At 36.4% G+C, this 61,631-nt stretch overlaps 6 protein-coding genes across 9 annotated transcripts in view; 3 read left to right on the top strand and 3 right to left on the bottom strand.

Moving 5' to 3' along the window:
- Positions 1-4,182: 4,182 nt before the first annotated feature.
- On the top strand, positions 4,183-13,724 carry LOC103715291 (ubiquitin-like-specific protease ESD4). The gene is made up of 9 exons (XM_008802874.4): positions 4,183-5,420; positions 9,085-9,161; positions 9,250-9,343; positions 9,478-9,576; positions 10,555-10,647; positions 10,750-10,869; positions 11,411-11,514; positions 12,763-12,835; positions 13,157-13,724. Exons 1-9 carry the CDS (start codon positions 4,617-4,619, stop codon positions 13,217-13,219), a joined length of 1,527 nt encoding a protein of 508 aa, XP_008801096.1. The 5' UTR covers positions 4,183-4,616; the 3' UTR covers positions 13,220-13,724.
- Positions 13,725-14,956: 1,232 nt separating this feature from the next.
- Positions 14,957-19,140, top strand: LOC103715292. Its single transcript, XM_008802875.3, has 3 exons — positions 14,957-15,373; positions 18,575-18,696; positions 18,811-19,140. The coding sequence occupies exons 1-3, from the start codon at positions 15,040-15,042 to the stop codon at positions 18,916-18,918; spliced, it is 564 nt and encodes a 187-aa protein (XP_008801097.1). The 5' UTR covers positions 14,957-15,039; the 3' UTR covers positions 18,919-19,140.
- A 1,164-nt stretch (positions 19,141-20,304) lies between these two features.
- Positions 20,305-31,813, bottom strand: LOC120108955 (kinesin-like protein KIN-13A). 3 transcript variants are annotated; one of them, XM_039122684.1, is made up of 14 exons: positions 31,661-31,812; positions 31,504-31,574; positions 31,207-31,428; positions 30,522-30,743; positions 28,538-28,717; positions 27,034-27,138; positions 26,575-26,652; positions 26,337-26,418; positions 25,042-25,204; positions 23,853-24,182; positions 23,497-23,715; positions 22,830-23,394; positions 22,644-22,709; positions 20,305-20,628 (listed from the first exon to the last, which is right to left on the bottom strand). In XM_039122684.1, the coding sequence occupies exons 3-14, from the start codon at positions 31,360-31,362 to the stop codon at positions 20,446-20,448; spliced, it is 2,349 nt and encodes a 782-aa protein (XP_038978612.1). In that variant the 5' UTR covers positions 31,363-31,428; positions 31,504-31,574; positions 31,661-31,812; the 3' UTR covers positions 20,305-20,445. The 3 variants fall into 3 exon arrangements, with proteins under 3 accessions (XP_038978612.1, XP_038978614.1, XP_038978613.1); XM_039122685.1 differs by having other exon boundaries at positions 20,487-20,628; positions 22,597-22,709; positions 31,661-31,813; XM_039122686.1 differs by lacking the exon at positions 28,538-28,717.
- A 3,896-nt stretch (positions 31,814-35,709) lies between these two features.
- On the bottom strand, positions 35,710-39,936 carry LOC120103648 (probable E3 ubiquitin-protein ligase BAH1-like 1). Of its 2 annotated transcripts, none has more exons than XM_039122681.1 (7): positions 39,763-39,936; positions 39,453-39,667; positions 37,495-37,739; positions 37,015-37,311; positions 36,420-36,557; positions 36,201-36,259; positions 35,710-36,121 (listed from the first exon to the last, which is right to left on the bottom strand). In XM_039122681.1, exons 2-7 carry the CDS (start codon positions 39,640-39,642, stop codon positions 36,016-36,018), a joined length of 1,035 nt encoding a protein of 344 aa, XP_038978609.1. In that variant the 5' UTR covers positions 39,643-39,667; positions 39,763-39,936; the 3' UTR covers positions 35,710-36,015. The 2 variants fall into 2 exon arrangements, with proteins under 2 accessions (XP_038978609.1, XP_038978610.1); XM_039122682.1 differs by having other exon boundaries at positions 37,015-37,269; positions 39,763-39,935.
- A 12,704-nt stretch (positions 39,937-52,640) lies between these two features.
- On the top strand, positions 52,641-57,594 carry LOC103715297 (universal stress protein PHOS34-like). Its single transcript, XM_008802882.4, has 4 exons — positions 52,641-52,914; positions 53,013-53,107; positions 54,867-54,985; positions 57,246-57,594. Exons 1-4 carry the CDS (start codon positions 52,686-52,688, stop codon positions 57,334-57,336), a joined length of 534 nt encoding a protein of 177 aa, XP_008801104.2. The 5' UTR covers positions 52,641-52,685; the 3' UTR covers positions 57,337-57,594.
- Positions 57,595-58,567: 973 nt separating this feature from the next.
- Positions 58,568-61,631, bottom strand: part of LOC120108956 (translationally-controlled tumor protein homolog) — a 5,357-nt gene continuing 2,293 nt past the window's right edge. The window contains exons 2-5 of the mRNA XM_039122687.1: positions 60,367-60,440; positions 59,843-59,971; positions 59,577-59,734; positions 58,568-58,968 (exon numbers count right to left, since the gene is read on the bottom strand). Coding sequence (XP_038978615.1) covers positions 58,851-58,968; positions 59,577-59,734; positions 59,843-59,971; positions 60,367-60,440 — 479 coding nt within the window. The 3' untranslated portion in view covers positions 58,568-58,850. The remainder of the gene's footprint in view (positions 58,969-59,576; positions 59,735-59,842; positions 59,972-60,366; positions 60,441-61,631) is intronic.

The following is a 61,631-nucleotide window of genomic DNA, read 5'->3' as shown; positions in this document are numbered from 1 at the left end:
TTATCATCATCACTTTATTACCAAAGCTTGTGGGTGCTATGAGGACTAATTATGTGTTTACCAAAATATGCGACCATGACATGTTAAAAAAACTCATCTATTGTGTTAACTTATATTTTGAAGAAATGCTATTCTCACATCTAGGTGTAAAATGTTTTTTTTTTTTTTTATCAACAATTTAGAAGTTGTCAATGCTTGTTTGTATTCGTGTGTGTACCATGTCTGCATTCATTCATTATGTTTTGGGGTCACTATTTCGATCTGAAGCCTATTGACAATTCTTGATACCAAATTCCAAAATATGATGTCTTTTAATATAAATAAATGACATGGCATACACTGAAAGTACATGCTGCATTAATGGATTATTAGCGCAATCACCAGCTCCAATTTTTGAATTAATGTATCATATGTCATTAATTCAGCTTTTTAATAATATTACTTAAAAGGGAAAATTTCTTTCAGTTGAATATGAAAGTTTTGAAATATGTAACGAAGATCAGTTGTTGGAAGAAATGAAAATGTTGTTGTTTATAATACAAGTATAACATCAGTTATAAATAGTAATTCTTTTGAGAGAGATGCTTTATCAGCAGTTAATGAAGGTACAGTTCACTTTTTTAAAAAAACTTAAAAATTAATATATGTGTGTTTTGTAATAATATTTATTAAGGTTTAGGATTACTGTAATTTCAGTTGATGAATGCTTATGTGATCGACGATGTTCTAGGGCATCTTCATCTAAATGTTGGAGTAAGTGTTTTAGAAACAGTGAATTCCTTTCAATGATATTTTTCCAATCTACGATGATTCTGAACCGTTGTTTTTTCATGGTGTAGGAAAATTTAATGAACTATTAAATGTTGGATTGCTTGAATATGAATGCCAATTCTGTGGAGCATTATTTTGGGATAAAGAGCGTATGCGCAAATAACATAACACACCTAGGCCTATGTTTAACTCATGTTGTTGTGAAGGAAGAGTGTATTTACCATTGCTGAAACAGACTCCAGCCTTTTTGGATGCTTTATTCGATCATAGTGGAGAAAGAAGGGCTTCAAAGTTCCAAAAAAAATATTAGAGCATATAATTCGATGTTTGTATTTACATCAATTGGTGCAAAAATTGATATTGAGATTAATACTAAACAAGGGCTGTATGTATTTCAGATTAAGGGGCAGAATCATCACAGGATGAGTTCCCTCTTTCCAATTTGATGGCCGAAGCCTAAATTTGCACAACTATATATATATATATATATATATATATATGATACTAAAAAATGAATTCAGTAATAGAATGAAGGCATTGAATTCGAATGATGTTTTTTTCGGATATAGATCGAGAATTTGTAGAAGGACAGATGCTGATGTTTGATCATGAAAAATAAAATTGTTAAAGCTTTTAGAATGCTTAGAGATTGTTTTAGTCCCCTGAAATTTTTATTTGTGCAATTAAGATTATTGGGAAGACGTTGGTGAGATAGTGTGGCAATTTAGTACTCCTTGTTCTGAAGTAGCATGTTTAATTGTTGGTGATCTAGGATAGACGAACCATCAGCATGATATTAGTGGAATATAAAACAAAAGGATTGAAATGCATCAACGACTTAAATCCTAGCTTCATGGCTATGTAGTACCCGATCTTATTTCCATTTGGTGAAGATGGTTTTAGAATTAATATCAAATACAAAGAATGTTCGCGCAGACATTCAACGATGAGCCAGTATATTACCATAAGAGAATTATATGCTTATAGATTTACAGCAGAGAACCAATGAAGGAAAACATTAATAAGGAGAAGGTGGTTATTTCAACAATATACAGTCAATGCTTTTTCATACAATGAGGAAGACAGACTGGACTATATTAGAAGAAATCAAAAAAAATCTTCGATCGAAAATTTATCAAGGTATCAAAGTGTAGTAATTAGAGGTGATGTTGATGTTGATGGGGCTGCAATTGCAAAAAGGATTATATTACCATCAAGTTTTACTAGCAATCTGAGATATAATGATCTATAATTATCAAGATGCAATAGCTGTTTGCAATGGCATGGGCATCCAGATCTATTTATCACATTTACTTGCAATGCACAATGGCCAAAAATTCATGCGGCTTTGAATCTAATTCCTAGTCAAAGACCTAAAGCTAAACTAGATATTGTTAACAGCGTTTTTAAAATGAAACTTGAGAAAGTGATATCAGATATTACGGAAAAACAATATTTTAGAAATATGGTTGGGGGTATGAAGTTCTTTTTTTACGATCAATTTTTCTGTACATATTTATGAATATGATTGCAGTTGATATTCCAATATAATTATTTTTAATGTTATTTGCAGCTTTGTACATAATAGAATTATAGGATCTTGGTTTGCCATATGTTCATATCTTGCTTTGGTTAGATCCAGAACATAAATTTCTAAGAACAATAATTATAGATTCTATAATTTTTATAGAATTACCTGACAAAACTACCGATCCAATTGGATATGAAAATGTTGTGAAGTTTATGAGGCATGGTAAATGTGGATTAGACAATCCTAAATGTCCATGTATGATCAAAGGATAGTGTTGAAAACATTTTTTGTGAAAATTTCAAAACGAGACAATGGTTGCTGAAAATGCATTTGCTATTTATAGGAGAAGAAATAGTAAACGATATGTTATGAAACATGGGATTAAACTTGATAATAGGTTTATTGTTCCACATAATTTGGATCTGACATACGTGCACACATAAATATTCAATGGTGAAATAAATCAAAGATTATTAAATATTTATTGAAGTATATTAATAAAGGTGGCAGAGATGTCTTGATTGAAGCGATATGAAAAAGTTGACGAAGTTAAAGCCTATTTAAGTGGTAGATATTTGTCGGTGCATAAAGCTATATGAAAATTATTTCAGTTTAATATTTATTTTAGAAAACTAATGGGTTGAGCGATTGACCGTACATCTCCCATCTATCAAAAGTAAGGCTGCAAATGGGTCGGGTCGACCCGTGACCCGACCCGCGTAGGCCCGATCCGATCCGAATTTTAGGACCCGCGGATCTGGGTCGGGTCCTAAAATTGAATCCGAATCATTTTCTGGGTCGGGTCTGGGTTTACCAAACGGACCCGATCCGACCTGAATGGACCAAAAGAGAGAGGAAAAGCAAAAGAGAGTCTTTTATTTTTTTTTTATTTTTTATTTTTTTGGTGTGGGTTGTGGTACCGTTGGTCAGCGTGGGAGGATAGCAAGTTAGCAACAAATAGGTTCACAGAATCCAAAGGAACGTCGGCCCGTCAGGATTCTCTCTCGATCTATTACACTGTTGATACCTCTGGGTGTCCGGTAGCTGCCTTTTTTTTTTTTCCTTCTGTTTTTTGGTTTTTGTTTCTTTTAACTTCAGAAGGGAGAAAGTGAGGGAACACTGCAACTGAATATGGGTCATGTGCCAGTTTTCTGTAATGGAATTGGATTTTGGAAGAAGGTCTGGGATTTTTTTTGTCCTCGTTAGAGGGGAGCTGGGAGACACCGAGTTCCGTCCAATCAATCATATAGATAAAAAATAGTGTGATATGAAATTTGGCTTGTAGACCGACTTAGTTAGTAAGTCATTGGTCATCTGTTCTTACCGGAGCTCAATTGCAAGTCTTTCAAGTCATGGGTCACCCAGCACCTCATAATTATGATATGACCAAACTAGATTTGACCAAATTAGATTTGCCCAAATTTTTTCCCAAAAGCACAAAAAAAGATCCAATCGAACCTGGACCCGATCTGACTCGGACCCGGATCCGACCCGAATCCGACTCAGACCCAATCCGACCCGATCCGATCTTCAACCGGGTCGGATCCGGGTCCAAAATTGAGATCCGAACAAAAAATCGGATTAGATCAGGATCACCTAGGATCCGATTCGATCCGATCCATTTGCACCCTAATCAAAAAAATCATCTATTATTGAAGTCAGAGTGTGCTGGGAAAAACTAATGTTTACGGAATGGATGTAAATTAATGAAATTTTTTAGGGATGCTCAAAATCTGACTTATGCATAGTTTCCAAAGTGTAAAATTTTAAGGACAAAATTTGGATAAAAAGAAAAAAGAATTGCAAGTGTAAAAACTAAAAAAAATTCGTCTCGCCTGTACGGCGAAATACAATAAAACAGGAAAGCGCAATATTTTAGACCACCATCTCTGCTTCCTTCGCTTCGCCTTCCTCCTACCTGATAAGCCGCACGGGAACTCCCCCCCCACTGCTGCCGCTCGCGCGCTCTCTCTCTTCTCACATATACACCCACAATTCCTCACATATACACCCAAGCCCCTTCCCTGACCATATTTCCTCCTCCATCATGGACGAAAGAAATTAAAATAAAGTCCACCTTGTTCCCCCTCATTTCACCCTTCTCCAATCCCCTCCTTCCACTCCACTCCCTCCCCGCTTCCCTCCCCCAAATCCTAGGGTTTCTGCTCGACCTCGAACCCCCTCCGTCGATCCCCCCCCATTTCGATCCTCAAACATTCGCATCCTCCGCTCATCTAGGGTTTCTCGCATGGACTCCTAGCCTGTAGATGGCCCGCTATGCTAGGGTGTATCCCGCCCCCATCGAGATCCCGCCATGGGCGCCCTGACGGACCACCACAAGCGCTGCTTCGTCGACCTCTGCCTCCCCTTCTCCCCCTATTCCTTCTTCGATTCCTCCTCATCTCCTCCCTCCAAGAAGCCCAAGCTCCAATTCGTCCCGTCCACTCCCGATCGCGCGCCGGCGCCGGCGCCGCTGCCGCATAACCTCCCTAGCTCCTCTCTGTCCTCTCCCCTGCCCCGCCCGCTCCACGGCCCTCAGCGAATTCTCAAGGCTTTTGGTCTGGGATCGGCCCGAAGGGCCCCGCCGAAGTGGTTTGGCCGGACTGAGCGGAGCTTTGACATGGGGAACTTTGTTTCGAGGCTCTTTCAGCAAAAGAAAGAAGCTTGGAGCTCTTTGTCATCTCGCCGGAAAGGGGAGGCATCGGTGAGTGAGAATGGGAGCCATAAGAGGTTGAGATTGGAGCAATACAAGCGGTTGGTGGTGGGCTCGCAAGAGGAGCACTCGGGGGTAGTCTCGGATTCCACAAAGGTAGGTCTTCCGCGGTCCTTCGCTTCGGCAGTGTCGGATTTGACAATTGTGACTAGGAAGGATGAGGAACTGTCTGAGCCACATGTTTTGAGTCGGAAGGTGGAAGATGCGAGGAAAGTTGCATTGGAGGCCATTCCAGTGAGGGAGGAGAGGGCATGGGTAAAGAAGGGACCTTTGTACAAAGAGTTGTATGAGGAGGCGAAGAAGCATGATTCTAAATTGAGTAGATTAGAACTCGAGGTGAAGTTAACTGTGGAGAAGATCTCCAGGTTCCGCTTATTTGCAGCATGGAGAGAGAAACCCAAGGAGGTACGTTCTATTATCTTATGAGTTTTTAATTGCTAACTAGCACATAAATTTATAACTTGGGAACCTTAGTGGAAGAACAAATTTTATGTATATTGAGTGTTCAATGCAGACATTTCTGTTATGCTATGCTAGGACCTATTGTTGGTTCCCGGCAGCCATGCAATGCATTTGTTGGAAAAAAAAATGAGCACGGTAATGAGCTCTAGGAAAATGGAAACAAAACTGGGGAAAAAATGTGAGTTTGTGAGCAGTTGACAGAAGTACAAAGGAGCATCATTTTAAGTGGCTTAGTTAATTTTATAAAGCAAAATGTTCAGACTAAATGTAAGTTGAGGACTAGTTTGGCAAAAAAAAGAAACAATTAATATAGGGTACAATAAAAAAAAAACTTGTTGGCTTTATTTCCTAGAACAAATATTGAAAGTCCAAGCAAAAAGAGGAGAACTGCAACTATATCTAACAACTAGCATGAGTGTGAAGCCTTATTCTTATTGAATTGTTTGGAGATTTATGATTTTTTTTTGCCCAAGGACTTAATTCTTACTCAATGTCAGCTTTTTAATTCTGCGACACAACTTCCTTCTTGATACATTTGATCCCTTCGTCCTCCTTTTAGGACCCTATAGGTTATGGACTGCATTACAATTCATATTGCATCAATGGAACCTCTTATAATGCAACTTCCACTGTTGATTCAGTGTGTTTTCTATAACTTTTTCTCTTTACTTTGTCCATATCTCTATCTCAGCTCTCATTTTTGCTGCACTAGAGTTTGTTAAGGTGCCCACCTTGGCAGCTAGTTTGTTAGGTAGTTGCCTTTAGATGAAAAGAGGGTGACTAAAAGAAATACACAAGTAAACAAAAACTCTTGCATGGTGGAAATAAGAACCCAGCTAAAGAACAAGTTAAAAAGAAGAAAAAGAACCAAAAAGATTATGGCCCAATTACAAGGAAATGAAAACTACTCGATCAATCTATCATGTAATCTATATGCTTCATTTATGGTTGGGAATGAATGGCTAATAATAGGTGACTAACTTAGCCTTCCTCCTTTGCAAACACTTTTTCAATTTGTTGCCCTCCATTCCATATTGTAAGAGTTAGAATTAGAAGTTATATCATGGAGAAAAGATTGCTAGATGATAATCTAAAGACAACATAAAAATATTTGCAGTATAATGTAGTTATATAAGATCTGTTACCCAATTACCAATATTTTCGGTGCAGGTGATATTCTTGTTTTCCGGTGGAGTCAATGTTTTGAAGTTATTTAATTTGACTTTCATCATTTCTTGTTGATAATGGGTTTTGGTTTGAGGGCCGATCTTATATTGGGTGATGTATTTGGAATTTTGGAATTTATAGGAGTTGGATCAAGGTGTTGGTGGAGGCTGGATGATGGTGTAGGATAGCTAGGTCAGCATTAACTCTTTTGAAAAGATAAACTAAGAGTAATTAGGACCCAATTGTTGGGATGTTTGATAGACATTAGGAAATTATTCTACTAGAATGCTATTTTATCACTTATAGAGCAAGCATTATGGTTGTGAATCTACATTGTCTGCTTTTTGTGATATTATCAATTTTCAACTTATAAAGTTTCAATTTTTGGTAGCAAAGTTAAGTAAGATTTGTGGAGACTCTTTATAGAGGTGGGATATGATTTTTTGTTTTAATTCAAAGAAGTTGCATTTGGTTTACGGAGATATTATATGACTCTGTTAAGATCAATAGCTTCTCAGAATTATTGGATCAATAGCACCAACTGACTAGTGACATGTAAAAATTAAGTGCCTTTTTTTTTGTAGTATGGTTGAGCCAAAAGAGCACTTTTCCTATGTGGGATGCATGGCGGATGTTTTTGAGTGCTAACTATGTTCATATGGTAAAGGATTAGAAGAACTCCCCTCAACCTATTCTCATCATCATATAAGGTTCCTCTGCTTATTGATCATTGGTGGGCCTTCAGAACTTGCTCGCATGCCCTTAGGATGCTTCTGAGAGGAGAAGGCACTGTTTCTTCCTTGTCCAAATGTTCTTTGGATTGCAAGTGAGAAAGATATGATTCAATTGACTTCTTTGAGAAAATGTAGAAAATATTTATAAAAAACTCACCTTGATTTTAAATTGGAGATTTTGCATCATCATTGCATCCAAACTATGAATCAGGCCTTTAATGTTTAAAGAGATTCTAAATTTTACGGTGCTTATCAAAGTGCTGGTACAGACCGAAACAAAAATGATGTGGGCTAGAAAACATCAAAAAACTATATATTTGGAAAGGGGAACAAGGTATAGACCTTTATGACCTGTGTCAACTTTTATAGTTCTTATCAAAACATTAGCACAAACCAAATGAAAATGATGTGAGCTAGCACACTTTATAGTTTACACAACCTTATACACCATTGTACTGCATTCATATGGACACCCCCTTTCCCGTCCATCCCTAGTATCTTCCATATTTCGTGGAATAGAGTATGATTCTGAATGGTACTTAATCTATATTAGGGAAGGTACCATTATAAACTTGAGTTGTAGAGGATGCAGTAAGTAGAACAGACAAGTAATTTGATTGGTGTTAGTGATTTGAGAGGGCATTGCTTAAGAGTAAGGTGGTTGTGTTATTTATGAAACATAGACTGAACAAAGAGGAAGATTTATCTGAATGTGGTTTGATCCAATTAGTGCAATTAGTGTTAAGGATTGAAAATCTGGATCTGCTATTGAGAATTATGTATTGACATGATACATCAAGAACATGTTAGTGTCCTTAGTGCCACAATGCATCAGGGCTATGTCTTAAAGATGCGTAAGGCATAGCATGAGAGAGAGAGAGAGATGTAAATTCTTAGTGGCCTTGTAACCTCATTTAAGCTTTTGTCCCTTTTATCCCTACTTTAAATTCATTATGTCAAAGTACTTAATGAAAATAATAGCAATACTGTCAATGCATACTCCACATGGAAGATGTAGATAGTATTCCTTCAATTTCTCCCTGCAGCAGATTTAAATATTTCTAATATTGTAAATTCTGTTTCAGGTGGTAGATTTCTCAACTACTTTCCATCTTATTATTCCATCACTGCATATATTTTGGTCAGTAACCATGTCTCTGTTCAACCATTTGGCAAGTTATTGCTATTTGTCTCCACTGACCTTCATTGTGAAAACTAAGAAAATTTCTCGTTGAAGACCTATGTGGTTAAAGTGTTAAAACTAAATCTGCATTTGGTGTCCATCTAATTATATTCAGTACTGCATCAGCATCTTGCTTGATGTGCTTTTAATGAACTTTAGTACCCATTGCTTAGTCACTGTTTGGGTGACTTGAGCTTTATGATCTCTTGGAAGCAGTGACCAGGCTCAATGAATTATGAACTACCAACTACTAATCAGAGCATTACTGTTAATTGTTCAGAGTTCTGAAACATGTTTTCCTAGCTTCTAGTGGAATGTGAATCTTCATACTGCAGAAAAACAGTAAACTATCGCCTGGTGATGAGGTTTTTTTTTTGGTTTAGCTGCAGTGAAATTTGTGGTGTTGTTTTATTTGTTTGCAATCAGATTAAGATTGTGCAGTGTTGATTGCTGGGTATTGCATATTTTCTGCCTTCTTTATTAGGCTTTGGCACTCATCTTTCTACATCCATAATATTTTCAGGATCTGCATGAACTTTTTACCCCTCTTACGGATGAAGAAGAGAATGAAGTCTCTCATGCATTGTGGGGTGGTAGCAGGTACCTTTGAATGTTATATGTCAATCTTAACATGGAGTTCTTTAATGGACTAATAGTTGATTATCACAACTCACTTTTACAAGTGCAGTCATGAAGTTCTGGTCACACATGGGGCATCTAATATCGAGATTACAAGAGAGGTCTTGCAATGCTTGAGTAGTGGTGCCTGGTTGAATGATGAGGTGATTCTATCTGTAATGTTTCCAGCTTTTTAACTATTCTACATTCTACCATATGGATAATGATAGTGCAGCTCAAAATACTAACCTTATTTGGAGTAATTTTTTTTTAAACACATGTTTTGCTATTTTTGTAGGTCATAAATGTGTACCTTGAGTTATTGAAGGAAAGGGAAAGAAGAGAACCTGGAAAGTGTTTGAAATGCCATTTCTTCAATACTTTTTTCTATAAAAAGGTTAGCTGTTTTATTACTTACTAGAAACCTTCTATTCAATGTTCTTTCTGTTTTTAGCTAAGTACTGTAAACACATCATTCTTTTTGATAAACTTACTCATATCTTGTGCTTCAGCTGATTCATGGTATATGAAGTATAAAGTTATTCTTTCAGTTGTTTTATAGATACCAACAATAGGAAAACTTAATATATGCATGATAATATTTGTTTCAATGGATGCAGAATTGGAGAAAATGTATTGTGAAAGTACATGTGATTTTCATGATTCTGTTGTGAATGTATTTTATTTTGTGTTTGTACTGCTTGGATGGTGTCATGCACCTTCTGCTACAAAATGGAAATCATTTTAAATTTTTGTCTACAGATCTACTAACTATGAAAACAACTGTTATGCGTCAACTTCAATCACAAATACTTCATTCAGAATTTATTAAGTGCCTAAGAACAAATAAAGGAATGAAGTACCTTCTTAATGTGCAGTATAATTGCTATGATTGGTTGACCAAAGTATATAGTTGATATCTTATGAACTATTTTCTTCACTAGGACTATGGTGTTTTCAAATTATTACCGAAATTCTTATTAAAATGTTGAATCTACACTGCCATTTATATGATGGCCATTTCATGACATGATAGAGTAATACATGCACTTATCCTATCTTGTTAACTTGGCAACCATCTTGGAATTTGTATCAGTCTTAGCAATACTCCTCTAGCTTGTTGCAAATCAGGAAAAAGAAGTGAACTGTAGAGTTGTAAGTCTTTCTTTGTCTGTTGTATGATTTTGCTTGCATGCTGGAACTGGACATACTTGTCTAAGTATCAAGTTATAATGATCTTTTCCTTTTCTGTTAACTAATTGAACTATTTATTATAGTTTTTGACCTTTCTCATAGGTGGAATTTTAGTTTTGAGTACAAATGAATTTTCCCAAACTTTCTTATGAGTTTCAGTACTTTCTTGGTTACTCTTCAGCTGAACAGTGGTAGAAATGGTTATGACTTCAAGGCTGTAAGAAGATGGACTACCCAAAAGAAGTTAGGGTATGGCCTTATCGAGTGTGACAAAGTAAAGTTGTTATTGGACCTTATATTCCTTTTATAAAATTAATCGACTCTGTTATTTAATTTGCCATGCTGGTTTCTCTCATCTTCAGAATTGACTGTGCAGATCTTTGTCCCTGTACACAAAGATATACATTGGTGTTTAGCGGTTATTAATGTAAAGAATGAAACCTTCCAATATCTTGATTCACTCGGTGGCATGGATACTGTTGTGCTAAGAGTGCTGGTAAGCTTTACTGATATATTTCCATTCAATAAATCAAGATATGTATTATCATTGGACCAATTCACGTAAGTGATGCCTTGTCCAACTTTAAGATACACTATTGGTGGAAATCTATATCCTACAAAAAATTGAATCCCCACCCTTGCTCAGATCTAGGTCAATGGATTTGTAGTAGCCTTATCCTTCTCTTTGGAAGCTAATTCGGGTGCAGCATGCAATATGGCACATCAATGACTATCAGGAATGGCTGTACTGGTGTCTCTTTGAGCCAAGGCCAACTGTTTAGGCAACACGTGGAACTTTGGGATGCTATTAGAACATGTTCTGAATCTTGGCAGGTCTATAATCTCTAGCGGAGACCTTAGTGGGATTCTACTTATTTGGTTATTGGGAACATCCCAATATCTACATTCTAGTATGCCAAACTAAAGTGTTCTGAGCACGTAAAATTAGTATTGTAAAATCTATTTCACATTTAGCAGTATTTGACTAAGATTGGGTGAGAATTGTATTTATCTTAGTATCTTGCTATATATGTCAGGCTACATATTTCATGGATGAAGTGAAGGACAAGAGTGACAAACAGATAGACACGACATCTTGGAAGCAAGAATCAGTTGATAACCTTCCTTTACAGAAAAATGGGTTAGTTTTCTTATTCATGGTTTCAGTTGTAAATATTTTTCTCTGATGATCATGATTTTGTGGTACTTTTGCAAACTGCTAGTGCACGTGTTAAATAATATAGGCCACTCTCATATACACTAGCTCTGGTTTGTCCTTTTTATATCTACTTTAGCTTCTAAATTAAAGAATATTTTACTGTTAATCTTACATTCTATAAAAAGTAATGTTGTCAAATCGGGAGCCATTCATTATCAAAGGAGACAGTAGGCCTCAAATTTTCTAATGAGTGATCCCTTTGCTTTGTCTGTTCATCCTGTATTTAATCTGAACTTTTCTTAACAATGTCATGTAGAAAAAAGTTTTTCTTCAATGCTGTCTTTATGTGCAATAATTTGAATATAGCCTTTAGTTTATGATATCCTTCTATTTCCATACAGAAAAATAAATTTGATAACCTGTTGAAGTTCTAACTCCATTATATTTTGGCAATGAATGACATCTTTAGAATTAAATAGTAAATGATAAAATGACAGTCTGATTGCACATTAAGTCAATACCTGGCACTGGCATTACAAATAAAATACCTGGAAAATACTTGTCAGCATCATGTGGCAAAGGCAAAATAGTAGACTCACTCATAAGAGGGATGGAACATGGAAATTATAATAAAAGAAATCTTAGTAATTATTTGACATTAAACAAAATACTTGTTATCTGCGAAGTTAACACAGCAGATCTGTTTGCACTTTGGTTGGAAAATCAGTCCAGTGATATCCATTACTTTGAACTGCATTTTGCATCTTAGAAGAGCTCAAAGGATACGAGCATAGTTGAGATTGCATAAATGGTGTTCAAAAAAGGGATGTGGAGTTAATGAGGGATCAGATAATATGGAAGTGAGAGAACATAAACATTGCCATTGAGGGAGCATGCAAGTAATTCATGGCACTCGTGGTAATTCATGAATAATATGCATTAAATATGGTTATGTAATCCCAATTCAGCACCAATAGATTGAACTAATGTCACCTATGCTGTATACTGTAACATGTGACGTCTCATTCCCCTACTTCTTCCAAGTGTAGGCCGTTATCCTTAAATTTTTTTAAAAATTTAGAATTAGAAAATTTTTATTTATTTCTGTAAGGGCATTTTTAGCTGGTGGTTCTTTCCCGAAGTTTTACGAAGTCATAGACACCTTGCCTTAATATTTGAAAACATTGTTATGATATTATTGAAGTTTCTATGTACCTTGAATGTCAACAGGTGGGACTGTGGAATGTTCATGCTTAAGTACACAGACTTCTACAGTAGAGGTTTGAGTGTCTCTTTCAGCCAGGTTAGCAACATGCTATTGTGCCATCTTAAGTTTGCCCCATTTATTCGGTTAAAAAGTGATTGGTGTTTTAATGCTTCAGAAGTCTATCATGTCAGTGTTACCATGCTATTTATTATTCTGTAGTTGCCAGCTGAAGTAGCACAGCTACATGCTGGCCTGCTTGTTAAATTTAGACACATGACTGATTCAAGTTACAGTAGGTCTACCAAGCCCCTGCTCGGGCTCAATGAGCTCCTCATAACAAGGCAACTGGTAGTGATTGGAAGTTAAACATTTAGTTTTTTTTACAAGTAGCTAAACCCATTTCTTTCTTCTTTGTAGGAACACATGGAATATTTCAGGAAGAGAACTGCCAAGGAAATTTTGAGGTTGAGAGCCGAATGAATCCAAGAACAAGTCCTTTTAGATGATATCCAGCCTCATGTTTGGTGGATGAAAAGATGGTTAAAGCATATGCATGCATATGGGTCGGTTTTGAGTGTTGGCATTTTGAATTTCTTAGTGCTTGATATTGGATTGGCTTCACTGAGGTGGCTAAAGCTAAAATGGCGTATGCTGGTGTTTGCAAATTTGTATAGTTTTCTCTATGGTTCTGTAATACCAGCTAGGTGTAAAGTTACCAAGGTGTAAAGTTACCGCATTCTTATAGTAGTTTGTATAGCATGAACATCGAGGGCTGGGAAGTCGTAGTTTTGTTTCGATTAGTGTTGTGGGTGGGGTGAGATGCTATCTTTTTCTTTTGTTAGCCCTGCTCTGCTTTCAAAGATTTGTGCTGATTGTTTTGTCAAATCCAAGGACGCTAGTTTTTTTTTTTTTTTTTGACTGCTTGGATTGTAGTAAACCTGAACTGTGGGAGAGCATGAATATAGCTTCATATCATTTTCGTTTATTCGGTCTCGAACAAGTCCTCGAGTTGGGAAGGGTAAATAATGTTTTAACATAGTACTTGACGGTGGGCTTCCCTCCTGTCTCAATCAGCCAATGAGGGTGGCATTGTAAGGCATACACAGATGGCACCACATATAGACCACTGCCTTTGGATAAAAGGGAGACTCAGAAAATTGTCATCAGTTGGATCAAGAAATATTTGGAGGGGATGCCTAATGCTGATACTCTTCTTGCAGATACACAAAATGCTACAAAGTGTTGCTACTTCATGCGTGCCATGTTTACAGGGAAGCAAACTGTATAGCTCTTTGGCTTTCCAAACAACGGGTTCTGTATGCAGAACTGCTTGCATCTTTGTGCCTACATATCATATGCACCTATATATTTATTAATTTAATGCATCCAATGCTTGCATACACCACATTATCTCGCATAAATGTTTAAGGTATGCATGTACATTAGCGTATATTATGCACGTACGTATTGTGCATGTGCATGGTTAAACGTTTATTTTGGGTTAATATGTGCAGGATGTGGTTTACATGATCATAGTTTGGGAAAATCCTAGACTGAAGTGTTTCAAGTAAAATATCTGGCAAGTTGTATATAATCTGGAGAAATTATAAAATAGGACTTCCAATGCTCAAGTCTTAAACAACATTGAACGGAATGTTTCCCAAAAGTTGACTATCTATATAATAAGCACTCCACACAAGTAAATAATTATGAGTTACTTTCACTCATGGATGGTTTCACCTTGATGTAATGCACTTGTTCAATTGCTGCGATGAGTAATGTACATCCATCTCTGTCTAGTCTAATAAAAAGTAAAAACTCTTGGTCTAAATACCTTTTTGGCCTAAACTAAGTCTCCAAATCTCCTAGTAAAACATAAATAGTGCTGAAAGTGTATGCCAAAAAACCCCTCGAGCAAAATTGTTAGCACGTAGGTTGGCTTGTCTAACAAACTAGGCGAAAATTTCAGCTAAAACCTACTCATTTCTCGAGATTATGCCATCCTTTCTGACAGGGTTGTGCGAAGAGATACCAAAAATGTAAGGGGCAATATGTAATATAAATTGCCACGCATTTTCGCCCAAAAAAAAACAAACAAAACTACCGCGCAAGAGTTATCAATTTTCTTTTGTTTTTGGGGAGCGATACATAATAGATTACAATTTGAAGGACTTCATGGTAAAGTGGTTTTATTTTATTTTGGAATCTCAGATAAATTGTTAAACCCTCTCTCTCGGAAACACCCTCTCAAAAACCCTAGACAGGGGGCGGCGGAGAGGTAGAGATCTCGAGAGACCGCCATGGCTCGATCGCGGCGGAAGTACAAGAAATCCAGGACCAAGGTCCGGGTCGGGCTCCCCAAGAAGAAGCCCGATGTCTTCAAGCCCGCTGTCAACATTCCGCCGGCTCTCGCCGCCGCCGCTGCCGCCGGGGGAAAGGGGGAGTGGAACAACAAGGGCACCGTCATCCGCAACTACCGCTCCTTTGGCGTCGTCGCGAACCCTAACCTCCTCGGCGTCCGCGCCCGCACTCCTCACATCGTCCAGAGCTCCTCCCTTCAGATCCCCGACCGTGAGGCGCCGCCCGTCTCCGAGTTCGATCCCATTGACAGCGGCAGCGATCTCGAATCCGACGGTCAGTTCCTATTTCAGTACCAAAATAGAAATAAAGATGATCGTAATCAGCATATTTTTAATAAAAAAATTGTTTTCGTTGGTTTATTTCTTTAGGCAGGAATTGTGGTTATCTGGTTAAAAATTGGAACTTTTTTTTTTTCAGATTTTGGTTTATGATTCGTCAATTTAAATGTTCTCTCGTGGCCCGTATAGTCTTAGATTTTTCCATGCTTTTGATCTTCCCTCATAAATAGCCTTGTAATATTGTAAAATATTATCTGATTTGCTGAGCTGATCTTGCTGAATTAATCTTAAATGATGGCCTTCATGTGAAACCTTTTGTACGGAAAAAATCTGATTAGTAATTTTCTGCCAGGAGGTCATCGGAGTGGATTTGAATTTTTATCATATATCATGCTTATATTGAATCCTTGATTAACCCAGGTGGAATCATACTATATAAACAATATCGTACCATGTAAAGTAATGACATGGATGGCATGGAGCGACAATGGAGACAGAGAAAGAAAATAACATCCAGGTTTACCTATTTATCATAAAAATATTTTTCCAACGGTGGATTATTTAACATTCCTTGAGTTATAAGCATCATCAATAGGCATCTGTGAGTGCTAATTATGTGTCTTGATATCAATAAGCATAGGTACAACAAAACATAGCCTATCATTATTGACCATCTCGAATTAGAAACTAGCATTATGCATCTTCAATAAGTTGCAAGTTGATGAGCACATGAAAGGGTTGAAACTTTGTTATATACGGAGGAGAACATCTTGAGAATTTGTTAAAGAATGTTGACTTTTAATGATAATATTATTTAGTGGCTTAGAATAGATTTTTTTGATAAGAATGTAGATGCTGGTGCTAAAGGTGTCATGTAGGTGCAAGCACAATTCGAGGGGTGCATGCTGTTGTATGGTGCATATTAGTTTGTGCTAATTTGTATAGGTCAGTGTCAGTATGTCAATTGACATGGATATGTGTAGACCAAAGATTTAAATACCGCCAATTTTATCCAGTACTGTACCATTCTAATAGAAAAGGTACTGATGTGTTTGCAAGAGACTAGTTCGCTTGAACCAGTCCGCACCAGTCATATTGGCCAGAGCCAATTACACACCGACAGTCTATACTAACCATATCGGCTATGTTACTGGTTGGTTACTAGTTGTTTTTTATTCATATTGAAATTGACTATTTCGGTCCATCTGACTTATATATACAATACCAGTATTGTATCTTCTGGGACAAAATCGTAGGAGACTCAATACCAGTAAACCGTCTTTTTTTCGTGAGATCTTTAATGTGTTCAGCAGAATAGTGTGGTACAATATGGTATGGGTGTCACATCTTGCCAGCCAGTGACTAGCCTGGATTGTATACCTGGGATTAAAAGGAGAGCTTTAATTTCTATGTATAGTGTGCCTTTTTGTGCTTATAGAGTATAACAGAATTGCAGGCAAGTAGGAGAGAGGCTTAAACAGGGAAAAAATGAGAAAGCATTTAATATATTGAAATAGAAACCTTTCTTAAGCTTTGTTAGCCTGCTGGTTTCCTGCAAAACTATATGTGGATGGACTTATTATTGTGCTTAAAGATTAAGCCATCCATCCTTGTAAATGGGTCCCTCTTTGGAATATTTGTTGAATGAGGTTTGACGCATTGAAACTCCTTTTTCTCCTTTTCACCTAGTTGGGTCTCTATAATATGTATCTTAGGCATAGGGGATTGCTTGAATAAGGTTTTTTTAACTGGATTCTGGGCAAAGAGGATTTAATAAGCTGATGATATTTGATCACGTTTGATTTTGATGATGACTTCTCGATTTCTTATGATAAAGGTAGGTCTACAAATGACTTAAAAAGTTTCATGACAAAGTGGCTGGAGTGTAAAAGATCTATTTGTGTGCAACGATAATAGAATTCATGCTTTCTAATTCCTTGAAATACATGATCTTTCCTTTGATTCTTGCAACTTGTACAATAGTTGAGCACCTGCGTCTAAAAGAATGAGGAAATTTGCAGGCCAGAAAGGAAAGTACCATTTGTTGAAAGGTAGGATCTTCCTTACCAAAACTTTTCTTATGAAAAGTCCCAAGTGGTATGCGTCCATTTTATGGAATCCCCATATGTGGCTCGAAATGCTAAATCTATCGGAAATTGTTTTTTCAAAGAAGGTTTAGCAAAGCTTGTAAAAAGAAAAAGGGAATGATAAACTGGAAACTATTTAAATGTGTGAACTTATCACCCTTTTTTGGAACATCTTTTTGTTCTGGAGAGTGATCTTTTGACAAAAATCTGGTCAATTTCAGGTTAAGAAAATATTTATTTATTTAACTATTATTTGAAAGGTTTTTATAGTATATATGAACAATAACAATAATAATAATAATACTAAGAAGAGTCTTTCATTAAATTGATAAAACGGCATGTGACAGCAGGCTCAACTAGCTGTTATAAGCTGTTCTCCAAAAATTTAGATATGTTGGTTGAAATTTAGAGACCAGTTGCTATTGAAGTCTAAGAATACCATCTAAAAGATGTTTCTTGAGTCATTATTTTGTTAGGGATAACGTCAGTCTTGGCTTGATTATGATTGAACATTATGATTGAACACTAAAATTATGCTTTAGATGGCTTTAGGTGGCTTTATATGTAAGGTTCCATGGGGATCTGACTTTGGTAACCTTATGAGTGATTGTTTGGGTTAGTTCAAGAGTCCACATAGTTTGGCAACCCTATTTTAGGCTGGAAAGATACAGAACTGATAAATAAGGCGAGAGTGCTTGATAATTTTAGAAGTAACAAATTTTCATTTCCCTCTACTTTTCCCTCTCAATCTCAACTCTAAAACCACCATGTTTCTCAGACTCTAATGTGAGTGCCTTGAATAAGATGAACATGATTTCAGTAAAGGGCATTTCATCTCCATCGGGTCATTCTGTGGAGGAATAATGATATGAAGGAATCAAGGAATGCCCTCCAAATTGTTTATTGCTACGGCACTTCTTTTTGGGAGATTAGCTAGTAAAGGTGCCTTGCGGCTTTTTTTTTCTTTACCCAAAAAAAAAGGTTTTTTTTTGAGATATTGGTGTTTGGTTTCTCTAGATGATACTTTGATGTAATATAAACTTTGTCACCAAATGCTTTATGTGGACTTTTTTATATGTGCTGATACATGCTCATACATTTTAATGAAGATTTGAAGTCTGCACTGAGGAAAAAGCGAAGGGATGGAAAAACAGCGCCTTTGCAGCCCCTGACCAGAATGCAACGCGTTTTTATTGGGAGATTGATTGATAAGTATGGTGACGACCACCAGGTAGTACTTCATTTCTGTGTGATTAATTGTGGATGTAGTTTTCCGTTGCCAGTGGTCAGAATCAGACTGCTCTTTAAGTACATAAATGATAGTCGAATACCAACTCTTTTGCAGGCAATGTTCCTGGATACAAAGCTGAATTCAATGCAACATTCGGTCGCTACCCTGCAGAAGCTATGCCAAAGATATTATGTGCAAGGAAAGCATTTTATCACATCCTAGAGATTTTGTAAGAGATGCTTATGAGGGCCTTGTTTTTCTTTGGGTATCAGGAGTCTCATGGCTGTTGCATGAGTGTCGTGCGCTTGTTTTAGAAAATGACCTTGATGAGAACATAATTAGCGGATTTTAAAGAATGAGTACTCGAGAATTTGGGGCTCCTTAACTTTGTAATGTTGTTAGAAAAGAAAATTTAACGAAGTGGTAGTATTAGTTGGTGTCCAAGGGTGCCTGCTGAGGAAGCAAGAATGGGCTGCTGTGTGATTTTTGTGACGAGTTTGTGTTTTTTTTTTTCTTAATCCCTATTTCATGGGATGTCGTTCTTGATTTGGTGGTCCTTATCACAGGAATTTGGTGCAGATTGTTAAAGAATTTATGGGAAAGGGATCGCAGCAAGAAGTATAGGTTCCACGGGAGCCTTGCCCTATGGAATCCAATGATCATTCCCTTGCTGCGATTGTAATTTTATCAAATCCATTTAAACTGAGGTACTGGACAAGTTTGACAGACAGCACCATCCAAAGTTCACCTCTTTCTAAGTGGAATGACTTTCCTTTTTGATCCCTGAAAAAATGTTAGGCATTCAATTAATTTATCATAGAAATCCTTTGGTTTTATTGGAAAGAAAGAAATACTAGAATTGTCTTAAATAAAACTTCATCTTAGAGTCGAATTCCTTGAATAAGCATCAGGTTGTTCAATGAGGCAATCAAAAGCAGTTATTAGGCTTTACTGAGCTTGGGTACAAAATTAGAATTCTAGCTTGCTAACCTATTGTACTTCCTCTTTTTTTCGGTTTTTTTTTTTTTTTTTTGATGAGAAGAAAGAGAAGAAGGGGCGAGGAGAACCTCATCCGCGTAGCAACCCCCACTAACCTTCTCCCGCAGAAGCATGTTCGATTTAGGTTGCAAATTTCTGCATGTCCTTCCTATCCATGGTTATTCATGTGTGTCATCCCAGCACCATCCGATTACCAGCGGATCAATAGCACTCCCACCAGCAGCGTTCAGACGTGGGGCATCCGGTCTTCGAATTCAATCGACGCCCGCACGTTTCGAACCTGAACCACCCTGGTAGAAGACATACTCCGTTCCCACTGAGCTACCACCTCGGTGGTTCCTCTTCTTCCTTTCTCCTTTTCTTGCCTTCTCTTCTTTTCAGTCGGATAATTCCTTTTTAACAAAAGCAAACATGTCAGAATCTCAGGTCCCAATGGACCTTTCTGTCTAAGGAGGATATTGCTATAGCAACAAGTACGGCAGGAGATACAAGTCTTCCTGCATTCATTTATGCCACCCTCCCATGCCCAATCAGGCCTTGCATGGCAATTGAGCAGCTCTAAGCTGGGGATGCGAACCAAGACAAAGGCTCTCCTCCACAGTCCAACCATTAACTCCACCTATGGAGTTTACAAATGATTTCCTTAACGATGAGATAATATTTGATGTTGACACATTGAGAATAAAAGGATTACAAGCCAGGGCCAGACACAACTGGCCAATGGCAACAATTGCATCTGAAGAGAGACTACTACTGCAGGGCCCTCTTACGGCTGAGGATCTCCTGTTCTTTTAGGCGTTGTTGAAATCTGGCCAAGCGTGCCTGAAGGCTGACCAGACCAGCAGCCTTTCGTGAGAGCACGAAGCTTAACTGGGTAACATAGTTGTTGATGGGGCTGCCTGGTTGGCCTACTGCTGCCAACAAATTCATCTCCTGATAGAATGGAAATCAGACTTGAGTTAAGTAGCAAGTTCATGAATCAAAGCCAACCATGAGAGAGAATTTTAAAAAATAAAAAATAAATAAATAATGGTGGCAAGCATTATCAGGATCTTTTTGCTTGTCCCCTTTATTCTGAATATATGACTTATTAAAGAAAACTTGCCAATCATAAACATCTAAGGAAAATCATTAGCAAACACTTAGAAACCAGGAACTTGGATCCAATACAAAATGATGCACTAAGCTGATCAACTTTGCCAAATATATGGAATAGTGAAAATTATGCATGTGAAATGATCATCATTCACAGCTTCGAACACATAATGGAACTATTATCAAGATTTCAAATGCTGATACTGGAGCTCGTACTGGTTATTTGCTGGAACAGTATAGTACAATGTCCTGGCACAGGCTACAGGACTGTGAACCACACTGACATGCTGTGTACCAGTGCCGGGAACCTTCCTGGAATGGTACAGTATTATTTGTACCATCCTGTTCCGGCAGTATTTGAAACCTTGACTGTAGTAGCTTTGTCCATAAGATAATTCAGTCAACTAGCATAGATGAACATAACAAAATGGAATGGGGTACTGCTCCTTATCTACTGGTGTTCTATGTTCTCTCCTTCCCAATAGGAAAAGGGGTAACAGAAGTCAGCTTCCCTAGTCAAGCAAAGATGATGCAGAAGGTAGGCCGGAATACTCGTACAAACCAATCCACCCAACCCTAGTACCCTATTTGTAGCAAGACAGTCTGCTATTCTACGTGTAAAAGCAGTCCACCCAACAGGTCTCTGGTTTTTTCCCCATGAGTATCTATAGCATGATACATTACCCAATAACAATGGTTATGTCCTTCCAAGAAGGTGTATAACTATTGGTGGAAAGACAGTCTGGTGTTCTACATGTAAAAGCAGTCCACCCAACAAGTCTGATTTTTTTCCCAATGAGTATCTAGAGCATCATACATTACCCACCAAATCAAAATAACAATGGTTATTTCCTTCCAATATGATATTATACACTTGGTTTGTTTTCTTCCAAGATGTTGTACACTTGGTATATTTAAAGTGCCTGGCACAATACAAGTCAAAAAGCTCCAACTAATACAGGAGTTGGGAGAAGCCTAGCACCCCTCTATGTAGATGAAGGGTGGGACGAATTTACCGCACGTAAGAAGAAAGAAAAGAGGAAAAGGGGCAACATTCAAAATTGAAGAACAATAGGAGCCGGTTGATCATTTAATCTCCTCAATTCTCTTCTCTAATCAATCTATGCCCGAGAATCATTTTCTCATTTAATCTAGACCTTTGATTCCCGCGCACCATAGATCAAACAGGAAAAAAAATCTAACTAAACTGGCATCTAATTGATGCACCACAAATTGCTTAAGAATGCCAAAAAATATAAAATTTGAATAGATAACTAGCTAAAGCCTGAAACTACCAATGGGCCCACAAAAAATAAAATAATAAGAGACAACTAATGCTAAGCTACATCACAGCCCAACACATTTCAAGAGGAGAAAGCATTTGAAAGAAGGCATCATGCATTATGTCCACTTTTTGAATCCATAGGCTGATACCAAAAAGTGGTTTCTCATAATTTTATGAGATTTAAAAAAATAGATAAAATACACTCCTTTCTAGATTCTCATTATATATGTGTCACTAATAACAAGGCACGCAAAGAACAACTTCACAAGCCCAAAATTTTGAAGCTAGAAGTTTTTTCAAAATTTTCAAGATAAGATGAAATTAGATTTAGACAAAATTGGAACTCTTGAAATAAAGTAACATGACATATTCCCCAGATAAGTACATCCATGAAAATCATGGTTGCATTCAAGCATAAAAAATGACTTGGCAATCATAAGCTTCTCGAGTAAGGACAAAAGAATGATCTGAGCTAAAACAATATTAGACATATATACACAACTAATATAAAAGATCTTTACCTAATGAAGATGTAAGAAACTAACAAAAGGCCAGAAGGTAAACTCACTTCACGCACAATCTCCATTGTATTTTCAATTTCTTTTCTGTGAGTTGATATTAAAGCCTCTTCTTCCTATACAAGACAGAGAAAGTTAAATCAAACAGATAGAAGAATAAAATAACTTCCATGACTTCGAAATTTAAACATGCAGAAATTTTTTAAATTCATATATACTTGCAGAGGTAAGTGTACCTCAAGTATTGCATTGATTTTCCCACCCTGACAAGAAGTTTCCAGCTCACATTGCTTTGGTGCAGCATTAGCACCAGAATCATACATCTGCTGCTGTTTATAGTTTTTGACATGCAATTCAGGCCCACTGTCTTTTCTGGGCCAATTATTTTGTTTCTCATATTTTTCTTCCCTACATGATTTTCTACGGGGGAGTGGAACCTTTGGTACACTTTCTTCATCCTGAGTACTAAATGAGTTCTGGCGAGAAGAATATAATTTATGACTAGAAGTACTGATATAATTATTTTTCATGTCAACCTGACCCCTCTCCAGTAAACTGGATGTAGCCCCACTTTCTTGCCTTCCATTAAAGGAATAATGTGACATCAAACTGGACAAGTGCCTCTGAGTCTCAGACATTTCTGTTGCCATCATCTCTTGATTTTGCTCATGGTCATAGGTATCTTCTAATTTAACTGATAAAGGAATTGCCAATGCTGAAGATGATTCCTTGCTGGAAGGTACGTGTGAGCTTGCAGCCTGGTCCCTTCTGGAACTGCCACTCTTGGAGAGACTTTTGACCCTGTTCAGTTAATAACTACCATTTATTAAAACTTAAACACAACAACCCACATTTCTCAGTTTTTGAATTGCTTTGCATTTTAAAAAATGAAGCTAACCTTACCTATCAGCATATCTCAAAGTATTTAGTGTATGTTCACAAGAACCTGAATTTGGGGAAATGCAGGAAATCATAACAGTCCTGGAATTTCCAACAAAGGAGTCACGAAGCACCTCTGTTAGTTTGCTCCCACGAAACGGGATATGAATTTGATCATTGTCTAGTGCACGGATGCATTCTTTTAGGGCCAAAAGACTCTTGTTTATTTCTGCACCCTCAATCCTGAAGTAAGGAAAACAAACAAGCAGATAAACAATCCAGAGAGAACCAAAAAGAGTTTATCCTTACTAGATGAGTCACATGTTAGCATAGTAATAAACAAAAATGCTAAAAGCAGCACTTCTGAAATAAATACAGACCTGGTCTGGCGGTCATTGTCAGTAGTATCAGCCCCACGCTCACTTCCAGCAAGATCTATAAAAGATATCTTCCCAATAAGTTTGCCACCCTTAGACTTACTGCCATTATTGTTCCTTTTCATGTCATTTACCTCACTGTGCTTCTTAATGGCAAGTTGTAAAATAGCATGAGATCTAGATGACTCTTCATTGGCTCCTGTGGAACCTGTACTTCTTGCTGCATTCCCCTTTTCAATGAATTCTTTAACAATCTGCACATCTGAAACCTCAAATTCCTCTAATCCAACAATACACACTTGTTGACGCCCATCTTCTCTCATGCATAGTTTCCTGATAAAAAGAATCGGAACAAAACCTTATTTAAAGATAAATATTATGATTTTATATGTAGAAAAGCCAAAATTGCATGAAAAAAAAACAATAGGAGAAGCTTATGAACTAGCCAACAGAGTAAACAATATCAAAAACTATATATATATTCAAAGAACTTCATTTGTATTTAGCAAGGAAAAAGCAGTTTTCTAGCAACAAATTCAACGTAGCCATGACCAAAAGAAATTTTATTTCAACTATTGGTGCTGGTAATATGATTGTTTCTTCATCAACCTTCCCAATTTTGCAGAATGACTTCAACATTTGGCAAGTTTGGCATATACTTCACGTCATTGTTAGTCCACCTAGCATAACAACATATCGTTAGCATTATGTTTTTCTTCATGGCTATCCACTTAATTTGCAAGGTTCTATCAAACTTCTTGGCAGTCAGTTCATTTTGAAGATCAATGAATATTGATAATTTAAGTGCATTGCAGCAAATCTAAAATAAAGTGGGGACAGACAGCAAATATACTCAGATTGCGTGAGCACGCGAGATTGAGGAAGTCGGGATAGAGAGGGGGAAAAGAAAATAAACAGTGTTTTCATGACAAGATAAATAAACTGTTGAATCCTAGGAAACAAGTTTGAAGGACAAAAGGATAAAAAAAATTAAAAAGTGCATCTACGAAACTCTGTTAAGTTTTATGGTCAAAAATAAAGCCAGTCTCTGTTGAGAAGAAACATTAAGGCAAAAACAAAATCATTGTATTGATTGTTTCCGGGTATCACTTGTAGCTGGATAAGACATCATAATTAAGACTAAATGCAGAGCACAAATAAAATAAGAATTGGAGGTCAGGAGGACATTGACCTCCTATCACTGAGAAGATCAAATAGCTTTCCACCATATATCTCAAAGTAACTAAGCCACAATCTGAGTTTCTGATTGCGGTAGTATGGTTGGTGCAACAATCGAACAATATCTTCCGAAGCTCTGAGTGGTAAAGGTTGCATTGTGTAAGTTTTGCCACTACCTGAAAACCATTTTAAAGCATATGCTAGAGTTATTCAACCAGTAATAGTTGAGTTCCAATAACCACTAATAGCACAAAAGTCAAAAATAACTGCAAAAATTATACCTTTAGTGCATTCAAAACAAAAATTGAGTGAGTTTACAAACATTACTACAAAGTACAAACAGACTAATGAAGTTATGTTTTCTAACACTATAAAAGGATTCAGTATATATAATAGATCAGCATGAGTATTAGGGCAACAGAATTAGAAAGACACCTCCAGAGGATGGAAACCTAAACAGACCAGTATAGGATATTTAAATCTGCAACAAAAGAAAGCATACCAGCCTCCAGCCAAGTGTCAAGAGAAGGTGTATGTCAAAATATAGGAGCCATGAAACAGGTTCGAAGCAAGCATCGCAAAAACAACTTGAAGCTTTTACCATCAACCAAGTTAGTTGCCCAGATGCTTAACAAGAAGGGCATGAGGGGTGAAGCCAGAAATTTTTTAGGCTATGGCACCATTTGGCAGATGGGTAGACCTGCAGGTAACTCAAGCCTTCTTCATGTCTACTCAACGTTATTTACTGACCTCCAAATTATGGACCCAGAATAAAGCTTAATCTGATATCGTCGATCATTGACAGTGAATACCTGAACTGAACTAGGGTCCGGATAATCATTTGGAGTAGCCGGTCAGGTTCATTGTCAGAAGGTTTATTTTCCCATAAATTTTCCATTTAAATGGGATGTAAGACTTTTTACTCCCCCCCATCAGGCCTCATAGTTCCTAACTTCAATCTGTTCCCCTCCTCCTCAACAAACTCAAGTATAAGATCCATTGTGACATTAAGTTTGTGCATGATTTTGTAAATTTGTCATAACATACTATTCCCATACTTGTACTGCTTGCATTGCGCATCCTGTTCATTTCTTTTTTTTGCAATTATATCTCCATGTTTTAGATACACAGGTCCACTATGTCCACATATGCATAGCTATATCTCCAACTCTTTTAACCAAACAGCGAGTTCCTATATTAGATGTCCATAACATCTCAGATATTTAGATTTAGAGAAAACAGTTTAAGGAAATGCATGCTTGAATTGTCAGTACAGGTAGATAATTTAATTCCCACATGTCAAAGCACCTGTTTGACCATATGCAAAGCAAGTGGCTTTTGTTCGCTGAAAAATGGTTGGGATAATTGGCTGTACAGTGACACGATATACCTGCCAATCAAGTATAAGAGAATCAATATTACCACAGAAGATGCCAAATGCAATAAAAAGTTTCCTACTAACTGCACAAAAACCACAGAAACTACTGGGAACAAGCAAGTGGACCAACAAATCAACCCAGGAATAAGATACCGAGAGATGACTTACCTCATCATTAGTCACATGCTCATCCAGAACAGCATCAAAACAAAAATCATGCTTCTCCACATATGCAGTCAAATCCACCTTCCAGGTCAAAGAAATTTATCAATATGCTAAGTACAAAAGAACAGAGAAAAAAAAATGCGTCAAAAATGTTATTGCAGGGAAGTTTTGCAATTTATAATAGCAAGACACAGGTGCACAAGATTTACCAGGAAACTTGCTTAAGTATACTTCAACAATTTCAGATGGCCTCATTCATATAATGAATTGATAATATCTATCAAAGCGATATGCTTTATACATAGTAAACTAAATTCAAATACTAGAGCAAATTCACAGCAACAAAAGATATTAAATACACAGCAAAATTCATTGAAGCAATAAAGTGACAGAATACATATTGACCTCAGATACAGCATGAAAATTGTATAAGTTTAGCAGCTGTAGCAAGGAAAATCAAACCTTTAATTTAGGTTCATGGACAATTAAATATGCATTATCATTTACAGTGACAATATCATCCTCCTTACGAGAAATCTCCTTCTTGTTCAGAGGTCTTTTGCGAACCTACAAGACAAGTAAAAAGACATATCCATTAAACTTTACAAACTTCATAGACATGTAAAAAAGATGCAGAAAATTATATAGTGTGCTGGAGAATAAAATGATCACAATTGCAGCAGCTTCTCCTTAACCTTGTTGACATCGTTGAAGTATAAAGTAAATACACTTTAAAGTTTTATATGATAAATTGGCCTCATAGCCTGAATTTGATCCTATCCCCATCAGATAACAAAATGTCAACACAGAAAAGGATATAAAGCTCTATGAGGTATGTACCAAAAAAAAAGCACTAGGAAATGTTCACAAAGATGCATCTTCTTACATATCATTTTCAGTTTTATTTCATTGTTAATTTATTGGCTGACATATGCACTGCTCTACTAGTTTTAAAGTACCTGTACACAGCCTGATCTTGAAATGTATGCAGAGAAATACTAGTACTTTTCTAAGAAGAAAAAATATTGATCATGCTATTGCTTTGGCACATAACCTAGAACATTTCAGCCGTCCTTTTTGTTCTTCTGAGCTTAATTTGTTATCCTCCACAAATTCAGAGGGCAACTGAGCTGCATTTCATTATCTGCGTCAAATCATTTTAGTTTGATGAGGCTGGTATAGGCATTCCTCTGTATCCTTAATACTAGATTCATATATAATTAGACAGTCCAAACAATTTAATAAGAAAGCAATGATATATTCTCATTTTTCTAAAAAAAAAGTGTCGAGCTAATTGTCCAATTGAAAGGCTGGAATAGAGCCCACCGCGTAAAGGATTGAACCACGAAGTACACTGGTCTAAGGAAAATGGGCTGGTTATGACCCAGCTAAAAGGAGCAAACCTATTTCAAGGGTATCTTCGCAGCTATCCTGAAAACTTCAAACCTATGCCACCATGTGATATACATAAATTGAAATACGTATAGAAAATACTGCAGCTGGTCCAAAATGTGCTCAGACCAACAAGACCTCAGTCGCCAGATGCTGAGCATTACGCAGTTGCGTGATGGCCCCTGCTACGATGGCCATACCCACTCTCTTCCTAATCATAAACCCATGAAACATGAAGATATAAACATAAGCTTGCAAAAATGAAAATAATGGATTATATGTGCCAATCCTGCAGAAAGAAGTAACTTCCACAGAGAATACAAATGGCATTACTTTCAACAAACAGATTAGAAAGATTGTTTCTATTAAAATATAGCACACAATGCTAAGTTGCAGCTTAAAAGCTAGGTGCGAAAAACAACCTCCAAGTTGGTACAGATGTATGCAAAATACAGAGCATGATTTAAGGGGGAAAAAGGCCTAATGTTAGAAGCAATCAATAATCATAGCCTGTTGTCTGACATATTCAAATGGAACATATACTATCAAGTAACATGAGATGCACTCAGTGTACCACAACTTTAATCTTGGCAACATTGTTCTCCTTTATAGTTGTCTCCTTTACACTAGCTGATGCTATAATGTTGCTATCCATTTGTCCTCGTTGCTGTTTGTGAGTCATTGCATCAAAGTTATCATCAAGCCCGTTAGAAGGCATGAACTCTGGCAGCTCAAATGGTTCAGACATTACATGCTGCAAGTAAGAAAGCAAACTACATCACAGTCATTGTGTGAAAAAAAAAAAATCTTTTATTGAAAAATAAGAAAAGGTTTATCAAAGTCAGAAGGCAGCTAAGGAAACTCTAGACAAAAAAAGGGTTTTCCATGTCCATTAGCATACATAAAAATGATGCATGAAAAATCTTCTTCAGATAAGCACCACCTGAAATTTACTTAAGTGGATAAAACAAGTGGAAGGCCGAGCAAAGGCACCAATCTAGTTCCACAGCCAACATCAATGACATCAACCTAGACCATGCCAATATCAATGATACCAATCTAGTTCCACAGCCAACATCAATGTCACCAACCTAGTACCATTGCCTCAAAAAGCAAGAAAATGGAGCACCTTATCTTCTTGGTTAATCAACTAAAAATGCACAAAAGTATATCGTAATTTATGAGCAGTAATCAATAATCTTGAAAAAGTAGGCGCCCTAAAACTATCAGAAGATAAGCAAAATATTACAGCTTCGATTCAAACAAACAAAAAACTCAAACTCCCATCAACTTTTTTCTGTTTGCAATTCCTCATTCTAGAAGTAAACACCCAATGCATAGGTTAGTGTGTGTTTGTGTCCCAAATCATCCACCAAACCAGATTCCTCTAAACTGTTATATTAGTAGTTAATGAGCCAAAAATATAAACAATAATTGTTACTTAATGCAAGATGCCTTATTTGAGCTTGTATATCAAAAATTTACAATGTAAGATTATGCTTGACCATTGACCATAATTCAAAATGTTTAAATATGAGAAATTTGAAACATTTTAACATATTTTTTTCAAATAAAAAAATGACTTACAAAATAAGGTCTATAAAGCCTCTGACATATACAAATTATTAATTGTCTATGATGGCAACTTTTCTTAGACTTAGGGCTTGCATTGCAGCTGATAAGGCTAGTCTTGTTACCAAATAAATGTCCTAAGTTTCATTGAAGGCTCGTCTCTTGCCTAAAGTTTTCTTTGCCAAGAATCTCTCATTAATTCTCAAGCTGTTGATGCAAGTTCATAACCAGTCATAAATCCTTCCACAGTACTTTCTTGACCTAGCTATGTGATCCATATCAAAAGCAGTTATAATGGAAGGCTTGGATGATGATGATCAAAACTCCAACAAAATTTCTCAGTTCCTTTGTCCTTATTTTCTCCAGGGCTTAACATATCCATCTCACATGAGATTAAGAAATTTTTTTGTTGTATTAATTGGGCAAGGAACTTGTTCAAACTATTTGCAACCAAGTTGGGTAATATGTGCTCTTAGTAAGTTGGTGAGTTTATGAAGCCTAAGATAATCATCCAAGCCCATCTATATAGACCTCTCAACTAGATTAGGCATCAAACTAGGCACAGTAATCATTAACTTTTTCACTGGTTTACAACCCAGTTCATCATATAATGTAGATTTCTAATAGTACTCCAATATCTTGTTTTCCTTTTTCTTGAAGCACATTGTTTCTTTATTCTACTTTCCAATGTTCCTTTCAGTTAGCGACTTAATGTTTAAAGTGAAGGTTTGTTTAAAGCAATATGCTAGTGATTTTAGCCCTGTACTAAATTAGAAAAGCAACAACAATAAAAAAGTTAAAGGACTAAAAAGTCTAAGGCAAAGTAAGTTTAACATTTTCTTTGAAAGAGATAAACCGATAAAGCCCTTGGCATTTCTCTGAAAGTGATGTATTAACCCTAAGATTACCATAGAAGAAGGCAAGATGTGTAAATGTCGTGAGTGTAACTTGAAGATAAAGCTCTCAGCATTTATCAACGATCATACCTCAGAAAGAAGCTCGGTATCATCCATAGCATGAAGATCCAGAAGCCCGGCTCCCAGCTCACCTCGCAGCTCAGGTGAACTAAAGCCATCCATCACACCTGGTGCTCCTAAACCTTGTGTTGTTGGAGTGCATGCTTCAGAGCGAAATTCCCCATTGAAGTTCAAGCTTCTCAAAAGTTTATAAAGCTTCTGTTTCTCCTCAGCACTCTGTGTCCCATAGCCCTACAAGCCACATCAACAAGCCCCACTTCAAGAATTTATACTTGAACTTTAAGCCATCTAATTCCACCAGCAAGAAAAGAACAAAGAAAGGCAAAATCTCAAAACATTATTTCAAATGAAAAAAAATGTCAAATTAACTATTCTACTCTACCAATAACAATCAAGTATTCAAATGACAAAGAAGACACCAACAATAATACGAGCAGCCAATATAACAAAACATGTCAAGAAACTCAATTAACGAACATGTTAATTTATTGCGATCATATGGTTTTAATTCCATAATGCATACCAAATATCCTAATGAAGTGTAATAAAGCAAATAAGTTTTCAGCGCAACAACGAGTAAGAAAAAATCTGCCTTTTCTCAAACAATGCCTTAAGGAGAAAGAAATCAACATATCTTGACAGCAAAAGAAGAGTCTGGGATCTATGCAGCAAAGAAGGAGATGCTCTCTACTACCTGCATGAGGGCATTCGGGGCAGAAGCCAGCGGCGACGCCAGATGCTGGAGCCCGGCGGACTGGAGCCACCGCGCCATGACTGCTTCTCCGGCATCCCCAGGCCCCACGCTAGGATGGTGGTCGTAAAGAGCCGCCCCGGCGTTGCTCTGCTGCATGCCACCGGCGTGGCGCTGCCCCTTGCGTTGGGGCGCCAATTTTCACGCCTTACGGAATGCAAACCGCTGCAAAAAAAGAGATGAGATCTTCCAAAACCCCCAAATCCGAATCCAACGCAGAGAAAGAGTAGAGATACCCACAGGGAGAGGAGAAGTCGGCGATCGAGAGAAACATTCGATTGAGGCGAACCGGAGGGGATCCGCCCGGAACCCTACATCAAAACCGGCAATGTGGGTGAGAAGAAGATCGGATTGGGACTGGAATCGGCAAATCGGGAGAGGAAGAGAGGCAGCTTACCAGATTCGTGGATTCGACCGGAAGAGGAGGAATTGGGGAGGGAGAGGTGGGGCCGGAAATCGGGAAACGAAAGCCTATTCTGGGCCCTTCTGGATTCGAGAACGATGGCGGGGGGGAAGAAGGCGGGAGGGCGGCCCTCCCCTTCCGAGAGTGTGATATGATATTATTTGTTCGCGCTTGGGCGGTCCGCCTCTCAAGCAAAGAGTTTTATCATGCTTCTCGGTGAAGATAAGAAGAAAAAAAAAAAGGTTCGTTTCCTCCACGTTGGATGTTCACCCCTGCAAGGCTGCATAAAGACATGCATGCCCTTGGAATGAACGTCGGAATTTTATAATTTTCTTTCTCTTTCTGGTAAGCTTAATTAATTGTTAATTGTAATTTAAAGTACTGGCACTGCACTGCCCTCTCCTGCTTAAATATGAAAGTTATCAATTAAACTCATGATTGTTGTTGCATCCCGAGTATTTAGATTTGGACAATATACCAAGTGAGTCTCTCTCCCTTTCTTTAAGAAGAGTAATGGGAACAAAAAAATCTAATCCTAATAATCATTATTTGAAGTGGGCTACAATAACACCAGCATAATTTTTACTTCATAAAAAAATACTAATTAATTAGCAAAACTATGAAGCTAATGTGCCATCAACGCCGAGAACAGTAAAACCAATACGGAGCACCATATGAGCTGTCAAACGAAACGAGTCAATATAGACCCATATCGTACTGTACCAACATATCTTCTACGGTAGGAAAAAGAAAGAATAGAAAAAGAAGAGAGAGAAAGTGAACGGAAAGGAAAGGAGAGAAAGGAAGAGAGGTCAGCTTTCCCTGTGCTCTCTCTTTTTCTCTTCTTCTTCTTTTCCTCCAACGAGGTATCTTAATTTTAATGATAGAACAGTCTCGATCCACTGCCGGTACGGTTCGAGACTTGAACTGTTCGAAATAGTTCTGTAGAGCTTGATAAATATTATATTATATTTAGATCAATTTTATATCTTCTATTAATATTGTATTAGGAGCGAAGAATATATAGAAAATGAAATCCATAGGATGGCCGCATGCAGAATCATATAGGTGCAGCATGAGACATGATAAAAGAATAGATGTATTCAAACGATAACATGGGAAGGAGAGTGCCGAGCATCATGTCATTTGTCCCAAAAATACTAGTTGATAGAAAGTAGGAATTTTTTATGTACATATCCTTCTAAATATTAAAATTTATATGGATACTTTTTTAAAATTAATATATATATATATATATAATACTTGTTTTGTATGTATACCTTTTATTTTTTTCTTGCATATATATCCATCCCGTCTAACGCTGTTAAGAAATTAATGGTTTAAAATTCAAAATGAGTAAAATATCCTTAATAGGTAAATATGCAAAAAAAAAATCTGATAAGGGTATATATGTAAATAATACCTTGTAAGGGTATTCATGCAATTTCACATATTTATGAAAGTTTACATGCAAAAAAATCTAATTTTATTTTTTCCATTTCAATTCATTTTAGTTTCTAGTGAGACTTGTTAACCTGTTATCCACTTTAGAAATAAAAAGATACTTTAATAATTTTAATTAAAATTTAATTAAAACAAATATAATTTTGGCTAATTACATTAACTAAATTGTTATGTCAAAAGTATTCATACAAAAATAGTATTTTGTGAAGGCAGGTAAGTAAATATCAATTTGGAGGGCATTTGTGCAAATTTTAATATTTAGAAGGGTATTTATGTAAAAATCTAAGAATTTTTTTTTCCATCTATATCTTTCTAAATATATTAAATTGCACAGATACCCTCCAAAATTGCTATTTCATGCATACCTTTATAAAGGTTTTTTTTTGGCATGTTTATCCATTAATAATATTTTCGTCATTTTAATTTTAAACTGCTAACTTCTTAACGGCATTAGATGGCATGGGTATTCATACAAAATACTATTTAGGAGGGTATTCAAGCAAATTCTAATATTTAGGAGGATATGTACGTAAAAAAAAATTTTAGAAAATACTATGGTCCCCGCCACTTACCTTGGTATATTTCATGTTTAGATGAAATTTCGTAGTTTGGATTCCAAACACAGAGCCAAAATTTAAAAGCTCGGGTCAGTTCGGGACATTCACGTCCTTCGTCCTATCCATCAAATTCACCCACCAAGCGTCCTCTTTCACCCGGGATTCTCTCTTCCTCGCTGGTGAAAGCGGTGCCCCTCTGTCTTGACGTGCATCAGCACTGCGAGATGTTTTAGCCATGCTCTTTGTTGGGGGGGCAGGAGGTGGCTGGATTTTTGGAATAGACCTACTAGACTTGCCCCCACAAACCCTTCGACATTGACCTATCTCCCTGAAGAACAGTTTTACTACTGTTAAACGACTCTGTCTCAATCAAAGGCATGCATGTTTAAAAAGGCTCAGCCAGTGGATTACCTTGATCTAAATTCTTGAGATTCGAAGGAGGCTGGAAACAATATTAATATTCGAAGCTTAAAACAATGAAGAAGGGCTGGGGTCATGGAAACTAGTGCAAGTCTCTACAATATAACATTGGCAACTCCATCCTAACCAGTAGTGCAAAAAGAGGATAAATGAACACATCATCACACTCACGCAATGCATCATCCCTTAACTTGTTGGAGAACCACAAATTTTCTGTTCACGGCATTCCCAGCAACCCACTTCACTCAGAATATTGTGTTCGTAAATGCAAGGTGTCTTTCGGGCTCCATTTACCATCATAATTGCCAAGCATGGTTAAGAAGAAGTATTGTCCAATGGAGAAGCTAGGAGGAGCCAGGTGAGGATGGGCCCCTCCCCGGCGGAGGTTGGATGGAGCAGAGCGGTTTGAAGACTGGTAGAAGAAAGTACCTTCCATGGAGATTTATTCTCCCCAAGTCCAAGGTAGAAGAAACACCTTAAGGTAGAAAGACCTGCCGTAAAAGAAAGATGAAAGCTTTCACGGTTTCGGTGCCTTTGGGTGTTTTGGAGGTGGCAGGAAAGAGTTCAGAGAGTTCAGAAAGTAGGCACCTGGATCATGCCACAAAAGCCTCTTAGCATGAACTCTAAGCCAAGTCCATAATCAACTAGTGAAGCAACTTCTGGAATGCTTGGACAAGGTGGTGAATACATTCACTCTCAGAATCAAATTCACAATTGGAAATAGCACAAGGGTTGAAGTAAAGGGTTGACTTCAGGAGCAATAGGCGGCTACTGTACTTTGAGAGCCTACTTAGATACTATTGATTTAGAAGAGAAATGTCTGAAGGCGAATGATTTGAAATATGCCAATATACCTTTCGAGGTCAAATTCTTCATACGGTTTCTTGTCAAAAACAGAGTTCTTACAACACCTATTGACAGAGTCACCAAGTGCATCATGTACCAGTGTCAGGCCATTCAAGCAAAGGCATTGCAATTAGAGCATCACAGTCACTAAACCAAGCCATTGCACAGTTAAATCTAATTAATCATGGCCAGCGGATCGCAATCATTCTATAGATCATTTTTAACAATTGCCAATAAGAAACAAGATATTGCAGCATGAGTTTTATTAGTATGGTGCAAACCAAAGTCAGCATAAACAACCCAAAACTCCCAATTTGATTGCTGCAGTATTCAGTTTGGGATTGCAAAATCCAAATTCACCTTGAAGTTACAAGAATAGATTGTCATAATTGCCATCACACTCGTGCTATACAAAATATATTTGCAAGAGTGGGTGCAAAGCATGGTCAGTATTTTAATATGTCTAAAATAATAAAGCTTTATATACATCAATCTTATAGTTCTGCATCTGCTGATTCTCTGTAAGAATAGCTTGATAAGCTGATTTGCATGCACACCAACCATAGAGAAAGGGGTGTTTAAAATATCAAATTGAATTTTGCTGTACTATAGCTGTCACGAGAAGATATTGATGGGTGATGAGTTTGTTTACATCCCCAGCATATATGTATTTTGACATGAATTGGACAAGACCTTGTGCGCTAAAAAGAGAGGGTCTAAAATGTGTTCTAGATGAATCTTCCAGCACCTAACACATGAGGAAGCTCATAATTCTAGATTTGAGGAATAAAACATTCTAGAATCATCAATCACATCATCCCTTCTCAATGTAACCACACAACCATTTAGTAGAGAAACCATTTATTACAACAAGATGGCTTGAATCGGTTTTCATGCTTCATGAAACCTGAGCAGACCAAGTTTAAAACTAGCAGAAGGCTATAAAGGTATAATCCAACTAGCCATAGTTGCTCATTTATTTACAGGTGGCAATAGGAAGTGATAGTTAAACCAGCAAAGGGGCAGTTCATGCAACGCCAAAAATAATAAGCCGACCTACTTTCAGATACCCATGAATGCTCGGCACTGGGATTGCCAGTGCTCTTTGGTCTGGCGAACACGCTCAACTCTTTCAGCCTGAAGTCGCTCCTCCCAGTAATCAGGGCAGCTGTTTGAGGGCATGCAGTGAGAAAATATTCTTTGGAATTAAAGCAAATCAGACTCAAAGAATTTTAATAAAAGTATACCTCCGGCTTAACAAGATGTTTAGCTCATCTAAGTGTACAGCACCTGCATATACTCCTGCCTGAAATTACGAATGAAGAAAATAGCAGCACATCATGTAGATATTTTTGTATATTTTCTAAATGATTTAAGAAAGATTCCACTCTAATACAACACCGTAGGCAGATATAACGAGACATTGCACATATTCAAACATAGAAGAAATTAAGCAAGAAATGTACCAGCCGACATAAAGGACATTTTGCTTTAGGATCCACTGACTTTAGCCCATCAACTATTGTTGCAGATCCAGCAGAACAACAACACATGTAGCAGAATATATGGCCACAGCTGAGAGAAACAGGATCAAATACAGTGTCCTGTAGAATGCCAATATAAACTTTAATAAGAGGAAATTGGACTGCAAACATGTAGGTGTCTTTTAATGATAAAGAAACCAACACAGAAACCAACTTGGGCAGCAAATAAATTTTCTAGTTATCCATGTCTCAAGAACATATACTAAGCAGAGTAACATTGCATCACTAAAGAAGGATACATACCAAATAGCAAGTTATAATTACTTTAGTACCATGAATAAGGACAAGATTGCAGCCTTAATCAAAAATACCGCACAGTTGATAAAAAATGCAGGCATAGTGTAACTATTGTTTCCTGCTGTTAGTCCTAAAATTGGTAAGGAGAGCCATGACTTAGACCGGGCTGCATAACTCTCAGAACTCAAAACAAGAGATTTCTGTCTCAAATATAGATTATCTAAATGTTTGAAAGTAGTAATGAGGCAACAAAATCCATGGAGCAGAATCACAGACTCACCAAACATATCGAACATGTCAAATCAATGTCAACCTTCATAGAATCAAACAGGCCACAAGAGAGCGTCGGCTTGTCATCATCGAATGTGAGCGAGCAGTCTTCAAATAGCCCCATGACAGCCCTATTGTTGGCCTTGCTTTCCCTCAAGTTGATGTAGAAGGCCATTAGCTCACAGAGCCATGGAGACTGCAGGATCTCAATATGCATTCTCTGGGCCTGCGATCTGAATGCCTGCCCTTGCTTTGAGTAATGAATCTGTATATGAATGGTCCGTATTAAGCAAATAGAGTAATGAATCTGTATATGAATGGTCCATATTAAGCAAATATTGGCGTTAAACTAGAAGTGATATCATATACTGATAACCTTTTCAAATTTGAGGTTGTGGAATGGAATCAATTTTCTATGAAAGGAAGAAAAAAAGAAATTGACCACCATGTATTTCCACTAAAACAAGTTACCTGAGATCAAGAGGCATACCTTGTCGTATTTCTTTAAAATCTTTCTCATTGCGATGGAGTTTATAATAGCATATGTGACCAGGTCTTTTCCTTCTTGTATCAGAGCTCCATGATTTCGGTGAGACTTGCTCCCAAACCACATAAAGTACTTTCGAAATCCTGAAGCTAAATGAAATTCAAGCAACTTCTGAGCTCGTTCATTGAAGCAGCCAACAACAGCTGACATCTCCTCGAGAAGGGAGGAGAAGAAAGTGCCATAACACACTACATGTGAATAGAAGAAACAAGTCAATTTAAACTAAATAAAGGCATTATTATCCCATGAGATTATATAGGGTGCTAAAATGAACCAAATAACTCCCTTTTCCTATAGATTGTGTACAAGAATTATAAGACTACAGGAGATGTAATTTCAGTTGGTAGAACACCCATACAGACTGACAAGAAGACTAGTTTATGGGCCAAAACATATTATTCCTAAAAATAAGAGAATCGTCTGCAAATAATTTGTTGGCCAAAAAAATATTAGTTGGGGAACTTACAAGCAGATAGAGGATAACAAATGGTAAATTCATCCAAATTATAAAGTTTAGGAATAGCATAAAGCTTAGAGATGTTAGAACTTGCCATCAAGCATGACAATTGTAGCAATCTCAAGGCCCCAGCAGTATCAAAAAAAGCATAAAACATCTGATTGTATATCACAATTGATGTGTAAGGAGAAACTATCAGCTTCTTCCAAGATATAACAAAAGATAAAGAATAAAAGAAAGATAATTGGGTGTTCTTCTATCTCGATGAAATAATAGACCTTACATAGTCAGTTCTACTATTCACTTGCATTTTCAGAACCATCAGAGTGACTCATTATTGAACAAGGGAAAGGGAAAACAAAAGAACAAACCCGATATGTTATAACAAGCAAAGAAAGGAAGACCAATCAGAAACAGCCATTAATTGGCAATTTTCTCTCCTTTGCTTCTCATAATCTCTTCAACATAAAAAAAATCAAAATCTACCAAACAAGATAATAAGAGAAACAGAAGCATAGTCAACAAAAACACCTTTGCTTTCCCAAGCACGAGTCATCAGATTTAAAAGCTTTTCTTATTACCATGCACTGAGAGGAGGGAAAAACAAGAAACATTATTTATAGTAGTTTAAGGTGCTTCCTATGACTTCAAGATTGCTAATAACCATGCCATGAAACTGATCTATGACTATGACCCAAAAGAAACAAAACTAAAATATTAGGACCAAAGTATTGCTGATAAAGAACAACATTCAAAGGGAATATTACTGAAATATATTGATTTCAATTTCGTGGAATATGTAAAAATCAAAATATCCATTTCCATGCATTCAAGCTTCTCTTCAAATTCCACCATCTCATCATAATAATCGATGAAACAGAATCATGGATATATCACTCAATATTAACAAAACCAACCAAAATAAATAAATAATCCGAAAACCAAATCCAATAAAAATTATATAAAAAATACAAAATCATCAACCAAAAAATTATACATAAAAATAGGTTTCGAAGAGATGGAAGGATATTTTCACCAAAAATAAAAAAAGAGAGATTGAAAATATGAATTCCCCACGGACACAGCTTCCCTCCTAATATTACCATCTTAAAACAATAACCACAAATTGTCTTGTAAATTAAAAAAAAAAACTTCTTTTCATTCAAGACAACCAAAGACCTGCATTACTGGCAAAACAAAAATCTAAAAACCCAAAATAGAACCCAACGTAGATCAGATAAAGAGAATCCACGAGGCAAAATTAAGAATTGCGCCTTTGTCTTTAACATTAAATTCCATTCGAACATCGATCGCACCCATTCCAGTATTCAAAACCAGAAACAAAAAAACCTTTTTTTTTAATTCATCCAAAGGAAACCGAACAAAACTAAACCAAAATCAAAGCAAGCATCACGCCTTTTTCATTCGAAAGGTGATCAAATACCTGGGCAATGATCAGGGCATCTGTTGCCCCCGTGCAGGCCTTCTCCTTCCTCCTCTCCGTTCTGGTTCTGGAATTGCAAATCCCTCGGGCACCGCTTCAAGATCTTCTTGAGCTTCTTCAATCCGACCCCGGGGAGCTCCTTCTCCCTCCTCCCCTGCATGTACTCCTCATACCTCTTGCAGAACTTCATCTCCTCCCCCCACCATCCAACCCACCTTAAGCAATTAGATCACAAAATACGATCCCAAGATCAATAATACAAGGCGAGAATTGGAGAAAATTTCGAAGCGAAACACAGAGAAATTGTTACCTTGGAATCAATATAAAGAGAGAAAGAGAGATTTCTTGTCGTCGTCTCCTTCTTCTAAATTCGCCGTGTTTGGAAGCTATTTCGTTTTTGTTTTGGCTTCGAGCTGTTTGTTCGTTATCCGACGAAATCGACACGAAAGCTCCCGGTGGATGCAAGCGGAAACAATAAGGGGAGGCGAGGGATGAGATGATATAATAATTAATAGCCGATATCTTGGGAGGATTCGGCGATTCGGTCCTGCCAAAACGGGAAACTATTGATTTAATAAATCATTAAATCCAGACTTGGGTTAAGAGCCAATGGTCCGTGGAATCACTTCATGCCTCATGATTCGTGCCTGCACACGATTTGGGATACCCAAATATTTATGAGGGATGTTGGATCACCATAATGAAAAATTGTGCATTTGCAAGCTAAACTACATTCTGAAGCGTTACTCACGTAAAAGGCATCATGATACTTGTAAAAATAGGGATCGATGATTGTGAGATGCATGTATTTCTTCTTTAAAAAAAAAATTATTTACATAAACCATCCTTTGCATGCACAATTTTACAGTACGTGGTCGCATATGATTAGCCACTCGTAGGAAAATATCTTGTTTAATTAGTTGATTATAAGTGCATCAGAAGCTTGATTAGTTATATTTGAGAATACGTGGATCAATGATATATGACATGCATGACATGTGTCTCTTCTATAATAAATTTGCTATTTCTGTGGGCAACCTTGTACGTGCATAGTTTTGTGTACTGAATGATCATGGAGAATTCACCACAAGTTGGAAAATATTCACTAAATTTAAAGATTGATAAAATGCATGGATCAATTACATGTTATGTATAACCATCTTAGCCTTGCATATAAGTCTCATTTATTGGCGACTCAAACCTTTTATAAAAGAAAGAATTATTACTTGTGAGCTTCTATAAGGATAGCATGGTTGTTATCGATCGTTGATATTTTAGTTATGAATGAACCTTTGTTCTATATAGAACAAGAGATTATATATTTTGAAATTAAGTTTTTTTTATAATTGATGAATCACATCTTTTAAAAAAGGGAAACATAACCATGACATAACAATGGTGTAAGATAAGATTATCCTTGTAGCCTCAAGATCTTATTAAAAATTTACAATAGAAACAGCACTGCTCGAGTGAGCCTTCCTGCTATTAAATTAGGGTTTTTAAGTTTAAGGTAGGACGTAGCCTATACAAGATATCTTTAAATTTCATAATCAATCTCTTCTTGGAATTTAAGCTTAGGATAGAAAAGCTTAAAGTAGTTCTGTTGCACCAGAACAATACATTTTTTTGGCTTTCAGTCTACTATTAATGGGTTTCCATGCATGCTTTAGTTCAAAGAAGGTTTTGCTCACAAGTACTGATTTTAGTGTTATCCTAGAATTTGATGATCAACTCAAAAATTTTAACTAAATTAATTTGTTCACTTACGAAAGCACATAATTCTATTGAATTGTGATGTTGCCCTCAATTGTCCGACAACTGATGACAGATGAATGGCAAAACTTTTGCATACTTATGGTTATATTTTTTACTGATTTACCATCCAGTAAGCATGCATCAAAGAAGCAAGTTAAATTTTCTTAGTTAAGGCATGAGCCAAGGTAGTAGGATTTTTTTTTTTATTTCCTAACTTAAACTGAATTTAGAATTTAGAACATGAAGAATTATGGCTACCTTCTTACAAATTTTCTTCTTCATATGCACAGTTTGGAACTAAATGCTAAAAGAATGGTTGATAAAATCACTATATGTTGGGTACTAGCGGCTTAGGTTCGTACACATCCTCGACAAAAGATTTCCTCTCATCCAAGCTCTCAAGAAGGCAAGGAATCAAATGTTAAATAGCAACAAGCTATTACATCCTTGCTCACAACGCTGCATATCTTATCAATTCATGCTTCTATTTATTGATTTCATGGCAATATATGACACATAGGCGTAACATCGAACAGTGTTGCTATTAATTTTGTTTAGTAAATTGTCCAATGAGTGCCAAATGAGCAACTCAGGCCTCAAGGCCCTCAACCATCACAAGCTTATCTTCCATACGATAGATATATGAGATAAAACTGAGGACAGTTTCAGATGGAATGCCACACCTTACGTCTATCGTGCTTTATCTCCGTGACGCACCGTCGTGCACGTAACCACAAAAAAGAAGAAAAAACGACGAAAAGTGTAACAAATCGCGTGCGAAAGCTACGGCTATAGTTTTCGGAGACGCGTCACGGAGTGTGCGGAGGCCAACGTCTCCGGACATGACGTATCATGGAACGCGTTTCAAATCAATCATCCAACTGGGTGGGTTTTTTTTTTTCTTAAAAAAAAAAGAAAAGGGAGGAAAATACAAGCCCACCCCGCGTAGCAGCTCTCACTGGACCTCCACCCCATCAGGAGAATATTCGATGCGGGCAGAAATGACCGTGTGTTGGGCACCCCGGCCGATTTTACTCATACCCTCCCCATCCGTGGATCCGGCTCGGTTACCCCTCTGGGCTCCGGCACGAATACCACGTGTGAGTACGTCACACCTAGCACTACCCAGGCCACCAGCAGAGCGATATGCCCTTCCAGACCCCGTGTCCGAGCAGGAAGCATCCGATCTCCACAATTTAATCGACGCCCGTACGTTTCGAACTCGGAACCACTTGGTTGGAAGTAAGGCCACGCTTCCACTAGGCTACCATCTCAGTGGCAACTATGTGAGTTTCTGCCGCCGGAGCTCCTACCTAAAATGGGCCAATGCAAACTACAACAAATTTTATTTTTTAAAAAATATATTTTATTGTGAGTATAGTGCAAGGTATGTTTTTTTTTTAAAAAAGCAGGTGCATCATACTACACGAGTACGGATATATCTAATAAAATTTGAAAACAAAAAATTACGGAGTGCCCTAGGCAGCTCTCCCTCTTGGTTCCATAGAGTACCGTCCGAATGGCTAGCCACATAAGTTGCCACCCAATCTGCAGCCCTGCGATGGCCCGAGGTCCAAGATGAATTCACTAAAAAAAATTTAAAAAATAAAAAATAAAAATTTTAATAAGTGTAAAATGCTTTAAAAATTTATTTAAAAATAATTTATCTAGTTTTTTGAGATATAAAATTATCAATGAAATTTTTGTACTCAAAATTCAATGAAATACATTTTTTATTAAAATACTATTTTCAATACTATGTGACAAAAAAAAATTAAATAACCTACAATAATCCAAATTGATGACAAGAATGGTAGGCGGAATTTAAATTCTGATGAGTAAAATATGTTTAACGAAAAATTATATTGGAAGAAGCTTGGAGTAAAAAGTAATTGCAAACCCCAAGCAAAAAAAGAAAAGGTTCGATAAATTTCTAATGGATGAGAACAACATAATCAATTTCTCTGTCAGTAAAATATTAGATTTATATCATAAAGCAACATGACAGCCAATAGACACAAATACTAACCATAGCCTCTCCGATTTTCACTCCTTAAGTTGCAAAAAGCTAATTTCGTGCTACTAGTTATCATCACCACAGCAAGGAAATGCGCTCACATAATTTGTAAAGAGGAAGCATTAATTGCAATAGAGAGAACAAAAGGAAGCAAACTTAGATGAATCAAATGCTAGTATTGGTGAGTTCTATCCAAATTTAGTGTCCAGCTTAAGGAAATTCCAATAAATTTAAACCAAACACCAAAAAGTATTAAATTAACAGTTACAAAGGTTTCTGGAAAAAGTTTAAGGAAACGATATATTTACGGGAATATTGTTCCTGGATCCTTGAAAATGGCTTGAGGACTACACATCCAAATCAAAACATGAAGGGCTCGTTTGGTTCGTAGGAAAAGAATGAAAAAAGTGTGGTCAATGGAAAAGTAAAGAGATATCTCTTGTTTGATGAGCTGAGGTCGTCTCGTAACAGGAACTGGAAGAATAGCAAGCAAGCACAATTCAAAAGAGAGAGACAAAAAAGTCGTATTATTGTAGGAATATGACTCCCACGTTTAATGGAAAAGTCTTTTCCATAAAAAATATAAGAAAGTTACTTTTTCATAATCTAAAAATCAAAACATTTTTTATTTTTCCCCAAAAAAGTCCTTCAGCTATCCTTATTTGTTTCAAAGCATTAAAAATCTAATTTTTATTAAGATTATAATAGAAATTACACATAACTTTTCCAAAAAAGTGGATGGTCAATCAAATATAAACGTTTTGAAAATCTACTACTTTTTCATTGTCAACCAAACATGCCAAAAACACTTTTTCATGTATCTTCTTTTCGGGAATCTGCTATACAGGAATCATATTCCTATAAAGAAAAAATGCTTTCCGTGAACCAAATGAGCCCTAAGTGAAGATATGCACAAAGTTACTGTGGCCAGAAGAATTAAAGATATTAACTTTGAAAACATTATCAAATGATAAAAGTATAGAAGGGGAAGTGCAAAACTTACTATAGTATGACTTCACTATCCTCACCAGGAGGTTGACTTGTACTTGAACCATCATTGTTTGACTTTGGGAGCTTGCTGGCATCGGTGACGGGCCCCGGCAGAGTCTGTTCAATAAGAAAGGTGAGTATTCCACCAAAAAGAATTTGATTTGGCCCAACTTAACTGCATAAATTAAAGTCTCATGAAAAGGACACAAGAAATTTTAGTTTAGAAATTTTAGAGTGTGATGCCATTGTCTTACCCTCGCTTTGTTTCAGATATCCATTCCGGATCCTCCAATCGTGTTGTACATGGAAAATAGATTATTAAAATGAAATTGTAAGAAATCAATGCATAATTATTTTGAAGAACTGGAACAAATAATAGAGGGGGAATAAATGTATAGTTTTTCACACAATACCAGAAAGAAACACAAGTAGAAACCAATTGACAATAAAAAGAAACAATCAAACAACTAAAATTAAGAGGGGGAAAACACTCGAAATGGAAAAGATTAGGAAAAAAAAAAAGAAGATACAAATTGTAAAAATAGAAATAGAAAAAAATGGGATGCCAAAAGGAGGATCTGAAGTATCACAGCATTCAACAAGTACTAGAAATAGAACAGAGTCTATCATCAACGGGGGGGAAAAAAGAAAAACTTAAGATGAGGAAAGAAATAAAGGATCCAACCATATGGTAAACTACTGCTACTACAAGAAAAGAGTAAAGATTTGCAAAAGAAAGTCCAACCAAACTCTAGCACAGAGAAAATATCAAAAAACCATTTGGAGAGGAAACAAAGAAAAGAAACGGAGCAGGCTAAGTGGCTAACGAAAGAAAGCGTCTAACGCTCACGGCTCACCTGGTCAGTGGGTGATCGGATCCGACGACATCCGGGGAAACGGAGTCAGCGGCCCTCTTAGTCCCGGCAACGTCGCCACCACCGCTCAGTCCACCACCCAAAGCAACAGAGGAGGAGGAAACAGAGGACTAGGAGAGGCTGCAGCATGGATCTATTTGCATTGATCGTGAGCTGATCGTTTTAAATAGAGAAGTATGTGATAATCCATGCAGATGTATATTTAGTTCAACATCGATTATTCGTCCGAAAGATTTTTGAATACTTATGTAGGACTAAAGAATTCAAATAATACCTTTCGACTAGCTTTTTTAGATGAGATTCTGGGTCATCGTTACATTTATACATCATTAGTTACAAAATAATAGTGATTCAAACCCTCAACCACCATATTGCGACATGCATTTCTATCATATATAAAAAAATTGCGTTACTTATTTGGATACATTTAGATCATCAAATAATTATTTAATACATATTTTGATATTTTATATTTTAATCATTGTTTTTATATAAAAATTTCAATTTAATAAAAATAAAAATAAGCATACTTTATTTTATTATTTTATTATATTTTCAAAGATTTATTGTTAACATATTTAAAATGAACTGTGTATTTCTATGTTCATGTAAATTTTACTTACAAGCTCTGCAAGAATAGATAAATCATGATTAGTTTTATTTATTCTAATAATAAAAATAATAATGATATTTGATTAAAAATATTAATATTTTTATATTATATTATATATAAATATTTTTTATTATTAATATTTTAATATATGTCTAGTCGAACCAGTGATCTATATATATTAATACTAAGAAGATATGTTATTTATCATAAATAACTTTATTGTAAAGATTCCAATCATGAGATGATTTGATGACCACCTTAATATGTACGACTATATTTGATGGCTCTCGAGTGACCACATCCAAGCTCTTAAAAAATTGTAATTTTAGGTTTAACAATAATCTCCCAAAATTCTGTAAATTATAAGATTATTTACTAGCATATTAGTTAAATATCATAATAATAGTTATAGTCCCCATCACTTCAAATTATATACCATAGAATAAAATTTTATAGAGACATGTATAATAAAGTACTGTTAATAAAAAAATACTTATGAGATGGTAGTCGCACTTATACTATAATGCTACAAAAAAAAAATAACTGCATAAAATAAGAAATGCTATATGTAAATTATTATCAAAAATTATTTTTGTTGCAATGGCAAGGTGCAGGATTAGGCATGCTGAATTATTGGTGCAAGAATGTTTTGCCCATCAATATTCAAATTGGGCGACCAACCCTAAACGAGCGATATGCAAGCAAGCATATGACCTTCCGACATTGATGTTCGACGAGCGCTTGGACATGCATGTATGAAATTTGTGATAGTGCATGAGATTGGAGTAATGAGGATTTGTTGAATGGTAATTTCATGAGATATTTTGTGAAAAAACATGACAAAGGATTAATAAGTGGAGCTTCAATTTGGATATAAATGGAAAAGTAGAGCTTCAGCTGTTTATAGTTGTTCTCGCTGCTAGTCCTGATTCAACATTGTTTGTAGTTCTCGTTACTTGTTTCTATGGCCCCATTCATCAACTGTTCATCTTGGTGCACCACTGCGAGAACAAGTAGGATATAATTTGTTTAGCATTAGACACATGCCAAAGCATAGACAACTGGATTAACATAACAAGCCAGATTTGTGGATGACGAACTATATATCAGGCAAACACTTGGTACCTGAAGGTGGCATGCATCATTTTTATTTTCTGTGCACAAGTAATGATATAAATGCAAAGGCAATTCCATAAGATTTAGGTGCCAACATGTCATGCATATTATTTGATATGCCGATGGGGGAGAAGACTGGATCAAGATAAAAATTGTGTTTGGCCCCTCAAAAGAAAGGGATACTTGAAACTGTTTTCAAGTAGCAGGCCAATTCCTACATCCATTTGATGGCAGCATGATCAAAGTATGCTAGGTATCAATATTTTTTTTTAAAAAAAACACAGTTTTGCATGAACAAATTGCACCATTATCTTCCTGCTCATCGATCAGCTTTGGTAAAATGTCGACTCTTGTTTTGGTCCACATTAGCCAAGCTAGACTTGTTTTGGTTTGCCTTGGTTGACATGAAATGGTAAGCGAAAGGATGTGATTAGTTATTTGTCACTGGTCTCCTTTTCCTTTCTTTGAACTTACCTTAAGACGTGTTCTAGTGGGGCCAAAGAAGGATTCACCTTTGTATCTACTGTTGGATTGCATAGTAACCGCTTCAAGATCCATGCAGATAAAAAAAGGATAAAGTCGTTCTGAGTGCTTTAAGATCTATGCTGAATGCCATCTAATGATCGACAATTTGAAAAAGGATTAATTATTTTTCTGCATGATAGATACAACCCAAACACTGTCGGCTGTGTATACATTGGCTTAACATCTATAGTCTCAAATAACCTCCATAGGAACAATTATTGACTCTTACAATGATTATTATAGTCATTATTTATCTCAAACAATATTTTTTAATATTAAATAATTATTGAAATATTACCGTTATAACAGTATAATTGTCACGCCCCCGCTTGCGTGGAGCACGTGAGGCACCCAGTGCCCACGTGAGGGCCACATGAGGGGGGGAACACGGGGCTCCCCTGCCAGATATTATCCGATTCCGGGGCTTCACGCAAGTGTCCTTTATCCCTCTCCAATTTTGTTTTTCTCCCAAAACGCGTCTGCAGGATTAGGAGACACCCGCCTCATATGCCCAGGGCTCTAGAACGAATCTTTCCGATGTGGGACTATTGAGCCTCACATCCTTCCCACCATCGGACAAGAGCCGTCCTCGGCTCTAATACCAAATGTCACGCCCCCGCTTGCGCGGGACACGTGAGGCACCCAGTGCCCACGTGGGGGCCATATGAGGGAGGAACACGGGGCTCCCCTGACAGATATTGTCCGGTTCCGGGACTTCACCCAATCGTCCTTCACCCCTCTCCGGTTTTGTTTTCCTCTCAAAATGCGTTTGCAGGATTAGGAGACACCCGCCTCATATGTCCTGGCTCTATAACGAATCTTTCCGATGTGGGACTATTGGGCCTCACAATTATAATGCAAAAAATATAATGAGCAATAATTGAAAAATAATGGTGTTATATTTTTGTCATTATAAAATAATATATTTGTTTGATTGTACAATCAACTATGCAGAAAAATTTGAGGAAAAATTTAAAAATTAATTAAATTTATTTTATTTAAAAGAAAGTAAAAGAAAAAACAATTGTAGTTATTTAGGAAAAAATTGGATGATAACAATCTCTATATTACGTTGGTCGAAATTTATGATGGTTATTTAGTGTTGTTAGTTAAAACTATGCTGATGCCACATTGTTAACCTTAGGGCCATTTTAATGTTTGTTTTTCGGGGGAAAAAAAGTTATGGAGGCGGTACATGTCAAGAATTTATATCTTCTTGTTGGATAGAGTATTGCTGCGGCCAAAATTAGATCCAAAGAACAGAATAGTGTAGAGATACCAACAGTATCATGGATTGGGCGGCATCCTATGCAGCTCATCATTTTAGAAATTTTATTTTGGAGAATCACACATTTGTTTGTTTCTCTTATATTTTTTTTACTATCTGACTTTTTTAGTTATACTTGCACTCTTTGTGTGTGACCTGCCAATGTATATATAAGAAAAAATAAAATAGTGTAATAGGATAGTATGCATAAAATAAAAAACTTTCGATTTTTCTAGAGAAGAAGTTATAAACCCGCTTGGATCGGACTCTTAGAAGTCGTTTTCTTATCCGAATCCATCCAAAAATCAGAGCTCGGTTGAAATAGATCTTCCTGTGTGCCACACGTCAAACTGTAATTGGACTCCAAATTTAGCCTCGACAAGGATAGGCCTAGTCAGTGCCGTCCGGTCGAGGTTTGGAATCGGTGCGACAAAGTAAAAGGGTTAAAACTTAACGTTCTATTGATGGGACTTCGATTAGAAAAATAATGACCTGGGGTTCCAGTTCCATCGAATAAGGTGGTGGCTCTCGGAGAAATCCAACGAAGAGGAATGGATGATGAGAATCCCACCAACTTTTGCCGGCCACTAGCTCTTTCAGGTGCCACCAACCACCTTCGCATATTCTTTGAGGGAGATTAATGGGGTTGCAACTGATCACTCAAAATTTTATAGATTGAAAAAAAAAAAATAAATAATCAGCACATTTTAAAATTTACTTTTTTTTATTTTTTAAATACATTCATATTAAAAATGTATGAATCAATTAAAGATGATATTTTATTGGTGGAATGCATTGTTTGCATAAAATGGATAAGATAAAAAGTTTTGTCCAAATTGAGTTGGCAGTGGTACAACTTGGAGCTAAGGCCATCTAGTGGACAATGGAATACTTTGCTTTGAGGGTTTATGCCCATGTCACGTCCCATGAATAATCCATGAATAGCCTGGGCAAATTGTGATTTAGTGGCCTGAGAATCCATCATCCCTCATGGTTTATGGGTTTCAGAAGAACAATACGCTGTATTAGAATAATAGTAAATTCGGTCAATTTTTACTTAGTACATTTTAAGATCCACCCCTTGGCTCTCCATTTGAAGTTAAAATGCCATAGAAAATTTCCCATGTGCCTTTTTTAAAAAAAAATAAAAGATAAAAGTATGTAGGCAATTTATTGCTGAAAATTGGTATAACAAAATCATAGTAATAAAAGAATTCAGAAAAGTAATTCTATGATAAAATAAATTTAGCTAGCGAGCGTGCAGTGAAATTATGTTTTGTGTCAATGATAAGCTGAACATGGATTTAAGAGAGCCTTGGACCCTAGCTAATCGCATGAATCATCTTGTGCTGAGTGGTAGAAGAAACTTTTTGTGTGACCGAATTGATGCCTCTTAAGTATTATATATATATCTTCATAATTCGAATTAAAATACATTAGGTTTTTTTCTTGGATTATCATATTTGGTTGTTCTAACTTAAATTTTTAATTTTTGTTTTCATTTAAAGTTCTAGCAAGTTTTCTTCCTAGAACTCAACAATGATCGGATCCCATCTACTCACAACATTTCATAATGCTAGGTATATAATATCTGTCAAGCCTGCAAGTTTGGATATATCGCCATTGGAGTAGTTATGCATTAATTATTTTTTAAACTTACAAATATTTCTTTATGATTTATTTGCTGTCCATCATCTATTATTTTATCTTGTAGCCATAATATGCTCATAATAATTTTACCATAGTGATTATAATAATAAGAATAATTTCTTTATCAAATTTTATTTTTAATGTTTCATATAGTGACCATAAAATGATTGTATGATATGACATTTAAGTCACTTTATAATTGTTGAAAGAGAGAGGAACTTGCTATTGAATTCCATTTTCAGTTTTCATATAATTACCATAGAATTGTTCTGTGGTCATTATATAAAAATAAGAAATTTGAATTTTATTATTACAAATGAACTACAATAGATTATGTCATCAATTTCTTCTATTATTTTTTTATACAGTGGTAACAAGACATTTTTGTAGTCGTTAGCAGAAAATACAAAATTTTCTACCATCATTGTATGGAAATGCAAAATTTGGGTTTTAATATAATGAACAAACGAAAGAGGGGCCTTCCCAAAAATCCCAAATTTCATTTTCATTTAGTCACTTAAAATAGCTTTCTTGGAGACATGAAAATTTAGCATTATTATAATTAATAAGTTATAGGTTGACTTCTAATCGAATTTCATTTCTCATTTTTATATAATCAACAAACTAAAGAGTGACTTATCATCAAATTTATTTCTTGTGTTATATAATAACCATAGAATAATTTTATGGCCACTATTATGTAACTCAAAATTTTAGCTTTAAAATTGTCATCAAAATTTATTCCAAATGCTTCATACAGCGCCAATGGTATAGTTTTATCTTTAATGCAAGGAAATATAGAACTTGGGCCTTAGTATAATTACAAAAATTACAAACAAAATTGTCACTAAATTTTTATCTTCACTGTTTTATATAGTGGCCACAGAATGATTTTTGGTCACTATATGAAAATAATAAATTTAGAGCTTAATATAATAAACGAACTATAGAGAAACCTTCAATTAAATTTCAAGTCCCGTGTTTTATATATTTAATAATAATATAAAACACAAAATTTGAACCTTATGACAATCAATGAACTATAAAGAACATGTTAAATTTCACTTTCCATTTTTCATATAGTGATCACAAAATGGTTTTGTAGTCAAAACATAGAAATTGAACTTTAATACAGTTAGTAAACTATAGATGGGTATGTCATTAAATTTAAAGTTTCTCATTTTCATATAATGACCATAGAATAGTTATATAATTGGTATATGGAAGCATAAACTTTGTGCCTTATTATAAATAATAAACCACAAACGGAATTGTAATCATCCATGTCTATAGAAACATGAAAGTTGTACCCTAAAATAATTAATCAACTATAAAAGGGCCTACTATTAAATTTCATTTTCCACGTTTCACTAATATGCAGTATATCGAAACATAAAGTCTATATTTAATGTAATTAATGAACAAGACTTATGATGAAATTTTATTTTCCATCATATACTGTAATTATTGAATAGTTCTATGGTCACTATATAGAAACATTGAAATAGAATCTATATATGATCTATAAATAATTTTTATTTTCCTTGTAATTAATGAAAACTCTTTCAGTAATATATTATTAAAATTTCATATCTTGTATCATTAAATTATAATTAATTATAATTTTTGATTGGGTATTACTTTCATTGCTCATGAGAGGAGCAATATGAATGCAAGGGCCACTCCACCCATAGTTTCATATACTGACATAGCTGTGAACGTATGGTATAGCTTGCCATTGTGGTATCTAATTACAATGTCTCGTCCTCACTATATCCTATGTGACAACTCTTTAAATAATATATTAATGCAATTTTAATTTTTTAAAATTAAACTCTATATAATTTATTATAATTTTTGATCAATTTATTAATTTATTATTAACAGTGAAATTATTGATTGGATCAAATCATCAGCTCAGCACCAGTCCAACCACAATCATACACACAATACGGGGTGTATTATTTTTTTTCACTTCCATATGTGTTTATTTATGACGTTTTTTTTTCTTTTTAAAGATAAGGGAGGCGGGAAGGCCGGCCAAGGATCCGAGTCCAGCCCGTAAAATCTGTTGTTTTCCATGCATCTTATGTGGGCCCGTAGCTTCCGCAGGTGTTGAGTTTCTGTTTGCAGGAACGCTGTTTGGTGTGGACTCCTCCCAGATGATGAGCCGATAATAATGACAGACTCCGAACCTATCCGCTTCTTAACAATGTCGTAGTCATCAAGTGACAAGCATCATCCAAATATCCTCATAAATATCTCTAAGCGAGTACTCAATCTACCGTCGGATATGCAAATAACGGGATTGCCTCATACAATACCCTATGCGGACTTTTTTTTGTTGAGCGGCGCCGTTAGTTTTAAGCGAGCGGGCTGTCCGACCGATTGTTCTCGGGCTTTCTTCCCTTCTTTGGTCGGAGAGATGGCGGACGCGACGGCTGCGCCGGCTGCGCCGGCGAAGGAGGAGGCGGCGGAGGAGAAGACGGTGATGGTGGTGGGGATCGACGACAGTGAGCACAGCTACTACGCCCTGGAGTGGACCCTCGAGCACTTCTTCTCCCCCAAAGTTCGCGGCCCGAACCCGGCCTTTAGGCTCGTCATCGTCCACGCCAAGCCCTCCCCCTCCTCCGTCGTTTCCCTCGCCGGCCCTGGTACTCTTCATCGATCCTTAGTTTTTTCTAGGGGTTTGATGCTCGGGAGGTGGGGATTGTTCTTAATTTTTGGTAAAAATCGGTTCTTTTGGGTGCAGGTGCGGCGGACGTGCTGCCGTTTGTGGATGCGGATCTCCGGAAGAGCGCGGCGAGGATCGTGGAGAAGGCTAGGGAGGACTGCGTGGCCAAATCGGTATTTTTTTTTCTGGCCTATTTCTGGTTCTTTGATTTATCTTAGAATTTCGAGGCTTGAAGACAAATTAGACTGAATTAGGAACAGGGGAAGGGAATTTTTGTTTTATTTTTTGATGGTCATGTGCTCCTTTGATCAAGAATTGATTGTAGTTCTCGTGTAAAAAAGAGCAAGTTCTACGTATGGATGATTTTATTTCCCTGTGGAATTATGTGGATCGCCGACGAATAAAATTTATTCTTGAAATGTAACATCTCTCAACATGATTAAAATATTAACAAATTGACAACTTGATGTTGTATGTTTGCGGTAACATATCTTTCAGACTTGAAGTTTTTGTTCATATGCCTGCATCAATGAATGATGTGTTGACAATTTGCTTTCATGCATCTATTATAAACTTCTCAGTTATCACACTATATCAGTAATTTTTCTGATTTGTCCAAGCCATTTGCTAATTTTTTTTTTAGTTTTATTGACTAATGAATAAATAATACACACACTTCATGTTCTTGTCCTGGAATAATATATTTTCCTGGAATATTTAGTTTCCTGTTTAGAAAGAATGCTCTAACATCTATTTGTCACATGTTCAGATTATAGTCTTGAGTATTTAGCTACTGGCACCCAAATTGTGGTGATTTTGATCAAGATTTTGCCTGAACTTCCTGAGCTAAAATCCAGTATGCAAGAGTTCGAAGCAGGGAGTATGACAAAATCAGTCCCTCCAGATGCATGTATAATACCACACATTGTGATCTCCACTTCTTGCCTTGTGAAATAAGATGGAGAAGTTGGAGAAAGTTTGCTATGGAAAGAGGCTCTTAAATTCTATACACTTGTTATTTCCTATATAAGGAAGCTCTTTGATTCTCCTAAGACATTGGTTAACAGCCTTGCTCCCTTTTTCTCTGAGTCCTTTCACCTTCCCTTCTTAATCATTTCACTTTCTTGCATTCTTCGCTCTTTCTCGCTCTTTTTCGTATTTTGTACATTTCATTCTCTTTACCAAGTGTTTAGGACCTAATCGTTTCTAAAAACAAAAGCAAAATGGAAGTAGAAAACCTTATTCATTGTCCATGAACTAGAGGTTGGTAGTGTTATCTACTGAAGCATCACGGGTTCTTCATCGTCTTTGTCTTTGTAACATACTTTCTTTTTCTAAAGTGAAATACCATTCATCTTAGTCTTGGTGGGCATGACACTGATGTATAAGTTGGCTTTGGATTATTGTCGCCACATGAAGCCCAAGCTAATCCACAAGGATCCAATTCAACCCAAACTTAGCGCGGCTTTAATTGGCTTTGGTACAAAACAGCACATGTACATGCATTTTATTACTATTTCTACATTGACTTATGTATGAAAGTTAGTAAGTGCTAGTTCATGTTCATCATGGGCTATCGTGGTGTATGCTTGTTCACTTCCATAAAGAACGCCCGAGAAAAAAAGGTTAAACAGGCCACCAAAGTTAGAGATAAAACATAATGGTTGTCAACTGCATGTGACACTGGATAGCAATAAAATATACGAAGTATTCAGAGAATAAAGTCCAATATTTGCTTTCTTGTGTCTGCAGCTAAAATGTGAAGGTCCAAATAATACAACTAAGGTGGTTGTAGACCTTTGTCTTCAAGAACATAAAATCATTTCTTGGGAAATCTAGGAGTTTATGTTAACTTTCTTGAATTGAAATGAAATGAGCCGATGTCTATTTTTCTAGCTTTAATTTCTTCCTTTTTATATGTCCTGACTGCAGGTGAGCGCACTGTTTGAAGTGGTGGAAGGAGATGCAAGGAATGTTCTCTGTGAGGCAGTAGAAAAGCATCATGCTGATATGTTGGTTGTGGGCAACCATGGGTATGGAGCAATAAAAAGGTAGGATTTTCTCACTTAATACTGGTTTATAGATTTTGTGGGAAGTTCAAGAAATGTCACATATATGGAGCACTTGTCACTGTCAATTAGATGTTCATGATGGATCCTGGCAGTATCATGAAATCTTTCATGTGTCATATGACTATTATGATCGATAGCTGTTATGGAATTCTTGAGCTCTATATATATTATGACACTAATAGCTGCATTCTGTTATGGGATATATTCTAACATTAAAAATTTTTGATAACAGCATTTCTTTGAACTCTTCTCAAAGTGTTACACTGTGATTGGCTGATTAGAAAACTCAATAACAGAAATTCTAAGGTAGTTTTAACTTCTCAGTACTATAGTATTAGGACTAACTTGATTATCATGGATCTTCTAAACCTAAAAGTTCTTAAATCAATGTGGTAGTTTTGATCATTTCTACAAATGTTTGGCTGATGTCCAAGGGCATCAAGTCAGATGTTAAGGTAGTTAGGTTAAGAAGCAGACTGTTCATGATTTCTAGTTGCTGTGGTAGAGTTTCAAATAATGGTGGAGTTCATGGTCCTTAAAAGAAATATATGGGGAAAGCGTGGCAAGTGGAAAGGAGACTAGATATTGTTCAATTATTTCTCCAATTGATGGTCAAGATATCTGCTTTAAATTTTCTTTACAATTCCTTTCCTTTCATTATGATTATTATGAGATGGATGGATGTCAATCTTGCTTGGGCATCTTATCATTTAGTTGTCTTTGCACTAGTAGTTAATTACATCACCTAAGAAGCAAAGAGTTATTTTGACATTTCGAAAGGCGGCTTGGGGTGGTTAAAGATTCGCAGCTATCTGGCCATCCACGACAAATCATGGGGGAACTTGTTATTTGTAATCCCATGTTACTTGGCAGGAACAGTGAACAACTTTATGGCAATGCCAATGACATATCAACGTGGGCATAACTTGTGTAACGGGAAAATTTATGGTAAGTACTTATTTGAGACTACTGGGCAAATTCTCTATTACAGAACTCCAATATGAATTGCAAATTGACATTACAGAACTCCAATATGAATGTGAGCATTTTTTTGATTATTTAATGCAAGTGTGATGTCTAAGGACGCCCAAGTCAGCTTGCTTTCAGCAGTATATTGTGTCTCAAGTTTTCCATGTTTCCCATAGAAGTGGATGCATGTGTTGTAGAGGTTTCCAGTTTCTTGCCTCCTTTTGTCTGCAACCTTTGCTGCATTGTGTCGTCTGCTTGTGTCCTTGCCGTTGCCCCCACACTCTGAATATACAGCATTTCTGGTATTACTGCTGTTATTTTCCATAGAATTTTCTTGTCTCCAAGGCATGTGCTAGTCATCTAGAACACAAGGTACATTTCTATTCATACATCTACCTGAAGATCTTTAGCTATGGTTTTATCTATCTTTTTATTCTCTTGTATATCATATCGTGGTGTCTTTTGGCCAGCAATCTTTGTTGGTTCTCATTTTCATTTCCATGTACGTTAATGTGTTCTCGCTCTAGTGATTTTTAAACCTTTATCCTAAGACTTCTTGCAAATTTATTAATATATAACTATGACCTTTTCATCAACCAACACCTATGTCATTTACGACTCTGACATACTGTGGTACCTCTAGATGTTAGTAAGAAGTTACTGTCATAATCGTGTAAAGAGATACAAACGTAGAAATGGTAAAAACTCTACATAAGCCAGGGCAAGGAGGCTTTCAACTATTAGCATGGAACCCAAGGCCCTGGTATGGGAAATTTTTATCTTGCTGGTTAATTTTAGATCAGTCCTTGTATGTGACAACCTTCAAGAACTGAGGGTAGTGATACCTTAACATACTTCAATAAGTATAAAATTTGAAATTTTGATTTGAGAGTTAAAAAATAAATTGTTAGTTGCTTTAAACTGCTTTCAACTGCAAATGACAAAGCCGATCATGTTTGCCTGTTTTAAATATGTGATATCCAGTTATGGCTTCAGTATATAACTTGGTAGGGAAGTTGTAACTGTCGTTTTCTGATAGCAAAACATGAAAGAAATGAACTTATAAGCTTCTCACTTTTCTTTGATACAAGTAATCAATCATGGGCCTATCTCAACAAAATATAAGGATCTGCGGTAGATCAAGTAGTCATAATAGAAAATTATTCCTCGAATGGGGAAACCAAGAGGAAACATAGTAGAGAAAGTGCTACACCATTCTTTTTAATGTCTTGTGATGTGTCTAACATTGGATTCCCTCTGAACTTTGCAGGGCAGTTTTGGGTAGTGTGAGTGATTACTGTGCTCATCATGCTCACTGCACCGTGATGATAGTGAAGAAACCCAAGTCAAAGCAAAAGTGATTTAGCCGACAAGCTGGCGATGCAGTCTCCATCACCGTGTATCCAATAAAATTCCTACGTATTAGCAAGTTACACATGCGCGACCTATGCATTATATATCTGATGCTTCTGCGATGCTCTTTATATATGTAGCACTGTTTGTGAGTTGAATCAAGTTCATCATTTTATCCCTTCTTAAATTTTCTTTTCACTTGGACATTGTACTTGTTGTTAGTGAACTTTGGTGCTTGCTATGCGAGAAAACTGGGTGTTTGTTCCTCCCAATGTTTGGAAAAAGGTGACTAGGTGGGATGCATGAAAGAGGAGCTCCCCACCATTCTTGCGTGTTCATCATAGGTGACATGGTACAGCTTACGCTCAAATTTAGCCTTTTGTTAAGCCAAACAATAAGCAGAGCAATTTGTATGCCAAGAAAAAACAGCACAATCTGACCTGATAATCTTATGAAATCCACACATCGGATTTTGTTTGTTTAATGGAAGACTAGCCAATAACTGTGTTCCGTCCTTTCGTACTTCTGCGTGTGAATCACCATTCGCCTTGGTCTGATCTGTATCCATGTTTTCCTGTGCAAATAAAGAAACTGGTCTGGTACTGGGTGGAATGGAACACAATATTTGATATTAAAAAACTAATCAAATCCTTCTTTAACACGAGGTTTAACCAAGGATCCATTTGTTACTGGAACTGATTTCAGGGCATGTTGGTTGGAGAGAGACCGGCCTTAGAATTGAAATGGAATGAGTTGGTTGGAGAGAGACCGGCCTTAGAATTGAAATGGAATGAGTACGTAACTTTTATTCTAGCTATTTGGTTGGAAGAAATTTTTATTTTCATTCTAATTTTAGCATAAAAATATTCTAATTCTCCAAAATTCCATCCAAAATCCAACTCTCTTTTGAGATTCCAAACTAAACATGTTGAATATTTTAAGTAAAATATCTTGAACTCTTGACGGTGTAAAGATTGCACCAATGTAACAATGTGCTGGACTCAAAACTGGTCCGAGTTTAAGAAATATAACCCTACTTTGTTGTTGATAGATGATAAATCCAATTAGAATTGGGGGGTCCCTCTCATTAGGCCAGCAAGGAATACACTGGATTAATAGAAACAGTGACATAAAACACATCGGAGCATCAAAGATTTTGAGCGCCTGATTACTGAATTCATTTACAGCGAGTCCAGTAGACAACTAGACATTGATACATGATGCTTGTACATGATCATATACTTTCAACAAGCCAAACATTAACTGCAAATCTCCAATTAACGTCATGTTTCAGACATGAGACACAAGACCAGAGTCCACTTGTAATATGTTCAATCTATGCAATTGGGCAAAATAATTCAGAGATGAAGCATAAATATCACCAAAGATCAACTAAGTATTCCAAAGCAAAATCCAAATTCTCAAGCACATTAAAAGAAGAGGCATTGCTTCTTAAGTCCCCCAGGTACATGACAAATAAGCTGAAGTAGCAGCATATCCCCATCTGGAGAAGTGGTATATTTTAGCACTTGATCTCCTTCAACCCATAGGCAAAATATAAGAATGTTGGATCGGTTGCACCATCTTTGTAGTACGCAAAGACCAAGCTGCCATCATCATGCATGCTCTCACCTACGAAACTGCCAAAATAACGGTTCTTGTGAGTGGAAAGTGAAATGAACACAATATACTAAGCTAAGCTACATTCCACAATATAGAATATCAAGAAGGACCAACTATTCATTCACATATAGATATAGGTAGACAATTAATCAAAGTTTTGTAGCATTTGCAGATGAAGAAACCCAAGGGCGAGGGCATTAAACTTTTGCAAGTCGCCTATCAAGTGAGAAGTGATGATACCTAGAGGAGATGCATATAATAAATCTATATGAAAATTTGAGATTTCCAACCAAAATTTACCAGGGCCAATGCATACACCTTTCTGAGTCACCTATCTGGTTACAATACATTGGGTAATTTTATTTTTCACCATCATAAATACAAAGCAGTAACGAAACCTAGTTTCAGTTCACAACAAAAAAATAACATATGTTATCCATGCAGAATTAAACTAGATAACTAATTGAACCACCAAAAGAAGAAAAATTATGGCTTTGTAGTGTTCCAAGTTTAGTAGTAATAACATAGCTCATAACTACTAATAAAAATTATTAATAGATCTTCATATGTGATATATGAATAAATTCTTAAAAATTTCCCAACGCTTGTTCATTAAAACACTTACAATTGCAGGTCACTAAGCTTTGAAAGTACAAACTTGGTGGCTCCCTCAATGTGTTTCTTAAATAGCTCCTGTTTCTCGGCATCCAACTTAGGAGTCAAATTTTTGATATACCGCTTCATGAAGGTCACAAATTGTTTCTTATCAAATGCTGGTTGCTCCTACAAAATTGAAGAAACAACACAACAGCAAAGCAAACATTATATATCTGTTATACATATATCAAGACTTTAACTAAACAAATAATGTTAATCAAGAAGAGTACTGACCTGAAGACGAAAGGTATCCACAATATCAACCACCTTAACAGCCTGGTCATCAACTCCTTCATCGTCACCACCACCTTCGGCAGAAGGGTTTGCACCAATGTCCACATCAACTGCTCCTTGAACAACCCACTGCCAAACAATGCCAGATCAATTTTATTTCTAGGTTATAAGACAAGGACAGTTTTCAACTTTAGAATTTTCATATGTGATATTAAAATTCCTTCTTTCTCAAATATGATATTGGAACTTCTTCAACAGAATGGGAGGATCTGGAACAATTTAGATGCTGCCTTAACTATGCATACAGGAAAACTTTATCCTACAAATAGCACCCAGCCACATAGAGGCCATTACAATAAAAACCCATGAATCACATGCAAGCACAACATATAATGCAAAATCGCAGAGTATTCATGCACACGAATACCCACACAAGGAAAAAGAACATGGGACAAACAATTAAATTTCACAATATCGATAAATAGAAAACTTAAAAAGGTGAGTGGATAGCAAATATTACTGACCTTTCCTTCAACTTCCCACAGCATACCATTCTCTATTTCCTGGTATGGAAATGAGTCCGACAAAAGCTCATCTCCTGAATTGCATTAAACACAAAATTTTGTCCATTAACATGTGACATGGAGATCAAGACTGGGGAACATGATCTTCAAAGCACAAACATGGTAGCAAGAATCAATGAAACTAATATACTATAATTTAATGAACATATTAAAGTAATTTTACATAGGCTATGCCCCATAATATACCCGACCAGTATCCCTAGCACAGGCTTTAGACAGAAAACGCCAAGAACAAATCTTAAACTATTCATTTATCTATAGGGATTCTTCTATAAAAAAAATTGCAAAGTGTCTTGATGAACAACAATTAATGTGAATTACTGAGACATGACTATAACAGTTGGATGACAAAAAGAGAAACATTCTGCTGATACTAGAGCTAAGAAGTCAAAGTTTAAGAATCAATGGAGCCTTGAAGATCAAGGAAAAGCTCAAGGTCATATACATTACCCTTCCTAACCAGTAAATCAACATTGAGGTGCAGCAGTAACTGGAAAGTGCTGCTTTTTATCTTTTTTTGAAAGTTCATGAGCTATACAAGTCCGAGATCAGTAGGCATGTGAAACAGCAGCGGAAAAGGTGCAGGTGATTTAACTATGCAGTTGCCTTGAACACCAGACTACAAAAGAAGGGCTTCACAAATTAAAATGAAGTACAACCATAGGATTCTGACATCCTACTTCTACAATGTCCTGCCCGCTAATGCTGCCATATATGTTGAACCCATTTATTTGCCCTTCGTGTTACCAGATATGTTTGACGATATTTGCATTTGCATTTTATCTTAGCCTCTTTCCTTTGTACCAAAGGCATCCATATATGAACATTAAGCATGTTGATATTTCTTTGGCTCGACTCAAATAAGTGGCATGCTTAATTTACTTGCACACATAGATGGAAATCATTTGAGGGTCATGCTGAAACTCAGAAAGGATTAGACAAAGAAACCAGGAATATTGAGGAACACACAAGACAGAGATGAAGATTATTTGGATGCATCCACATTTAGACCTTACCTAAATAGAAATTCAGCCTTTTGTAAAGAAAGATTTATAATTTATCATGAATCAAAATGTTCTACTAACAGCAATCAGCTAAACCACGTCATTTGTGTAGCTGATAGAATATTACTGATGATGATTTCATATTAGGGACTTGTTCATCCCTAAAGGCATAAAGAAAAGCCAAAGGGGCAGACATGAAGT

Source organism: Phoenix dactylifera, unplaced genomic scaffold (genome assembly GCF_009389715.1).
Source record: "Phoenix dactylifera cultivar Barhee BC4 unplaced genomic scaffold, palm_55x_up_171113_PBpolish2nd_filt_p 001672F, whole genome shotgun sequence".
NCBI lineage: Eukaryota > Viridiplantae > Streptophyta > Magnoliopsida > Arecales > Arecaceae > Phoenix > Phoenix dactylifera.
Note: the sequence above shows the minus strand (reverse complement) of the source record. Positions and strands in the feature narration are given on the sequence as shown.

Coding starts and splice junctions, on each gene's coding strand:
- LOC103715292 (XM_008802875.3), top strand. CDS start 15,040: ATGGCTCGATCGCGGCGGAAGTACAAGAAATCCAGGACCAAGGTCCGG. Junction 15,374..18,574: donor CAGCGATCTCGAATCCGACG/GTCAGTTCCTAT, acceptor ATTTTAATGAAG/ATTTGAAGTCTGCACTGAGG. Junction 18,697..18,810: donor AGTATGGTGACGACCACCAG/GTAGTACTTCAT, acceptor ACTCTTTTGCAG/GCAATGTTCCTGGATACAAA.
- LOC103715297 (XM_008802882.4), top strand. CDS start 52,686: ATGGCGGACGCGACGGCTGCGCCGGCTGCGCCGGCGAAGGAGGAGGCG. Junction 53,108..54,866: donor AGGACTGCGTGGCCAAATCG/GTATTTTTTTTT, acceptor TCCTGACTGCAG/GTGAGCGCACTGTTTGAAGT. Junction 54,986..57,245: donor GGGTATGGAGCAATAAAAAG/GTAGGATTTTCT, acceptor TGAACTTTGCAG/GGCAGTTTTGGGTAGTGTGA.
- LOC120108955 (XM_039122684.1), bottom strand. CDS start 31,362: ATGCAGCAGAGCAACGCCGGGGCGGCTCTTTACGACCACCATCCTAGC. Junction 30,744..31,206: donor CCCCGAATGCCCTCATGCAG/GTAGTAGAGAGC, acceptor TGTGGCTTGTAG/GGCTATGGGACACAGAGTGC. Junction 28,718..30,521: donor ATACCGAGCTTCTTTCTGAG/GTATGATCGTTG, acceptor TCTTACTTGCAG/CATGTAATGTCTGAACCATT.
- LOC103715291 (XM_008802874.4), top strand. CDS start 4,617: ATGGGCGCCCTGACGGACCACCACAAGCGCTGCTTCGTCGACCTCTGC. Junction 9,162..9,249: donor GCATTGTGGGGTGGTAGCAG/GTACCTTTGAAT, acceptor TTACAAGTGCAG/TCATGAAGTTCTGGTCACAC. Junction 10,648..10,749: donor GCCTTATCGAGTGTGACAAA/GTAAAGTTGTTA, acceptor TTGACTGTGCAG/ATCTTTGTCCCTGTACACAA.
- LOC120103648 (XM_039122681.1), bottom strand. CDS start 39,642: ATGAAGTTCTGCAAGAGGTATGAGGAGTACATGCAGGGGAGGAGGGAG. Junction 37,312..37,494: donor TTTTAAAGAAATACGACAAG/GTATGCCTCTTG, acceptor ATTCATATACAG/ATTCATTACTCTATTTGCTT. Junction 36,122..36,200: donor AACATCTTGTTAAGCCGGAG/GTATACTTTTAT, acceptor GCCCTCAAACAG/CTGCCCTGATTACTGGGAGG.